At 36.1% G+C, this 71615-nt stretch overlaps 5 protein-coding genes and 2 long non-coding RNA genes across 12 annotated transcripts; 1 reads left to right on the forward strand and 6 right to left on the reverse strand.

The window, feature by feature from the left end:
- Positions 1-796: 796 nt before the first annotated feature.
- On the forward strand, positions 797-11342 carry LOC117572233 (collagenase-like). Of its 4 annotated transcripts, none has more exons than XM_052006166.1 (3): positions 797-1045; positions 1102-1361; positions 10950-11342. In XM_052006166.1, the coding sequence occupies exons 1-3, from the start codon at positions 807-809 to the stop codon at positions 11270-11272; spliced, it is 822 nt and encodes a 273-aa protein (XP_051862126.1). In that variant the 5' UTR covers positions 797-806; the 3' UTR covers positions 11273-11342. The 4 variants fall into 4 exon arrangements, with proteins under 4 accessions (XP_051862126.1, XP_051862125.1, XP_051862127.1 ...); XM_052006165.1 differs by lacking the exon at positions 1102-1361 and adding an exon at positions 10635-10894; XM_052006167.1 differs by lacking the exon at positions 10950-11342 and adding an exon at positions 5590-5927.
- LOC117570079 (uncharacterized) lies at positions 2743-8923 on the reverse strand. Of its 3 annotated transcripts, none has more exons than XR_007955151.1 (4): positions 8652-8923; positions 2985-3244; positions 2896-2927; positions 2743-2841 (listed from the first exon to the last, which is right to left on the reverse strand). It is a non-coding gene; the product is annotated as an uncharacterized LOC117570079 (long non-coding RNA). The 3 variants fall into 3 exon arrangements; XR_007955149.1 differs by lacking the exon at positions 8652-8923 and adding an exon at positions 3322-3446; XR_007955150.1 differs by lacking the exons at positions 2985-3244; positions 8652-8923 and adding an exon at positions 8310-8625.
- Positions 11343-12492: 1150 nt separating the features above from the next.
- Positions 12493-12886, reverse strand: LOC127565775 (uncharacterized). The gene is made up of 3 exons (XR_007955152.1): positions 12711-12886; positions 12622-12653; positions 12493-12567 (listed from the first exon to the last, which is right to left on the reverse strand). It is a non-coding gene; the product is annotated as an uncharacterized LOC127565775 (long non-coding RNA).
- A 3646-nt stretch (positions 12887-16532) lies between these two features.
- Positions 16533-17263, reverse strand: LOC117569715 (collagenase-like). Its single transcript, XM_034250981.2, has 3 exons — positions 17101-17263; positions 16772-17031; positions 16533-16705 (listed from the first exon to the last, which is right to left on the reverse strand). Exons 1-3 carry the CDS (start codon positions 17187-17189, stop codon positions 16572-16574), a joined length of 483 nt encoding a protein of 160 aa, XP_034106872.2. The 5' UTR covers positions 17190-17263; the 3' UTR covers positions 16533-16571.
- Positions 17264-20293: 3030 nt separating this feature from the next.
- Positions 20294-21277, reverse strand: LOC117572228 (collagenase-like). The gene is made up of 6 exons (XM_052003589.1): positions 21258-21277; positions 21043-21225; positions 20714-20973; positions 20616-20646; positions 20570-20583; positions 20294-20530 (listed from the first exon to the last, which is right to left on the reverse strand). Exons 1-6 carry the CDS (start codon positions 21275-21277, stop codon positions 20328-20330), a joined length of 711 nt encoding a protein of 236 aa, XP_051859549.1. The 3' UTR covers positions 20294-20327.
- A 684-nt stretch (positions 21278-21961) lies between these two features.
- On the reverse strand, positions 21962-26146 carry LOC117569713 (chymotrypsin-2-like). The gene is made up of 3 exons (XM_034250980.2): positions 25979-26146; positions 22466-22725; positions 21962-22402 (listed from the first exon to the last, which is right to left on the reverse strand). The coding sequence occupies exons 1-3, from the start codon at positions 26140-26142 to the stop codon at positions 22083-22085; spliced, it is 744 nt and encodes a 247-aa protein (XP_034106871.1). The 5' UTR covers positions 26143-26146; the 3' UTR covers positions 21962-22082.
- A 25999-nt stretch (positions 26147-52145) lies between these two features.
- On the reverse strand, positions 52146-54642 carry LOC117569360 (odorant receptor 42b-like). The gene is made up of 3 exons (XM_034250492.2): positions 53873-54642; positions 52884-53241; positions 52146-52820 (listed from the first exon to the last, which is right to left on the reverse strand). The coding sequence occupies exons 1-3, from the start codon at positions 54640-54642 to the stop codon at positions 52746-52748; spliced, it is 1203 nt and encodes a 400-aa protein (XP_034106383.1). The 3' UTR covers positions 52146-52745.
- Positions 54643-71615: the final 16973 nt, after the last annotated feature.

The following is a 71615-nucleotide window of genomic DNA, read 5'->3' on the forward strand; positions in this document are numbered from 1 at the left end:
TATTATAAAACACTTTAGGTCGAAAGTTTGCTATCATATTTAGAAATATGTATTATAGAAGATAAGTAGTTTTACCTATTGGTCGAAAGTTTTTTATCATAAATATGATATGTAAATTCAAAAATGTATGGGAGAACACCTATAGGTAAAAAGTCTTTTATCATATCTACAAAAATGTATTATAGAACAAAATTAGTTGCACTTATATTATATATAGGTCGAAAGGTTTATATAATAGTATATTTAGAAAAATGTATTATAGAGCACTTATAGGTCGAAGGTTTACATCATATAGGTCGAATGTCTGCTATCATGTTCTATCAGAACTCACAATCTTCAATGAGAACACCTTTAAGTCGAAAGTATTTTTATCTTATTTACAAAGATGTATTATAAAACTTAAGTAGTTGCACTTATAGGTCCAATGTATAATGTTAAATTACAAAAGTGTAGATCACTTATTTGTCAAAAGAACACTTATAGGCCGAAAGGTTTTATCACATTTACAAAAATGTATAAAAGAATACTTATAAGTCGAAAGTCATATATCACATTTACAAAAACGTATTATAGAACACTTATAAATTGAAAGCCTATATCATATTTAGAAAAATGTATTATAGAAGACTTATATTTACAAAAATTAATTATAGAAGAAACGTAGATGCGTGCAATAGTAATAAAATTAATAAAAAGTCACGGCTCTTTGCTGATTGCAACAAAGTTGTTATAACTAATTGCTTTCGGTTGCTATAAATACTCGGAAGCATTTCCTATTACAATTAGTTCTTTTTTAACCTTTCAACATGGCTTTGTTGAAGTGGCAAATAATTTTCCTAACTTTTCTCTTGTATCATCTGAATGATGAGGTGGCATCTGAGCCAATCAAGCGCATTGTGAATGGCTCGAATGCAGTCGCTAAGCAATTTCCCTACCAAACATTTTTGTATACATTTAAGAATTACGAATGGTATGCAACTTGTGGCGGCGTTATAATATCCAGCAGAGCGGTCCTAACTGCAGCCCATTGTATTGCTGACAATGCGTAAGTTATCATTACGTTATTTTGATATCAACTATAACTAAGTTTATCCGCCTTAGAGTTGCATTTATTATTTTTATCGGCGCTGTGAATTTAACGGATTCATTAGAGCCAGGACAACAACGCGTGATTGTAAAGCGATCTTATGTTGTAGTGCATCCAGAGTGGGATGAATTTCAGCTCATCAATGATATAGCCCTGATAAAGCTGCCTGTCGAAGTGCACTTTAATGAATACGTTCAACCAGCCAAATTGCCAAATCCAAAGCATCTATATGAGAATGAAATGGGAGTTGTTTCTGGCTGGGGCAACACAGAATGTACGTTAACATATGCATTTTAAAATACTGTTTTCTTATAATCATTTTCCAACAGCTTCAAACACTGGCTCAGCTATTCTAAAGTACTACGTAGTCGGCGTTTTACCGCTTGATGAATGTGCAACAATCCTAAAAGAATTGAGGGGATCTGCTAGCATTGTTCCACAATCATATATTTGTCTAAAGCCAAGTGACAGCTCACCTTGTAATGGAGACTCTGGTGGTCCATTGGCTATAAAAAACCCTGATGGCCATAGTACTTTATTGGGTCTTGCATCATTTGTCGTAGGAGCGTGTGAGACGAATAAGCCTTCGGTTTATACTCGAGTCTCATCGTTTTTGTCGTGGATAAAAAATCATACTGACATCTCTGGTTGATTTTAATATTTGTTTACAAAACTAAGGACTTAATTTTTGATTCAGATAATAAAGTTTTTAATGATAACCATTTAATTGAACTTAAAAGACATTTGGACAGATTGCTTCTAATCTACATTTTTATGATAACAATATATTTGTTTGTTGGGTTTAAATAGTAGTAGTTTATCTAAAAACAAGTAAGAAAGTTACAGTCGAGTGTGCTCGACTGTGAGATACCCGCTACCCATTTTTAATAAAGGCAAAATATTGCGGTATCATTTTCAAAATATACCGAAAATACTAAAAAAAATACAAAAAAATATACCAAATAGTATGTTTTGTATATCGATATAGTACACCATTCAAAATATACCATAGACGGCACAATGTGACAGATTGTCGGCCAAAGCAACTAAGACCCCTAGTAAGTAGGCGATTTTGCCCATACAAAAGTATTTCTTTAATAACTTCCACAATTTTTATCTGATCGCAACCAAATTTTCAGGAATCATAACTACTACAGTAATTATTCTATCTATTGATTTGCGGGGGCGGAAGTAGACGTGGCAAAAATTTGAAACAAACTTGATCTGCGTGCAAACATAACAAATGCTGTCGAAAAAAAATTATAGCTCTATAGTCTCTGAGATCCAGTGTTTCATACGGACGGACGGACAGACGGACAGACTGACAGACGGACATGGCTATATCGTCTCGGCTGTTGACGCTGATCAAGAATATATATACTTTATAGGGTCGGAGGGTTCTTCTACCTGTTACATACATTTCCTGCCGGCACAAAGTTATAATACCCTTCTACCCTATGGGTAGCCGGTATAAAAACACTAGCAAATCTTTAATCATGCAAATGCTTTATATTGCAAAGCTATTATTATTTCGAATGTGCTATTTATTCATATCGTTTTATCCATTTTAGAAACGATGATACTCGAGTGTAAACACCTGGTGAATTAGTTGGGCAACCTGGGTTACCGAATGATGTTAGACCAAGTAAAGTGTGGCTACCATCCTCATTCCGAATTGCCAATGGACCACCAGAGTCGCCATGACATGGAGTACTTTGACTTGGTTTCAAGCAGATAAATGAAGTCGGAAAAATCTTAGAAACAGCAATCATTAAATTTTTACATTCTTCGTTTGAAAACACAGTTACATTGTAATACTGCAGATGATTTGATTGTGGTCCTGTAATAAAGATTAATATTTTGAAAATGGGTTCGACCTAAAAAATCATAGTATTACCATTGAAAGTTGTTTGACCCCAACCAGATACAACTGCACTTTCATTCTCATAAAGTTCGTCTGCATCGGGTAACTTGGCAGATTGAATATACTCGTCAAATAGCAGATCGGCTGGAAGTCGTATGAGAGCTATGTCATTTATAAAATGATATTATTCTGGATGTACGACAATATTCTCTGCTTTTACTATCAATCGTTGATGCCCGACTTCCAATTCATTGGATCTGTCCACAGTTCCAAAATAAATTTGAACAGCATTACTATTTCAATAATATTTAGAATTTGATTATTTGAGCTATGTATACATGTATATATTTTATCGCACGTTTCAACGTACATATTTTTAGGTATGCAATGAGCAGCTGTTAGAACAATTCGATTTGATATTATAACACCACCACATGTTCCTTTAGAGTGGTTATCCTCCAGACTTCAAAAAAATACTTGATATGGAAACTGTTTAGAATCTGCATTGAAACCCTTTACGATGCGTTTCGAAGAAGTATCTTGGGCGCTGAGACTCTTCTCGTACAATAGAAATGTGACGATGATCAGCTGCCATATAAGTTGACTCATGCTAAAATTGGTCGTCAAAGAGTGACTGACAAATCCAAGGCATGACCATAGTTATATATAGTAGAGTAACTGAGTATGTTTTACATTTGCTTAACCCTTTGCGTAATGTTATGTAAGTTATTTATTTGCGGGTAACAATTTTGTAGAAATATGGACTTTGAGTTATTTATAGTATCTTAAAATAGATAAGGCCAAATATACAAATACCTCAGGAAGAACTTATTTTAATGGAAGTATGAAGTAATTTTTGAAGTCTGCGAGATTGAGATTGCTTAAACATTCATGAAAGTTAATAAAAAAACCTTTAGTAAAAAAAAATAAAAAAAAATTATACCGAGAGCATTAACAATATACTAACAAATACCAATAATATTAAAAATATGCTGTATATCGAGTACAATAAATACCAACATATTAAAAAACAACGATGGTATGTAAAATAGTACAAAGTGTTGAATAATATTGCAGATATTTTCAAATTTCTAGAATACCAGCAAAAAATAAAAAAAATGTAAAGTGAACATATCAAATATTGGGAATAAATATTGAGAAAAGAAAAGTATAATATTATGTATTAAATTATATTTTATTATTTTAATTATTTTTTTTATTTTATTTTACTACATATTTTTTATTTTACCATTTTATGATTTAGTTGCGTTTTGTTCAGTTGTATGTTGATCAGTTTTAATGTTCTTAATGTTCTTTTTAAGAGAAATGTTTTTGATTTTAGAACTTGCACAAAGTTATAATACCCTTCTACCCTATGGGTAGCGGGTATAAAAATGTTTGAGAGAACACCTATAGATAAAAAGTCTTTTATCATATCTCAAAAATGTATAATACAACACTTATAGGTCGAAAGTCTTATATCACATTTACAAACACGTATTATAGAACAAACTTAGTTGCGCTTATAGGTCGAAAGATTTATAGCATATTTAGAAAAATTTATTATAGAACACTTATAGGTCAAAGGTTTATATCATACTTCAAAAATAAAACACTTATAAAACACTTATAGGTCGAAAGTCTGCTATCAGTTCTATCAGAACTCACACATCTTCTATCAGAACATCTTTAAGTCGAAAGTAGTTTTATCTTATTTACAAAGATGTATTATAAAACTTAAGTAGTTGCACTTATAGGTCGAAAGTATAATATTATAATTACAAAGGTGTAGATCACTTCTTTGTCGATAGTCTTTTATCATATTTACATAAACGTACTATATTATAGAAGACTTGTATTTACAAAAATTAATTATATAAGAAACATAGTTGCGTGGAATGGTAATAAAATTAACACACAGTGACGGTTCTTTCCTGATTGCAACAAAGTAGTTATAACTAATTGCTTTCGGTTGCTATAAATACTCGGAAGCATATCCTATTACACTTAGTTCTTCTTTAACCTTTCAACATGGCTTCGTTTAAGTGGCAACTAATTTTCCTAAGTTTTCTCTTCTATCAACTGAATGAGGTGGCATCTGAGCCACTGAAGCGCATTGTGAATGGCTTGAATGCAGTCGCTAAGCAATTTCCCTACCAAACATATTTGTATACATCTAAGAATTACAATTGGTTTCCAACTTGTGGCGGCGTTATAATATCCAGCAGAGCGGTCCTAACTGCAGCTCATTGTATTGCTGACAATGTGTAAGTTATCATTAAGTTATTTTGATATCAACTATAACTAAGTTTATCCGCCTTAGAGCTGCAATTTTTATTTTTATCGGCGCTGTAAATTTAACGGATCCAACAGAGCCAGGACAACAACGCGTGATAGTAAAGCGATCTTATGTTGTAGTGCATCCAGAGTGGGATCGATCTCAGCACATCAATGATATAGCCCTGATAAAGCTGCCTGTCGAACTGCACTTTAATGAATACGTTCAACCAGCCAAATTGCCAAATCCAAAGCATCTATATGCGAATGAAATGGGAGTTGTTTCTGGCTGGGGCAACACAGAATGTACGCTAACATATGCATTTTAAATTACTGATTTCTTATAATCATTTTCCAACAGCTTCAAACACTGGCTCAGCTATTCTAAAGTACTACGTAGTCGGCGTTTTATCGCTTGATGAATGTGCAACACAGCTGAAAGAATTGACGAGAACTCCTAGCATTGTTCCACAATCATATATTTGTCTAAAGCCAAGTAACAGCTCACCTTGTAAAGGAGACTCTGGTGGTCCATTGGCTATAAAAAACCCTGATGGCCATAGTACTTTACTGGGACTTGCATCATTTGTCATAGGACCGTGTGAGACGAATAGGCCTTCGGTTTATACTCGAGTCTCGTCGTATTTGTCGTGGATAAAAAATCATACTGAAATCTCTGGTTGATTTTAATTTTTGTTTACAAAACTAATAACTTAATTGTTCATTCAGATAATAAAGTTTTTAAGGACAACCATTTAACTGAACCCAAAAAACGTGTGGACAGACTGCTTCTAATCTACATTTTTAGGATAACAATATATTTGTTTGTTGGGTTTGAATTGTAGTAGTTTATTTAAAAAAATATAATTTCAATAATGTTCGGTTACTGAGAAATCTTCTGAAGAAAAAGAGAAGAAGGTTCTACCAAACAACATAGATGTATATTTTTGTTTATGCTCTGTTTTCGTTACAATTAATCAGTTTTTATGACACCTAACTTAATTAAAACAAAGACATACTAAGTAGTTAAAGTATTTTTTGATATTACAAAATTTTTCATTCATTCATATTGTTTTATCCATCGTAAAAACGATGATACCCGGGTATAAACAACAGGTGATTTAATCGGGCAACCTGTTATACCAAATGATGTCAGACCCAGTAAAGTGTGGCTTCCATCCTCATTCCGAATTGCCAATGGACCACCAGAATCGCCTCGACATGGAGTACTTTGACTTGGCTTCAAACAGATGAACGATGCCGGAAAAATCTCAAAAATCATTGTATTTTTACACTCTTCGTTTGAAAACACAGTTACATTGTAATACTGCAGGTGATTTGGTTGTGGATCTGTAATAAAGATTCATATTATGAAAATTGGTTCGACCTACCCAATCAAAGTATTACCATTATAAGATGTAAGACCCCAACCAGATACAACAGCACTTTCATTCTCATAAAGTTCGTCTGCATCGGGTAACTTGGCAGGTTGAATATACTCGTCAAATAGCAGATCGGCTGGAAGTCGTATGAGAGCTATGTCATTGAGATGTTGACTGTTGTCATATTCTTGATGTACGAAAAAATACTCCGCTTTTACTATCAATCGTTGTTGCCCGACTTCCAATTCATTGGATCTGTCCACAGTTCCAAAGTAAATTTGAACAGCATGACTATTTTAATAATTGCAAATTTTGATTATTTGATATATTTATTTTATATCACATTTCAACTTACATATTTTTGGGTATACAATGAGCAGCTGTTAGAACAATTCGATTTGATATTATAACACCACCACATGTGCCTTTAGAGTGGTAATTCTCCAGACCTATAATAAATACTTGATATGGAAATTGCTTAGGATCTGCAGGGAATCCATATCTTATGCGTTTTGAAGGATTTTCGTGGGCTCTGATACTTCTTTGGTACAGTAAGAATGTGACGATAATCAGCTGCCATTTAGGTAGACTCATGGCGAAATTGATAGTTAAAGAACAACTGACAAATCGAATAGAAGAACACCATGCTTATATAGTAGTGCAACTGAAATATTGTAAGGTGAGTTTGAGTTATTTATAGTTACTTAAATAGATAAGATGATTTTACAACTTTGACAAATATACAAATACTTCAGTAAGAAGTTCTTTTATTGGAAATAAGAGTATGAACCAATTCTATATGACTGAGATTTATTCTTCATTAACATTCCCGCTAGAATAGAAAAATACCGCGTCAGTACATATTAATATATCATAATATCTTTTCTTTTTCGCGAACAATTATAATTTTTTTATTTAATCGCAGCTAATTTGGGAAATCAAATATCACAAAAAATGTTGTTATTATTGTTTGTATAAAACATTTATTTTAATCGCATCTTTTTTTTTATTCTTAAACGCAACTCAAAAACAAAGTGGATCTACGTGTAACATTAAGAAGTGTTACCAAAAAAAAATTCTAGCCCTACCTTTTATAGTATCTGAGACCAAGGTGTTCACATGCACTGACAGACAGACATGGCTGCTCATGGTGATTAAAAATATACATTTATTCTGTATGACGGCAATGCCTTTTTCTGCTGTTATATTATATTTCCTGTAGGCACAAAGTCATAAAACCCTTTTACCCTATGAGTTCCGGGTATTAAAACAAAAACACTAATAATAAATAATTTTCTATGCAAATGCTTTATATTGCAAAGCTATAATTATTTCGAATGTGCTATTTATTCATATTGTTTTATCCACTTTAAAAACGATGATACTCGAGTGTAAACACCAGGTGAATTAGTTGGGCAACCTGGGTTACCGAATGATGTTAGACCCAGTAAAGTGTGGCTTCCATCTTCATTCCGAACCGCCAATGGACCACCAGAGTCGCCATGACATGGAGTACTTTGACTTGGTTTCAAGCAGATAAATGAAGTCGGAAAAATCTTAGAAACAGCGATCATTAAATTTTTACACTCTTTGTTTGAAAACACAGTTACATTGTAATACTGCAAATGATTCGATTGTGGACCTGTAATAAAGATTAATATTTTGAAAATGGGTTCGACCTAAAAAATCATAGTATTACCATTGAAAGTTGTTTGACCCCAACCAGATACAACTGCACTTTCATTCTCATAAAGTTCGTCTGCATCGGGTAACTTGGCAGGTTGAATATACTCGTCAAATAGCAGATCGGCTGGAAGTCTGATGAGAGCTATGTCATTTATAAGTTGATTGTCGTCATATTCTGGATGTACGTAAATGTTCTTTGCTTTACTATCAATCGTTGTTGACCGACTTCCAATTCATTGGATCTGTCCACAGTTCCAAAGTAAATTTTAACAGCATTACTATTTCAATAAAATTTAGAATTTGATTATTTGAGCTATGTATATATGTATATATTTTATCGCACGTTTCAACTTACATATTTTTAGGTATGCAATGAGCAGCTGTTAGAACAATTCGATTTGATATTATAACACCACCACATGTTCCTTTAGAGTGGTTATCCTCCAGACTTCTAAAAAATACTTGATATAGAAACTGTTTAGGATCTGCATTGAAACCCTTTACGATGCGTTTCGAAGAAGTATCTTGGGCGCTGAGACTTCTTTCGTACAATAGAAATGTGACGATGATCAGCTGCCATATAAGTTGACTCATGCTAAAATTGTTCGTTAAAGAGTGACTGACAAATCCAAGGCATGACCATAGTTATATATAGTAGAGTAACTGAGTATGTTTTACATTTGCTTAACCCCTTGCGTAATGTTATGTAAGGTATTTATTTGCGTGTAACAATTTTGTAGAAATGTGGACTTTGAGTTATTTATAGTATTTTTAAATAGATAAGGCCAAATATACAAATACTCAGGAAGAACATATTTTAATGGAAGTATGAAGTAATTCTTGAAGTCTGCGAGATTGAGATTGCTTAAACATTCATGAAAGTTAATAAAAAAACCATTAGTAAAAAAAAAAATAAAAAAAAAATATACCGAGAGCATTAACAATATACTAACAAATACCAATAATATTAAAAATATGCTGTATATCGAGTACAATATATTCCAACATATTAAAAAACAACGATTAATATATGTAAAATAGTACAAAGTGTTGAATAATAATGCAGATAATTTATATTTTCAAATTTCTAGAATATAACAGAATTTCAAGAAAAAAATTAAAAAATATAAAGTGAACATATCAAATTTTGGGAATAAATATTGAGAATAGAAAAGTATAATATTATGTATTAAATTATATTTTATTTGTTTTATTTTATTTATATTGTATTTTAATTATTTTTTTGATTTTATTTTACTACATATTTTTTATTTTACTATTTTATGATTTAGTTGCGTTTTGTTCAGTTGTATGTTGATCAGTTTTAATGTTCTTAAAGTGGTCTTATTTCCAGAACACATTTTTTAAGAGAAATGTTTTCGATTTTAGAACTTGCACAATGTTATGTTACCCTATGGGTAGCGGGTATAAACATTTTTGAGAGAACACCTATAGATAAAAAGTCTTTTATCATATCTACAAAAATGTATAATATAACACTTATAGGTCGAAAGTCTTATATCACATTTACAAACACGTATTATAGAACAAACTTAGTTGCACTTATAGGTTGAAAGATTTATAGCACATTTAGAAAAATGTGTTATATATACACTTATAGGTCGAAGGTTTATATCATACTTCAAAAATGTAAAAAAAAATACTTATAGATCGAAAGTCTGCTATCATCTTCTATCACAACACATTTAAGTCAAAAGTCTTTTATCATATTTACAAAGATGTATTAAAAAACTAAAGTAGTTGCACTTATTGGTCGAAAGTATAATATTTCAATTACAAAGGTGTAGATCACTTATTTGTCGATAGTCCTTTGGCATATTTACATAAATGTATTATAGAAGACTTGTATTTACAAAAATTAATTATAGAAGCAACATAGTTGCGTGCAATGATAATAAAATTAATACACAGTGACGGTTCTTTCCTGATTGCAACAAAGTTGTTATAACTAATTGCTTATCGGCAGCTATAAATACTCGGAGGCATTTCCTATTACAATTAGTTCTTCCTTAACCTTTCAACATGGCTTCTTTGAAGTGTCAAATAATTTTCCTAACTTTTCTCTTCTATCAACTGAATGATGAGGTGGCATCTGAGCCAATGAAGCGCATTGTGAATGGCTCGAATGCAGTTGCTAAGCAATTTCCATACCAAACATATTTGTATACATCTAAGGATTACAATTGGATTCCAATGTGTGGCGGCGTTATAATATCCAGCAGAGCGGTCCTAACTGCAGCCCATTGTATTCTTGACAATGCGTAAGTTATTATTACCTTATTTTGATATCAATTATAACTAAGTTTATCCGCCTTAGAGCTGCATTTTTTATTTTTATCGGCGCTGTAAATTTAACGGATCCAACAGAGCCAGGACAACAACGCGTGACAGTAAACCGATCTTATGTTGTAGTGCATCCAGAGTGGGATCGATCTCAGTACATTAATGATATAGCCCTGATAAAGCTGCCTGTCGAACTGCACTTCAATGATTACGTTCAACCTGCCAAATTGCCAAATCCAAAGCATCTATATGCGAATGAAATGGGAGTTGTTTCTGGCTGGGGCAACACAGAATGTACGTTGACATATGTATTTTAAAATACTGTTTTCTTATAATCATTTTCCAACAGCTTCAAACACTGGCTCAGCTATTCTAAAGTACTACGTAGTCGGCGTTTTACCGCTTGATGAATGTGCAACACAGCTGAAAGAATTGACGAGAACTCCTAGCATTGTTCCACAATCATATATTTGTCTAAAGCCAAGTGACAGCTCACCTTGTAATGGAGACTCTGGTGGTCCATTGGCTATAAAAAACCCTGATGGCCATAGTACTTTACTGGGACTTGCATCATTTGTCATAGGACCGTGTGAGACGAATAGGCCTTCGGTTTATACTCGAGTCTCGTCGTATTTGTCGTGGATAAAAAATCATACTGAAATCTCTGGTTGATTTTAATTTTTGTTTACAAAACTAAAGACTTAATTGTTGATTCAGATAATAAAGTTTTTAAGGACAACCATTTAACTGAACCCAAAAAACGTGTGGACATACTGCTTCTAATTTACATTTTTAGGATAACAATATATTTGTTTGTTGGGTTTGAACAGTAGTAGTTTATTTATAAAAAAAAATTTTTACAATAATGTTGGGTTACTGAGCAATCTTCTGAAGACTAAGAGAAGAAAGTTCTACCAAACAAGTAAGAAAGCTACAGTCGAGTGTACTCGACTGTGAGATACCCGCTACCCATTTTGAATAAAAGAAACATATTTTGCCGTGTTTTCTCAAAATATGCCGAATATACTGCAAAAATACTAAAAATATACCAAATGGTATATTTGGTATATCGACATAGTACCGCATTCAAAATATACCATAGACGGCACAATATACCAGATTGTAAGCCAAAGCAACTCAGACCCTAGTAAGTAACCGTTTTTGCCCATACAAAAGTATTTCTTTAATAACTTCGACAATTTTTATCTGATCGCAACCAAATTTTCAGGAATCATAACTACTATAGTAAATATTGTATATACCAAAATTCGCAGCAATTCTAGCTTTAAAATTACGCTTGTTATTCGATTTTTTTGATTTGCGGGGGCGGAAGTGGGCGTGGCAAAAATTTGAAACAAACCTGATCTGCGTGCAAACATAACAAATGCTGTCGAAAAAAAATTATAGCTCTATCTCTTATAGTCTCTTAGATCTAGGTGTTCATACGGACAGACGGACAGACACACAGACGGACAGACGGACATGGCTATATCGTCTCGGCTGTTGACGCTGATCAAGAATATATATACTTTATAGGGTCGGAGATGCCTCCTTCTACCTGTTACATACATTTCCTGCCGGCACAAAGTTATAATACCCTTCTATCCTATGGGTAGCGGGTATAAAAACTTAGATGGGTATTTTTGTTTATGCTCTGATTTCGTTACAATTTATCAGTTTTTAGGACACTTTACTTAATTAAAACAAGGACTTACTAAATAGATATAGTATTTTGTTGAAAATACAAAATTTTTCATTTATTCATATTGTTTTATCCATTGCAAAAACGATGATACTCGAGTGTAAACACCAGGTGAATTAGTTGGGCAACCTGGGTTACCGAATGATGTTAGACCCAGTAAAGTGTGGCTCCCATCTTCATTCCGAATTGCCAATGGACCACCAGAGTCGCCATGACATGGAGTACTTTGACTTGGTTTCAAGCAGATAAATGAAGTCGGAAAAATCTTAGAAACAGCGATCATTAAATTTTTACACTCTTTGTTTGAAAACACAGTTACATTGTAATACTGCAAATGATTCGATTGTGGACCTGTAATAAAGATTAATATTTTGAAAATGGGTTCGACCTAAAAAATCATAGTATTACCATTGAAAGTTGTTTGACCCCAACCAGATACAACTGCACTTTCATTCTCATAAAGTTCGTCTGCATCGGGTAACTTGGCAGGTTGAATATACTCGTCAAATAGCAGATCGGCTGGAAGTCTGATGAGAGCTATGTCATTTATAAGTTGATTGTCGTCATATTCTGGATGTACGTAAATGTTCTTTGCTTTTACTATCAATCGTTGCTGCCCGAGCTTCCCTTTTATTAGATTTGTCCACAGTTCGCAAAGTAACTTTCCATCAGTATGCCCTTTTTAACATTGTAATTTGATTATTTGGACTAATATTTTATTCTACATTTTTAACATACTTCTTTGGATATGCAATGGCGACTGTTAGAACAAATTCGTATTTGATATTATACAGCGCCACACTCCGAGACGCGGCCGTCTCCAGAATTCAAAATATATACTGTTGATATGATTGTTTGGGTTCTGCAGGGAATTTCAATGCGTTTGAAGGGTATCTGGCCGCTAATACTCTTTGGGTAAGTAATGTGACGATGATCATTGCCAATTAGGCGACTCAGTTGTAAATTGTTAGATAAAGAAGCAACTGCACAATCGAATAGAACACCAGCTTATTAGGAGTGGAACTGAAATTTGCGTTAGGGTGAGTTTGAGTTATTTATGTTGGTTTAAATAGATCAACGTTTTTAACAACTTTGGCAAATATTAATACTTCAGTAAGAAGATTCTATGCACACAGGAAATAGTTTTAAAATCAAAGAAGTTGGTTGGTCTTGAGCACTAAGAAATTATGGCTAAAAAGTTTGTTAGAAATGGAAAATTCTAATGTTAGAAAACACATCTGGACTTCAAGAACATTTAATAATGAATTAAGTTCTTATTTTGAGAAGAAAAATCCTGATAGTTTGCGAACAAAATCTTATATAGATAAAAAATTATTATATTATTATAATTTATTTGTTTTATTTTATTGTTTAATATTATATTTAATTATTTTTTAAATTTTTATTTTACTACATATTTTTATTTTAACCTTTTTATGATTTAGTTGCGTTATTTGAATCGTTGTTTGTTGACTTCAGTTTAATGTTTCTTAAGTTTTGAATTTGTTGTCAAAGTTGTCTTATTTCCAGAACCTTTTTTTTGATTTTAGAACTTGTCTTTTTTTGTCAGTGCACTTATCTTTATGCTGCGTTTAATCTCCTAATAATTCAGTTATCATTTTGCAACAGTAATATGTTAAATATTGTAATATCCTTTTTAAAAAATAAATGGAATAAGTAGACAATACCACTGGAGTGTGCTCGAGTGCGATAATCCGTTGGTCATTTTAAAATACATTAAACAGTGTTCGGTATTATAGGTAAATATATATAATAATTTTTTAACCTTTTAGGAGAAAATTACTAAAATATAACCCAAGCTTTATTTCGTTTATCGATTCATACTTTGCAAGTTCAGTAATCTACCATAAGTGCAAATATACCAAATACTTATTGTAGCCAAGCAATAAGATTCGACAATTGGAGCTCCGTAAGCATTATTTCTTGCTATTCAACTTTATTAAGTTTTAAACCATTTAATTTAGAGAAATCAAAAATCAACTAACACTGTTATTATTATTGTTTGTTATGAAAATAAGTCTGGTAATGTAAGGTTTTTACCAAAATTATCTATAAAGCTCGACTTTTTATAGTCTCTGGGAGTTGTTGCTCATAAGGACAGGCGAAAAGGCAGATAGAAGTTCACATTTATATCGTTTCGGCAATTGGCGTTGATCTACAAATATGTATATTTTTGACGGGTCACAGAGCCTACTTCTGCTGTTCGCATTAGCTACTATCGTTTTACCCATTTAGGTACCGTGGATATATAGTACATTTGATAGATCCGTAATATGTTTTTGTTGTTGCTCTAGTTTTCGGTCTTCTACTTATACAGAAATAATAAAAAAATGCCACTTTGACTATGAAAATATTCACGTATGTTTATTATAATTTATGGATTGATTTCTTCAAAATCGATTTATCCACTGCAAAAAATGATGAAATCCTTGTGGAGATCACAATTGGATTTTTCTTCGATGAAAGATTAAATGATATTAAACCAATCACAGTATTTGACCCTTCATCATTCTTTCTGACCAACGGGTCTCCTGAGATTGCTGTGTGTGGACCGCATTCATGGGGCTTTGAGCAAATCCACGACGCCGGATAGAATTTTTCCAGTCCAATGATGGTGAGCAACTGTTTTGCGTTCTTCGTTGGACAAACGGTAACATTGGAGTAATGAAGGCGAGGTGAAATAGCAAACCCTGTTAAAAATAAGAAATATATATAAGTGTTTCAATTGCAAAAATGATATTCAATTACCTGAACCGTCGCCCCAACCAGAGACAATACAACTTTCATTTCATAAAGGCTTTCAGGATCTGGTAACTGAGCAGCCTGAATAAATTCGTCAAATCGAATTTCGACTGGGAGTCTTATGAGAGCTATATCATTGAGTTGTTGGTATGGATCATATTCACGATGAACGAAAATATTGCTGCGCTTCACTGTCAAACGTTGTTGTCCCCATTCCTTTTCATTTGTCCTATCCACTGCACCGAAGTAAAGATTGAGGGCTTCCCTAAATTTGTAAATTGAAAAGTATGTTTTCTAGATTATAATTAAAGACTACTTACACTGAATAATCACCAGCACAACTTGCTGATGTGAGCACACTTCGGCTCGATATTATAACACCTCCACAACTTTTCGCAGGGTCACATTTACAATCTTGACGTTGTTCAATGAAAACTTGATAAGGAAATTGTTGAGGACGTGCGCTTAGAAAACGTTCCGTTGGTGGAGTTTGTCCTTGAGTACTCCGTTGATAGAGTAGAAAAGTCAGAAAAGATTACCACCCACTGGAGTTGAACCATGTTTAGTTATTGAAGATGAAACTGACAGTCGTAGGAAATACTCCCTCATTTATAGTCAGTACTCAATATGAGGAAGGTTTAAGATTTATGAATCCGATAATAACCCGGTAGTGACAATGGATTTATGTGGCGTAAATTAGTTTTGTCGATAAGCGAAATTGAAGGCGACACAAATTAGCTGCACACTGACAAAAATAGATAATATGAATTTATATAACCTTTGCTTACTTTTCAAATTATTTTCCATTAGTTTCAATTTTAGCCAAATATCGAACTGTTTCAAACACAGAAAATAAATTGAGTGTGAGTTTATAGGGACCACACATGATTATGGGGTTACTGATATAATATTATAGGCTCTACAAAGGTGCTGTTGTATTCTTTTGACATTTATAAATTATTTTTAATAAAGTTGGAAAAAAATCGGTCATCAATATTTGCAAGAATCTGGTAAACATTTATAGAAATTTTGAGATTGTAACATTGCAACCAATAAAATAAAATATTAATTCGCCGACTTAAACTAGTACATATAGGTATATTCGTATGCGTGAACGATACTATGTTAAACTTTTATATAGAATCACTTTCTATATTGAAAAACATTGTTAGACGAAGCTATAAAATTGCTTTTAGCTTGGAGTCAGTAATTGCAGTTTATCCTATATCAATTTATTTTGCGACGATCATAAACCTAGTACACCATTACTACAGAATTTTAAAATCATCATACGGTTTTTAATTTTTATTTATTTGTTTCATTCACTTTGTTTTATCCATTGCAAAAACGATGAGACTCTCGTCAAAATAACAAGCATATTGGGCTCACAAGTTATGGTCGTACCGAAATGCTGTGAGGCCCACTATAGTACTAGTTCCATCTTCATTCCGAATTGCCAATGGCCACCAGAGTCGTCGCCATGACAAGTACTGCCTTGACTGGGCTTCAAACAAATATACGATGCTGAAAGAATTTTGCGTGGAATGCCTTGTATTTCTGCACAAGTGGTTTGCATTCTTCATAAGGAAATATGGTTACATTAAGGTACTGTAGATTGCTTGTCGGTTTCCAGGAATTTCCTTAAAATAAAGAATATCTAGTTTAGTATATGACATTTGAAAATGTTGATTAATCTACAAACTTACTATCAGACATGCCCCAGCCGGAAGCAACTCCAATTTCGTTATCATATAATTTGTCCAAATCAGGCAACTTAGCAGGCTGAATATACTCATCAAATAGAATTTCGGCTGGTAATCTGATCAGAGCTATATCATTAAGTCTTTGGTGTGGATCATATTCAGAATGAACGATAATATTCTTCCTCTTGACTATTAAACGTTGTTGTCCCGTTTCGAAGATATTGGTTCTGTCAACAGCTCCAAAGTAGATTTTAAAGGCATCCCTTAATATAATTGAATATAGATTGAAAATGTTATTAAATTGGACAGATATTTTTAATGATTTGACTCACATTGAATCCTTTATACAATGAGCAGCTGTGAGGACGGTTCTATTCGATATTATAACACCACCACAACCATGTGTCCAATTACCATTCATACGTCTTTCTAAATAGACTTGATACGGAAATTGTTTGGAAGCTGCATTTTCTCCATTTATTATCCGATTGGTGGGTGAATATTGAGCCTGCGCACTTCCCTGAAAGAGAAGGGAAGTTAGAAAGATTAACAACAACTGAAGTTTAACCATGTTGTAGAACTTGCGAAGAACTGGCACGCGTAACAAATCTCAGTAAATTTATATGCGGTTGGGACACCTTTAAAAGAGTTATGTGTGCGATAAGAACGTTTGTCATTTAAGCAAATTAACTTTGAAGCTCAAATTGAAAAATCAACTTTCGCGGTTAACTTAAGATTGGAAGAAACGACAAGAAAAAAGTAATTTTTTGTGCGTATTAATTTTATAGATGATGCGTTTAGGAATAGCTCCATAACGTTCAATGTATTTCCTGTAAAATTTTTTTCAAAAATTGTATAATTTTTTATACCTATTACCCATAATCATACAACAAACAGGCAGAAGGAGCTATCTCCGACCTCACTAGATATATATATTCTTGATCAGCGTCAAAAGCCGAGACGATATAGCCATGTCCGTCTGTCCATTTGTCTTTTTGTCAATCCGTCTATATGAACATAGAACATACATATATGTATATCTCATAGACTATAAGAGACAGAAATATAATTTTCTTTTCGACAGCGCTTATAATGATCAAATTTGTTTCAAATTTTTGACACGACCACTTTCGGTCCGCAAATCGACACAAAAGCTAAATAAAAAGCGTTTGATTCAGATCGGATAAAAGTTGAAGATAACATATTATTAAAGAAAAACTTTTGTATGTTAAATTACGTTTACTGGAAATGGGGTCTTTGCCGCTTTGGTTGACAATCTGGTATATGACCTCTATGGTATATTTCGAATGTAGTACTTCATCGATATACCAAATATGGTCCGGGGTATTTTTTAGTCTTTTGTGGTATATTATTTAGTATACTTTAAGAATAATACCGCACTGTTTTGTTTGTATCTCATAATGCGAGCACACTCGACTTTAGATTTTTTACTTGTTTATCGTGCCTCAAACGTAAAAAATCCGTATTTTTTTTAATTTTTTAAATTTTTTAAACAGAATCTCATTAAAAAATTATTTACATTATTGATGATTATAATTTATTTATTTTTCAAAATTTTTTCATACTTTTCATTCATTTTCTTTTATCCATTGCAAAAACGATGAGACTCTTGTATAAATAACAGGCGTATTGGGCGGACAAGTGCCGTCCATACCGAACGATGTGAGGCCCACTATAGTACTAGTTCCATCTTCATTCCGAATTGCCAGTGGGCCACCAGAGTCGCCTTTACATGGCCTGCCTTGACTGGGCTTCAAACAAATATACGATGCTGGAAAGAACTTTGCGTGTAATCCCTTGTACTTATGCACAAGTGGTTTGCATTCTTCATAAGGGAATATGGTTACATTAAGATACTGTAGATTATTTGGCAAATTCCAGGAATGTCCTTACAATAAAGAATATCTAGTTTAGTATATGTACTTTGAAAATGTTGATTATTCTACAAACTTACTATCAGATATGCCCCAACCGGAAACAACTCCAATTTCGTTATCATATAATTTGTCCGGATCAGGCAACTTAGCAGGTTGAATATACTCATCAAATAGAATTTCGGCTGGTAATCTGATCAGAGCTATATCATTGAGAAATTGGATTGAATCATACTCTGGATGAACGATAATATTCTTCCTCTTGACTATCAAACGTTGTTGTCCGTTTCATAAATATTGGTTTTGTCGACAGTTCCAAAGTATATTTTTTACGGGCATACCTTGATGAAAGAGTGGAATCTCTTTTTAAAGTGGTAAGAGATAATATATATATAGATTATACTCACATTGAATCCCTTATACAATGAGCTGCTGTGAGGATGGTTCTATTCGATATTATAACACCACCACAGCTACGTTTCCAATCATAATTTACAAGTTTTTCAGTAAGGACTTGATAAGGAAATTGTTTGGGAGCTGCATTTTCTCCATTTATTATCCGATTAGAAGGTGAATATTGATCCTGCTCACTTCCTTGAAAGAGAAGAGAAGTTAGAAAGACTAACAGCAACTGAAGTTGAACCATGTTGTAGAACTTGCGAATAACTGGCACGCGCAAGTAATTCAAGTTCATTTATATGGAGTTGGGACACATTTAGAAGAGTTATGTGTGCGATAAGAACGATTGTCATTTAAGCAAATTAACTTTGAAGCTAAAATTGGAAAAACCACCTTTCGCGGTATGGAGGTTAACTTAAGATTGAAAGGAACGACAAGAAAAAAGTAATTTTTGTGCGTATTAATTTTATAGATGATGCGTTTAGGAATAGCTCCATAACGTTCAATGTATTTCCTGTAAATTTTTTTCAAAATTGTATAATTTTTTATACCTATTACCCATAATCATATAACAAACAGGCAGAAGGAGCCATCTCCGACCTCACTAGTTATATATATTCTTGATCAGCGTCAAAAGCCGAGACGATATAGCCATGTCCGTCTGTCCATTTGACTTTTTGTCAATCCGTCTATATGAACACCTACATATATCTCATAGACTATAAGAGACAGAAATATAATTTTCTTTTCTACAGCGGTTATAATGATCAAATTTTTTTCAAGTTTTTTCTACGCCCACTTTCCCTCCACAAATCGACAAAAGCTAAATTAAAAGCGTTTGATTCTGATCTGATAAAAGTTGTAGATATTATTAAAGAACAACTTTTGTATGCTAAAAAACCCCTACTGCAAATGGGGTCTTTGCCGCTTTGGTTGACAATCTGGTATATATGATCTCTATGGTATATTTCGAATCTAGTACTTCATCGATATACCAAATATGGCCTGAGGTATTGTTTAGATTTTTGTGGTTTATTATTTTAGTATACTTTAAGAATAGTACCGCACTGTTTTGTTTGTATCGGGTATAATGCGAGCACACTCGACTTTAAATTTTTTACTTGTTTATCGTGCCTCAAACGTAAAGAGGTAAAGGTAAGAAAATCCGTATTTTTTTTTAATTTTTTTACAACAGAATCTCATTAAAAATTATTTACATTATTGATGATTATTATTTATTTATTTTTCAAATTTTCTCGTATTTTTCATTCATTTTCTTTTATCCATTGTAAAAACGATGAGACTCTTGTAAAAATAACAGGCGTATTGGGCGGACAAGTGCCGTCCATACCGAACGATGTGAGGCCCACTATAGTACTAGTTCCATCTTCATTCCGAATTGCCAGTGGGCCACCAGAGTCGCCTTTACATGGCCTGCCTTGACTGGGCTTCAAACAAATATACGATGCTGAAAGAACTTTGCGTGTAATCCCTTGTACTTATGCACAAGTGGTTTGCATTCTTCATAAGGAAATATGGTTACATTAAGATACTGTAGATTATTTGGCAAATTCCAGGAATCTCCTTAAAATAAAGAATATCTAGTTTAGTATATGTACCTTTGAAAATGTTGATTATTCTACACACTTACTATCAGATATGCCCCAACCGGAAACAACTCCAATTTCGTTATCATATAATTTGTCTGGATCAGGCAACTTAGCAGGCTGAATATACTCATCAAATATAATTTCGGCTGGTAATCTGATCAGAGCAATATCATTAAGAAATTGGATTGGATCATACTCTGGATGAACGATAATATTCTTTCGCTTTACTATCAAACGTTGTTGTCCCGTTTCATAAATATTAGTTCTGTCAACAGCTCCAAAGTAGATTTTAAGGGCATCTCTTAATATAATTGAATATAGATTGAAAATTTTATTAAAATGTTCAGATATTTTTAATGATTTGACTCACATTGAATCCGATATACAATGAGCTGCTGTGAGGACTGTTCTATTCGATATTATAACACCACCACAATTAGGTCTCCAATCATAATTTATATGTTCTTCTAAATAGACTTGATACGGAAATTGTTTGGAAACTGCATTTTCTCCATTTATTATCCGATTGGTGGGTGAATATTGATCCTGCTTCCTTGAAATAGAAAAGAAGTTAGAAAGTCTAACAGCAACTGAAGTTTAACCATGTTGTAGAACTTGCGAAGAACTGGCATTTGCAACTAATTCAAGTTCATTTATATGAAGTTGGGACACATTTAGAAAAGTTATGTGTGCGATAAGAACGATGGATATTTTATCAAATTAACTTTGAAGCTTAGGAAAAGACTTTGTTGAAAGCGGAAAATTAAAATTTTCTAGAGTAGATACAGACAATAGTCTGTTTGTTATCTTTTAAATAGAGTTGAGTTAACTTGGTGTCAATCCAAAAATAGTATCAACTTTAGCTGTATGGAGGTGGACTTAAGATTGGAAGGAACGAGAAGAACAAAACAATTTTTGTTTATATTAATCGACTTTAAATTTTTACTTGCATACTATTGATCTTGATTGCAAATGAAGTAGATATCTGAATGATTCCAATTGTATTGACTGTAATAAAATTGTCTTGTAGGTAAACATCAAGTCTTGACGGGGTCTTTGCTGCTTTGGCTTACAATGTGATATGTTTTGACCTATATGGTATATTTCGAATGTTTTACTTCATTGATATACTAAATATGGCCTTCGGTATATTTTGGTATTTTTGTGGTATACTTGAATAATAGTACCGCACGGTTTTGCTTCTATTCAAAATGGGTAACGGGTATCTCTTACTTATTTATCGTATCATAGTTAACATGCCTCAAATGTAAAGAAGTGTCGCAATATGGTTAAAATTCCATATACATATATTTTTATAATTTTTAAATTTTTTACACAGAAGATCATTACAAAATTATTTACATATTTGTTGATTATTATTTACTTATTTTTCTTATTTTCTCAAACTTTTCATTCATTTTCTTTTATCCATTGTAAAAACGATGAGACTCTTGTAAAAATGTCAGGCATATTGGGCTCACAAGTGTCCTCCAAACCGAATGATGTGAGGCCCACTATAGTAGTGGTTCCGTCTTCATTCCGAATCGCCAATGGGCCACCAGAGTCGCCATTACATGTTAAGCCTTGACTGGGCTTCAAACAAATATTCGATGTTGGATAGAATGATGCGTGGAATCCCTCGTATTTGTGCACAAGTCGTTTGCATTCTTCATAAGGGAATATGGTTACGTTAAACCACTGTAGATTGTTTGGCGTACTCCAGGAATTTCCTTACAATAAAGAATGTCTATATCTAGAATATTTTGAAAATGTGGAACATTGTATAAACTTACTATCAAATATTCCCCAACCGGAAACAACTCCAATTTCGTTATCATATAATTTGTCTGGATCAGGCAACTTAGCAGGCTGAATATACTCATCAAATAGAATTTCAGCTGGTAATCTGATCAGAGCTATATCATTCAGCAATTTGTGTGGATCATACTCTGAATGAACGATAATATTCTTTCGCTTTACTATCAAACGTTGTTGTCCCGTTTCATAAATATTGGTTATGTCGACGGCTCCAAAGTAGATTTTAAGGGAATCTCTTAATAAAATTGAATAAAGATTGAAAATTGTGTTAAATTGGTCAGATAATTTGAATGATTTGACTCACATTGAATCCGATATACAATGAGCTGCTGTGAGGACTGTTCTATTCGATATTATAACACCCCCACAAATACCTTTCCAATCATAATTAATATGTTCTTTTAAATAGACTTGATACGGAAATTGTTTGGGAGCTGCATTTTTTCCATTTATTATCCGATTGGAAGGTGAATATTGATCCTGCTCACTTCCTTGAAAGAGAAGAGAAGTTAGAAAGACTAACAGCAACTGAAGTTGAACCATGTTGTAGAACTTGCGAATAACTGGCACGCGCAAGTAATTCAAGTTCATTTATATGGAGTTGGGACACATTTAGAAGAGTTATGTGTGCGATAAGAACAATTGTCATTTAAGCAAATTAACTTTGAAGTTCCAATTGAAAAATCTACTTTCGCGTTATGGAGGTTAACTTAAGATTGAAAGGAACGACAAGAAAAAATTAATTTTTGTTCGTATTAATTTTATAGATTATGCGTTTAAGAATAGCTGCAAAACTTTCAATGTATTTCAAGCTCCCTTAATCAACTTTACATTTTTACTTGCATTCTGCTCAAGTCTTGTAAATTTTTTTTTCAAAATTTTGTAATTTTTAATACCTACTCCCCATAATCATATAATTTACGTAACAAGCAAATGGAGCCATCCGAGACGATATAGCCATGTCCGTCTGTCCATTTGTCTTTTTGTCAATCCGTCTATATGAACATAGAACATACATATATGTATATCTCATAGACTATAAGAGACAGAAATATAATTTTCTTTTCGACAGCGCTCATAATGAACAAATTTGTTTCAAATTTTTGTTACGCCCGTTTTCGCTCCGCAAAGCTAAATAAAAAGCGTTTAATTCTGATCGGATAAAATTTGTAGATATTATTAAAGAAAAACTTTTGTATGACAAATTAAAAATGGTTGACAATCTGGTATATGACCTCTATGGCACTGTTTTGTTTCTATTCAATGTGGGTAACGGGTATCTCACAATGCGAGCACACTCGATTTTACTTATGTATCGTGTTCATAGTCAACGTGCCTCAAATGTAAAGAGATGGATAAAAAATCCGTAATTTTTTTTAATTCCTAAATTTTTTACACAGAAGCTCATTAAAAAATTATTTACATTTTTATTGATTATTATTTATTTATTTTTCAAATTTTCTCATACTTTTCATTCATTTTTTTATCCATTGTAAAAACGATGAGACTCTTTTAAAAATGTCAGGCATTTTGGGCTCACAAGTGGTCTCCAAACCGAACGATGTGAGGCCCACTATAGTACTGGTTCCATCTTCATTCCGAATTGCCAATGGGCCACCAGAGTCGCCATTACATGTTATGCCTTGACTGGGCTTCAAACAAATATACGATGATGGAAAGAACCTTGCGTAATTGTATTTGTGCACAAGTGGTTTGCATTCTTCATAAGGGAATATGGTTACATTAAGGTACTTTAGATTGTTTGGCGTATTCCAGGAATTTCCTTACAATAAAGAATGTGTATATCTAGAATATTTTGAAAATGAGGAACATTGTATATACTTACTATCAAATATTCCCCAACCGGAAACAACTCCAATTTCGTTATCATATAATTTGTCTGGATCAGGCAATCATATGCTATATAATTGGGAAATTGGATTGGATCATACTCTGGATGAACGATAATATATAATATATATAATAACGATAACGTTGTTGTCCCGTTGTCCCCGTTGGTTCTGTCAACAGCTCCAAAGTAGATTTTACAAGCATCTCTTGATATAATTGAATATAGATTGAAAATTTTATTAAATTGGCCAGACAACTTTAATGATTTGACTCACGTTGAATCCAGTATACAATGAGCTGCTGTGAGGACTGTTCTATTCGATATTATAACACCACCACAGCTACGTTTCCAATCATAATTTACAAGTTTTTCAGTAAGGACTTGATAAGGAAATTGTTTGGGAACTGCATTTTCTCCATTTATTATCCGATTGGAAGGTGAATATTGATCCTGCTAACTTCCTTTAATTAGAAGAGAAGTTAAAAAGACTAACAGCAACTGAAGTTGAACCATGTTGAGGAACTTGCAAAGAACTGGCACGCGAAAAAAATCCAAGTAAATTTATATACGGTTGGGACACCTTTAAAAGAGTTATGTGTGCGATAAAAATGATTGTCATTTAAGCAGATTAACTTTGAAGCTCAAATTGAAAAATCAACTTTCGCGGTATAGAGGTTAACTTAAGATTGGAAGGAACGACAAGAAAAAATTAATTTTTGTTTATATTAATTTTATAGATTATGCGTTTAAGAATAGCTGCAAAACTTTCAATGTATTTCAAGCGCCCTTAATCAACTTTACATTTTTACTTGCATTCTGCTCAACTCGATTGCAAATTAAGTAGATATTAAATGATTCAAATTGCATTGTCTGTAATAAAATTGTCTTGTATTTGTACCTCAAATCCTGTAAATTTTTTTTCAAAACTTTTTATACCTACTCCCCATAATCATATAATTTACGTAACAGGCAGAAAGAGCCATCCGATCCCGTTAGGTATATATATTCTTGATCAGCTTCAACAGCCGAGACGATATAGCTATATTCGTCTGTCCATTTGTCTTTTTGTCCCTGCGTCTGTATGACACGTATATCTCATAGACTATAAGAGACAGAAATATAATTTTCTTTTCTACAGCGTTAGTGAATGTGTTTTAAATTTTCTTTCAAGTTTTTTCTACGCCCACTTTCCCTCCACAAATCGACAAAAGCTAAATTAAAAGCGTTTGATTCTGATCTGTTTAAAAGCTTTGTAGAGTAATCTAAAGAACAACTTTTGTAAAACTGATCAACCTTCCCCTACTGAACAAACGTGGTCACGCTGGATACTTTGGTTGAGCAATCTGGTCACATGACCGACCTCTAAGGCATAGTATTTCGAATCTAGTGTCATCGATATATTGTATGGCCTGAGTTCCTTATTGTTTAGATTTTTGTATTGCAGGGTGAACACCAAGTAGCAAGAATAGTACTGCACTGTTTTGTTTCCATTTAATGTGGGTAACGGGTATCTCCCAACGCGAGCCCACTCGACTGTAGCCTTTTTACTTATTTATCATGTCCATAGTCAACATGCCTGCAACGGATAAATGAAATACTTGCGGTATAAATGATTAACTTGCTTAATTTCACTTACATTGAATCCGATAGGCGTTGGTCAACAAAGACTTGATTCGGAATTAGTTTAGGAGCTGCATTGGCACCGCTTATTATCAGTTTGCTATGTGAATATTGAGCCTGGACACTTCCGTGATAGAGGAGAGAAGTCAGAACGAGAAAGAGGAACTGAAGGTACACCATTTTGTAGAACTTGCGAAGAACTGGCAAACTCTTGAAATCCAAGTATTATTTATATGAGGTTCGGATACCTTAAGAGTGATGACATAACTCGAAAGTGTAACATAACTTTGTAGAATAATGAAATGTTGAATTAGTTTGGCGACAACTCAAATGCATTATCAACATTAACATATTGACTTGAATGGGAAAAATTAACAACATAGGAATGTTGTTTTTGGACAAAAACGAAAACGTCAAATTCAACGAACTGCAACAAGTTAATTTATAGCACTTCAACATCTTTAAGAGAGTTATGTATGCGATAAGAATGATTGGTACACCCGGTAAATTAGTTTCGATGCATTGAAAACTTTGTTGCAATGCTTTGTAGCGATAAAAATATGTTGAGTTAGTTTGACGTCAATCCAAATACAATATCAAGAACGTTGGCGGGACGGAGGTTAACTTAAATTGCTAATACCTGACATGGGAATGTTTTTAACACTTCAGTTGTGTTTGGACAACAGCAACAATGGCAAATGCAACAAATGGCAACAACAGGCGGCAATGACATGGCCAAAATGGCATGCCATCATTGGCATCGAGTTCGTTTTGGCCACAAAATGCAGATGCGATTCTTGAGCCCATCCTCATGCATTTATGCAGCTTGTCGTCGATCTGCCCAGCCTCTCTCTCTCTCTCCCCTCTCGCGCAGTGCTCGAAAGCAATGCGCATACATTTGTTTGCCAAGTGTGTGCAATGGCTTTGATCGACGTGGCTGAATCGACTGACTTGGCTCGACTCGTCTTTCGTTTGCTTAGGTGTCAGCTAGCGGGTATTCTTGGCCTTCAGCTAAGCTACGAGTAAAATCAACACAACCAACAACAACAGCAACAACAACAACGACCAGCAGGTGTTGCATTTTGTGCAAACAAAAGCCTCGAAACCCCAAACCTCGAGTCGAAAGGAGGCAGCAAGCAACCAAATTGATTTGTCAATCGTTGAAAACCGCAAAAGTTGCGCACATTTCGTTGGCATTTGAAAGCCATTTGAATATCTCTCTCACTCTTGACTTGTTCCAAACTCTGGGTTCACATCGAATGTAGCTGTAGCTCTTGATGTTTTCTTTCTTTTTTTTTCCCTCAATTTTATACTTTTTTTTGTTGGTTTTTTTGAGAAAGTATGGCGCATTACGTTTTAGTAGAAGCTGGCGGCAAAAGCTGCTGGTTGCCAGCTGCGAGTTGTCGTCGACGTCGTCGTCATCATCGTCGTCGTTGTAGTTGTCGTTGTCCCTTCGCCAATTTGTTGCTGACACTGCTGACGACTTAGCCATAGCTTCGTCCGAGGAGAGGGGGAAAGGGAGCTCTCTGGGTTTGGCCAGCGCTTGCCTGGGACAGGAACAGCCAGCGCTTGGCAATGAAGCGCATAAAAACTAATTGATTGGATGCCAAGATGTTAAGCGCATAACGGCAGCAGCAACAGCAACAGCAGCAGCAGTTGCTGTTGCCACAGCAAGAGTTGCCATTGCCGTTGCCCCAATGTTTTTGAGGCGTTGTCAGTTGGTTTGGCTTTTCAGCGACTTTTATTCAATTTAAATGCGCTTGCAGCTACATCCACATGCGGATGAATAGACTGCGACCCGCCCAGACCAGTCAGCAACAGTTGCTGCTCGCTTAAATTAATTATTTTTTATTAACTTTTCGCTTATTGATGACATTTTTCAAATTTCCAGCATACTCTCCATCGTACTCTCTCACAATTCAAGCAGAAAACTGTGCAACGTTGCTTGCCACATTGCAACATTTGCTGCATTGCTGCAACGGCATTGGCAAATTTGTCGCATGCGATTTTTATGCTGATCGTTTGGCATTTTTCTTAGCGGCTGCATATAAAATTTGATGGCAAGTTAATAAAATGATATAGCCTTTGGCATCGTTTTTTCTTACCTTTTTTTGAGATTTTTTTTGTATGCTGCAAAAAAGGGAATTACGGAATGCACAGATATTTCTTTTTACATCATACCTTTTAAACTTGGCAGCTGTTAATGAAATCAATAAGTAATCCATAAATTGTGAAATTGTTTGACAACAAATTTTAAAAACATTTTATTTCTACACAGTGGTGAGATTTTGGGAGACGAATTTAAATTGATTATTGAAAAGTTGTTGAATATTGATTTTATTCTATGGTATACTTTGATGAAGTACTATACCAATATATCATATGTAACATTTGGTATATTTTAGGATTTTGTGGTATATTAATTTAGTATATTTTAAAATGAATACCATAATGTGTTGTTTTCTTCAAAAGGAATAGCGCGCATTTCACAGTCAAGCACTTTTGAATGTAGCCTTCTTACTAAAAAAGACACAAATTATATTTTCCTATTGTAAATAGATTATTATAATTATATAGCGCTTGTGAGATTATTAATTTTCAATTTCGTATTTATTTATTACCAATTTGTATTCATTATTTTTATTTGATCTTAATATATTAACTTAAATTTAAATACATCCTTTAAACTATGTAGATAAAAGTTTATTCTTTTTGCGAAATTGTTATTGTTGTTTTTAAAAATTGTTAACTTTTCAGTCAAGTTGCTTAAGTTTTTTGTGGTTCACATTGTTAACGGTAGTTATTATGGGGCCCCTTCATGCAATCTTTGGCATTTAATCGCGTCAACTCTTTATCGGGCGACGGTAATTCCACTTTCCTGCTTACAAAGACAGACACACACACACACACCCCGCTGAGGAAAAGAAGAATAATAATAAGAACAGCAACAACAACTACAACAACAACAAAAGGCAACACTTGAGCATTTATCAAAAGTTATTGCAAATTAATTGCAATCTGCCTGGCGCAATCTGCGGCATCATCTCGAGGCGATCCCGAGACCTCATGGCATTTTCGGCTGCTGCCGCTGCAGAGTTCGCTGCTTACCAAAATTTATTGATGCCTTATTAGCTGATAATCACAATCACATACGTAGAGAAGAAGACTGCCAGACACTGGCTAAAAGGTGCGTCAGAGAGCCAACAGCAAACGGTAAAAAGGGTTTCTTTCAGTTCTTCAGTTCACGTCTTTTCTGGCTGTTCATATTAAAGTGCATTAAGATAATTGAAATGGCCAATATAAAAAGTTTTCCTTTTTCATTTTATGTATTGCTCAAAAGAATCTTGTTTTTTTTTTCTTTTTGTTCTTTTCTTTGACTGAGCAAATCAGTTTGCGGTGTCAAAAACTTGTTTGAAGTGTTGAGTATCGCGCTTTGGGCCATTTCGGTTGCACGTCTCCACGTCAGGCTCTCTTTACAGATATCGCATCACATCAATTTTAATACACTACAGAGTTGTTACAATTTGCTGGAGTAGCTTGTAACGATCTCGGCGATGTTTAAGAATATATTCTTGTAATTATAGTAAAAAAGGCAAGTATTTTATTGTTCATTTATTTGTTTACACTCTTTATAATTTGATCTGCATTCTTGAAAAGGCGTAATGACATTATATGGACACAGATCGGCTTCAATCTGTTATAAATTGAATATAACTAATTCCATTAGATGAAGATAATTTTGTTCGTTTAAAATTTCAAGCGAAGAAAGCTTGGCAATCATTTGTAGTCAGTCTTGAAAACTTAGATTGAATAAGAGGTGTTTTTTTTTACAATATGCTAAAATTGCAGTTCTTTCTACCAATATTATTGCTGGGCTTTACAATTTTACTGCAAGTACCGTTTACATTGAGCAATGAGGATTGTTTTCCAGATCGGGTGTTAAAAAGGAGCTTACCCAGGGAGCCCCAGTGTCCAAGTGGCTTTGAGGTGTATGCAGGTCGTTGTCGTCGTCCGGCGTGAATGATTTATAATTTGAAAAAGAAGCTTGTAACGGTGTCAGATGTATAGAAATATATACTGGTAATTGTACTACAAAATTCAAGTATTTTGGTTTCGATTTAATTTGTTGTTTACTTATTTGTTTAAATCCTTTTTATTTGGATTGTATAAAGAGGTAATGACATTATGTGGACATAGTGTTGGCTTCACTCTACTACAGAGCTAATTTAATTGGTTCCGTTTGATGTATCTGATTATATTTTGTTAAAAACTCTATTTTGTGTTAGGGAAAGAATGACAACTCAGTTAATAAAACGCAGTTTTAAAGAGCTAAAGTGTTTTACATTATGCTAGGGATAAAGACTTTTCTACCAATGTTATTGCTGGGCTCCACAATGTTGCTGCAGTTAACACCAAGCGAAGCAGCTGGGGATCGGCATAATATAGTAAAGAAGACTTTACCCGGACCTAAATGATTTAACATTTTATTAATATTTTTAAGATCTTTACAGAAAATGTGAATTAAAATAAAAAAGAAGTGTAACTACTCTTCGTTCTTTTCATTTTGGGAATTCATCTGGCTTTCGGCTGTTTCCTGGAATCCGTCAAAAAAGACGCATTCATATATTTTTCTGCTGCGCTTAAATGTTTTTTCAATTTTCATATTACTCATGTCTAAAGTTTTGCTTTAGTGATTATTTAGTTGTTGTTGAAGAATGCGTCGACGAATCTTCACGGTCTGCACATTAAATGCACGTATATGGTTTATTAAAAGGCTTTCTTCGTGGCGATAAGCCACGTTAATACAATGGGCCGTCATTTAGGGCTTGAGTGTTTGTTCAACAGCCGAAATAAAGGCGTTGGCTGTGGCTGTGAGCAGAAAGCAGGACATCTGATCACAGACTGAGTGTGTGTCTCGCTTTCCCATGAGAAAAGGGAGAGAAGACTGAAGGGAAGACGGAGTTGCAGAAATGCAGTTACATTGTTTGCAGAGAGACGGTTTATGGGCAACGTTTATGACTTGGTAATTGTTTGGCTAGCTACTTAGGCTTGAGCGCGATTGACGCGGCTCATAAATCAGCCAAAGGGCTGAGACTGCGAACGGGAACAAGAACTTAACCTAGTCGGGCTCAAAGCGAGACATGTTGACAGTTGGCACCAGGAAGTAAACGAAGAAAAACGCTTTCCAAGAATTTTTGAGGCGTAGCAACTGTTTGTGACATGTTTTGATTTGTGTCGCCAATGTTTATGAGCCTCAAGTCGCTGCGCTAACGTCTAGCTTGGGTCGTCACCAGAAACGGACCCACCACATGCAGATGCAACAGTTGTTCCCTCCCTCTTCTTCTCTCCTCGGACAGTCTGCAGTCAGCATTCAGCATGTTGTTATCGATGACATTAATAGCGATTTGAGACTTTCATCAATTACACACACACACACACACCAAACTTTTGTGCTTACTCCATTCGACATGGTGCCCATTTGATCTCGGCCTACGCATTGAGTCTGCGGTTCGGCAAATTGTAAAATATTACAATGCAAATGATTTGAAAGCATTGCTGAGCATTGCTCTCTGTTCGCCACAGATGATGTAAGCGCCCTGATAAAGTCGAAAACTTGGCGAAAACGCCTTGGCCCAGACATTGCGGCTTTCTGCCAAACATCACCAACATCAACATTAACTTCAGTCGCAGTCGCTGCCTGAGTCTCAGCCGCAGTCTCAGCCTCAGTCGAAGCTTGAACGCATTCAAAGTCGTTGGCCAACAACCGACAACAATAACAAACGTTTAAGTACGAGTAATTTTGCGAATACCGTTTTGGATTTGGGTTTCGCAGTTTGCCTTTTGCCTTGACCACCAGCAACGTTGGCACAGTGGTTTACTCCGACGTAAAGTGACCTTAAGAGTTGATATTATTTTTTATTAATTTTGAAAATTATGATGTTTATAAAACTTTTCAATCTTAATTAACGAGTGCTAAATAGGTAACCAAAAAGCCGTATCAAAGTAATATAAAAAATACAATAATTATTTTGATCATTCTAATCTACCATATATTATATGTAAAGCTTTTATAGATTTTCTAAAATTATGTTGAATTTTTTATGGCCATAAGTTTAATAATACTAAATAATATTTCATTCAATATATGATTCTCAAATAAAATATAATAATATAATAAGATAAAATTGAGACAAACCTTTCATAATAAAAGATTTAAAAAATCTTAGTTATTATGCAATCTAATGTTGCATAAAAAATTAATTAAAATATTTTAGTGGAACTTAAGTGATGTAGACACTTTTGCATTAGTTTATAAGTATTTATATTCATAGTGATAGAAAGTACGACATGGTAAAATAAATTGTCTTTTCGGAACTATTGATAAGTTTAGTATGTTTTCCTTATAAAATTATTTCCACGACGTAAAGACCTATATAGTCATATTATTATTATTACTTAACAATGCATTATATATAAATAATATTAATCTTTTCACATTATTTTTGACTTAACAATCTTAAAATTTTTTGAGCTTGTAAATATTCTATTAAATTGTAAAGCTTAGTTCTACGCATCCGATCCCACTGTGCGACGCTGGCAATCAACTCAACTACAGATCAGCTTCAGCTCGAACTGCAACTTCAACTGCAACTCGAACTGCAGCTCCATCTTGAGTTGAACTGTATTAACTCTTGTCTGTCTGTCTGTAACTGTGACAGTGAGTTGGACTTGGACTTGGAACCAAGAGTCCCAAGAGCGCCAACTGTTGCTGTTGCCGGTGCTGTTGCTGTTGCTGTTGCTGCCGCGGACTATTGCCGCTGTCAGTTGAATCTTCCTGTTTGCACAAACGTCACGTTCGAGTCACGTTTCCAACTGGGGGCCCCTCATCAATGGGCCGGCACTTAGCTGCAGTTGATGTTTCCCACAAATTTAAAGGCCGTCGCGCCCATTGGGCCAATGTGTGCGATGTGCTCTGTTGTCTGTTGTCTTCGTTGTCGTTGGTGTTGGTGTTGTTGCAATGGGCATTGGGCACTGGCGTAACGCAACAATTTCGCAATCACCTGACAATGTGACAGGTAATAGTCGTGTCCACGGCACAGCATAGCACCTAGAGAGCGAGAGACACATGGCATTTGCCATTTCCCATTTGCCATTTGCATACGTTGACTCAAACTTAACTCTCGTGGTCTGGTCTATTCGGTTAGCCTGTGAAGTACTGTGGAGTAATTTCAATGCCAGTCTCTCAGTTCTCTCTAGCTGCTAGCTTCGGATTCAACTCCAACTCCAACTGTGATAAGTAATTGCATTGCGTTCCAAACTCACACACACACATACTCTTATACGACGATTTGGGGCAGGCTTCATTCATGATTTGGCCCCACAACAGTTGGAGTCGACCACATAAATTTGCAAAAGATACGAGTACGTGTATCATCTGGATGGCATTGACTGTTTCTTGTTATTAAAAGTCTAGTTCACGTGAGAAGCAATTTGTAAACTGTTAGAAACTATAAATAACCAACAAGTTGACGAAGAGCAAGTTTCTGCTCGTTTAAAGATCCTATTGAAGTATTTAAAAAATTTACTTAAATTGCAAAGATACAAATAATTAGAGTTTCGTAGTCGTAATAATAAATAACAATTAGTAGTGATTCTCTCATTTATAGTAACATTTAAAAGCTCAAGATCCCCTGATCCAGGGATCCTCTTAAATTGCTCAGCTAAAGTACAGTTAATGTATTAATGAATAACAAAAAGTGCCTCAAAAATCTTATTGATCATCTGGAAATAAATAAAAATGTATTCAATTTGATAATAAGTAACATTAAGTACCTTCAAAATCCTATTGATTATCTCGAAACATTTCATATTCTATCTAATTTACATATCTAGAAGTATAGAAAAAGTTCGAGTTTAATAGTCGCCTGACAAAATAACAATAAGGTGTTACTTAAGGGTCTGTGGATCCTTATTTAATATTAACATTATAATGTTAGAAATATTAAGTATCTCTACGAAAAGTTCAGCATAAATATAATTATATTTTTAATTTCCTTGATTTCAAGATTATCTTTCAAAAATTTTTAAATGTAGCTTTGAAAATTTCTGAGAGATAATCTTGAAATCAAAGAAATTAAAAATATAATTAAAATATAATTGTATTTGTTAAGTAATGTGATTGTTTATAATTAGCGTACTATACTCATCGCATTCCAAACTCATCGTTAAGAAAGAATTATATAAAGTTTGTATGTTCTTATTTTATTTGGTTTATTTAAGGAACTTTTCATCGCTATCCAAATTAATACTTATAGAATTAAACTAATTTATTTATTTAACACTTTTCTTAGAACAGGTGCAAACATTCAGACTCAAACTTCTCTTTTTAAAAATAGAAATAACGCCACTTTTACCATAATTGCAAATATTCAACAATTCTACTAATTTTTCTTGTTATGAGTTTATAATACTCATGTACAATTTCAGTACTTATAAAAGCGATTGTAATCATTTGTACATAAACTATTGCTTTTTTCTCTTTGATAGCTGAAATAAAGTCTGTTTTTACGATGTGATAATAATGATCATAAACTCAACTTCAATTGGTCATTATTGAATTGCACACAAAACTAAACTATCCACTCAATGGCAGTACACTTTGGAAAGTACATATAAGCCTCATGACTTTCATCTTTCGGTTGCGAGTTGTGCCTGTTGTCTGTTGTCTGTGTTGCCTGTTGGCAATGTCAAGTGGCAAGAGTGCATGAATGGAAGAGGCCTTGCCAAGCCTTGATTCAGCCTCAGTCTCAGTCTCAGCTTCAGCTTAGAGCTTAAGCTTCAGCATCAGCTTGTGCTGTTTGTCGTTTAGCTGTTTTTTGCTGATTATTTAGCTGATTGGACTTATGGCTCATAAGAGCCGAGAGAGTATTTGAAGTGGAAGTGGAAATGGACCTGTTGATGCTTCGTTGCGAGATTTAAATAAATTACAAGCACATTTTGCATTTGTGTGCCTCCAAATTGTTGTGGGCTAATTGTATGCAGGAGTCTCTCCTTTACGCTGAATGGAGAGAATGGAGTGTGATTTGGATTATGGGTTGGGTTGAGCTAGGTTTGCCTGCTGGCTGAGGGAAGAGGTAAACGACATGCGCTTGTAAGATGCTTTCGCCAATCTTTTAATAAGAATCAAACACTAGACGAAAAATTTAAAACCATTTCGTATATGAGCAGAGGCTCAACTTATCGCTGATCGTGCTGGTAGGTAGGTACAAGTTCGTTGCTGTGGGTTCGCATACCCAAATACAGAGAGAGAGAGAGACACGAGCGGGAGGTGTGTGGGAGAGAGGAAAGAGAGGAGAGAGATGCTCATTACACTGACTGGCGACTGAGCTGGTCAAGCTAGCGACTGGGATTGGGTCTCTAAGCCTGGGCGAATGCCAATCATGTTTTGGGTCGCCTTACCACCAGATAGCTTCCTTACCCCTCTCTCTTCCTCTTTCTCTACCGGCTGCTCGAGTTGTCCGCCCATCTGTCCGACCAAACAGAAGTTCTTGTCGTTTGTTCCTGTTACTTGTTCAGCGCTCGTTGAATATTTCAAATTGCAATCAGTTGGCAGGCATCTGTGGCCAGCGCCCCAACTTTAGCTACTGGATCGTTGATCTTCCAATCTCCATGGTCACTAAATCAGGGGCGGGGAGGTGGATTCCTCTTCTGGAGGCCTCTTGAATTCCCGAATAGCCGTCACGGCTGGTGTTGGTTGCATTAGTTTCGTTGCGCTTAATTTATTAAAATATCAAATTTAAGCACATCTCTTGCGGCTACCCACAAAATTTATCGAAAATGTCTTGCAATTGCAGCGGCAAATTGAGAAATGGCCAGCCATTGAGTTTATGAAAGTAGAGCTATCATCTTACTCACCTGATTAGTAGGTAATTTCATTATGCTTCTGAAACTATTTTTCCTCAAGTGATTAAATACTAGCAGCTAAACAAATGGAGGAAAGTAAGTCAGAAATATTAGCTAAATAATATTAACAAAAATATTATATTATAATGAAATGAGTAATAAAGTTAATCTCTGAATGTTTGACTATCATTTTAAAAATAAGACTTTAATTCACAAAAAGAGAATTCATTGTACTTTTTCATTAACTTCATAAATTATTTAAAAACATAGTCTATTTATTATTTAACAGTTAAGAAAACTACAGTGGAGTTTTCACATCTGCGAGATAGTCTACAAATATAGTAACAATATATCGAAGGCTTTATTTGGTATATTGATATAATATAACATTTAAAATATACTAAAGAAAACTAAAAAACTTAGCGATTCAAATGTATTTCTGAAATAACTTATACAATTTAATATAAATATAAAGTAGATTATTATTCTTTAGTTAAGAAGCTTTCAGACTTAAAAACGAATGTAACATACTTTTCTTAAACATCTGTTTTCTATTTAAAAAAGACAATGTTTAGTGAATAATAGAAATTTATTTTGGTTCATTGCTTCCAAATCAGTCAAAAAAGCGGCTAGATATCAGTGTCATATGAAAACTAATGAACGGATTATTTTGAAACCTTGTCAATAATCATTAAAAATATGTTAGATTTATCAATAGTCGGAAGTTGGAAGTGGGTCAGACCAAAAACTTGTTATTATCGGATTATCGAATATTAAATATTTGAAAAGAATTACTTTTTGGCGTAATTGTTCATTTTGATTTCATAAATTAGTCTATGTTTTTAAAAGTTAGCTTTTAAATGCATCCTTAGCATATAAATGGATTTATATATATTCTACATACTTTTTTACTCATTAAATGTAAATAAAATATAACTAATTAATTTTTAATGTGCTCTTAAGCTACTTATTCAATTTCAGTTAATAATTCGTACACACAAAGTACATTTACCCATTGACTTTTGCATTTTTCCTTGATTATATTTTTACCTTATGCTTGGTAAAGGTCGCACTGTCTGTATGAGTGTGTGTGTGTGTGTGTTTAGTATATTTCCCCTTTTGGAATAATTGACAAATTAAGTGCACTTATAAAAAGTGCATTTCATAATTAGGAACTGGTTGTCAGCGTGCTGCAGTTGTTGCTGCTGCTGCTCGCGGGATAGCAACAGTTGCTAATTTATGCCATTTTGCTCAATGCCAATGCAAAGCAAAGGACGAGGACAAGGACGAGGACAGTGGGGACACAGAGAGAGAGGAGAGTGGGAGAGGAAGAGAGGACAAAACTGTGGATAGTAGTCAGTGGTCATCAGTTGGCTTGGCTGGTCGAATGGTTGGCTGGCGGCCACTTATGAAAATTGGATTTTTACACTCCATTCTTGATGGAATGTTTATTGAGCTGTCATGTTGTTGCTGTTGCTTTAGCTGTTGATGTTCAGCTTGAGCTGCGTTGCGTTGTGTTGCGTTTCGACTTGGCAAGAGGCTCAATAATTTAAATATCAAAATTGTTAGCAATTTGCACGCCCAGCGGTGCGTTGGCCGCCAGCAGCAACAACAACAACAACAACAGCAACAGCTGCAGCAGGCGGCTGCAACAACAGCGATACTAACAACAGCAGCAGCAGCAACAATTGCTAATCAAATTAAGCAATTATCTTGTTACGAGCACAGACGAGGCAACATGGCAGCAGCACATCAAGTGGCCAAGCGATTGGACCAGCCCAGCCCCCTTCTCTACTTCCCTGACTCTCCACAGAGGCAATCAAAGGGATATTCACTAAATATATATATCTTTTTTATATATATAAAAATAGCTCACACCTTGCTTGCAATAGGCGTTGCATGGGGCGGTGAGAAAGCAACAACAACAGCAACAGCAACATCGACAACAACAACAACGGCGAATGCAAAGTGCCCATTGTGCGCGATGGCATAAAGCCCGCAGAGTTTATAAAGTCATAATAATGCCAGGGAAAATGCGCTTAAAATGCAATTTATCGCCAGCAACAACACGGCACCAACACAATTGATGAAGGCGACAGCAGCACACACACAGCAAAATACAGTGAGAGCAACAGCAACAAGTTGCCGGCTGTCTGACCAACTGACAGGCATCAGCGTCAGTCATTTTAGCCAACTGGCAAGATCCGAACTTCACCGGACTGGACTCTCTACAAGTTGTGCCTTCCTGCGGCGTTTTTCGCTTGACGCCCGCCCGAATGTTGCTGTTGCCAATGTTGCTGTGGCAATGGCAACGTACAAAATTAAGACATTTTATAAATTGCGCGTTGTTTGCCGCCGCCTCTTGACTTGCTCATACTAAGAGGGAGAGAGAGCATGGGAGCAGACAACCCTTAATGTGTTGTGCGATTCGTTATGGCAACTGACCGAAACATTGGGCCCCATCAACAACGGCAACAAGCCTTGATATTGTCCTACTCATCAGCAGCAGCTACAACTGCAACAGCAACCACATCATCATCCACAGCAACACCAACAACAACAGGCTAATCATGGCAATGAAGCTGCTTCATTTGATTGCCTCGTCTAGTGCCTTGGCACATCTTTAGCTTAGCTGCGATGCACCAAAACATTTGTATGTTGCTGCAGCGATGCGTCAAATATGTGGCCGGCGTTTGTGCCACAGCGCTTGTGCCACACCCACTTTTATGTTGCTCTGACCGCAAAACGTAATTGTGTTTACGATCTATCTATTGAGATTCCAAAGTGCAGCGCACTTTTCTCTTTTCGATACCCGCTAGCTTCAAGTGTAAGAAAGGGAATTATGATTATGTGTTAAAGAAAAATGTTGATAGATCTTCAAGCAGACAAACTATATTTATTCTTCGGAATTAGAGACCAAATTTGGCGACAATAATTGAATAGATTTTATGGAGATTTATTTCAGAATTGAACAACGCTTCTTTCGGATTCAAAATCAGAAAAAAATTAACGAAATATTAAGACCATAGAATATGTAAATATTCTTCTGAACTAGACACCAAAGTTGGTGACAATAATTGTGTAGATTCTATGCAGATTTATTTCTGAATTTAACGACGCTTCGTTCTGCTTTAAAATCGAAAAAAACAAGCAAAATTTTAAAGCTGGAGTTAGGAAATTTGTTTAAGACCGAGGCTGATATCGATCCTATAAAATGTGAGTATCTCTAAGTCGATCACATTTCTCTGCAGCTTTCTTACTTGTTATGTTGTTGCTGTTTTATTTTTTGCCATCGCGCTGCAACAGGTCACGCCCCTCGACTCTCAACTCTGCGACTCGCGAGTTGGCTGTCTAACGCATGTCAATGCGAGCCAAGGAGTCTTGGCCTCCAGATGCAGATGTGCCGCCTTGCCGCCTTGCCTCCTCTTCCATCTTCTCCTCAATCTGTTCGAGGAGGAGAAGGAGGCGCTTTGGGTGTGTTTGCGCACTTATCTCAAGCTCATATTTATGTTAATGTGTCTGTGCGCCAAACATCAAAAGCCTTAAAAAATGAGAAACGGAACGCAGCCGAAAACTAACGGTTTTGAAGTTTTGTATGCTTCGACACAATGAAAGTGTCTTATTGGTAAATTTATGTTTCCTTTGTTGTTGCACTCACTTTAATAAATACACATATTGAGGGTTTTCTCCTTGTGACACGCCCCCCAAACGAATCGTGTGTGTGTAGCTTTAAACTCAATCAAAGTGCTTTGAATAATCTAAGCTAAGCCAACAACATGTTGCAGACGAGCAGACGAGCAGCAGAAACATCGACAGCAATAGCAACAGCCACAACATCGCTACAGTGGCGGCAATTAAAAGCTTTAAACGTCTTTGACGCTGACTGATGCGCAGCAAAAGAATTGCCAGCGACATCATAAAAAACAAGCAAACCACTTGTGGTTGTTGTTGTTGCTGTGGTTGTTGCTGCTGTCCAGCACTTTCAATCTCGTCGCCGCAGTTTGCTGCCTACGTGCATTGCCGTTGACTCTGATTGCTGCTGTTGCTGTGGTTGCTGCTGCTGCTGCTGCTGCTGCTGTTTACCTTTTTACTTGGGCCAGTCTGAGCCCAGCTCTCTGCTGGTCGCTCCCTTGGTCGCAGCTTTGTCTACTGATTAATCACTTTGGCGCGTATAATAAATTAAAAATTTCAGCAATTTTGAAAGTCAATTAATCATTGTGAGAGGCTTCGCTTGCTTCGTTTGCTTCGCTCGCCCAGTTTGTTTGTTATTGTTGCTCTTGTTGATGTTGCTACCTTTTTGCTGCTGCTGTTGCTGCTGCTGCTGTTGTCTATGGCAGCGCCCAACAACGACTCAAAAATGTCAGGCCTTGACTACGCGCCGCACATTTTAGATGATGATGAAGTAGCCGACGCTCTGCCACAGTAAACTGCAACTGCAACTGGACGGCGGTAGATCAAGACAAGCCGGCTTCGGTTCTATGACGACGATCGTTGTTGCTGTTGCTGCTGTTGGAGACGACAGCAACATGTAGCAGCAACCGTTGTTGTTAGTTAGAGGTGCGGCTAGCAGCTAGCACTTTCTTCCTGGCCAACGCGTTGCAACGGCGACATATTCAGACGCATTGATAAATGAATGTGAGGGTCAGTTTTCGTTTTGGCTTTGAATGTTGCTGCCACATTTCAGCACAGTAACAGCAGCAGCAACATCAACAACAACTTTCGAGATATACGCGCATTTGTCAGATAAAGCTGCAACGCCTTTCCCATTGTCAGCTTGCCACTGACTTGACTGTTGCCTCAGTTGTTGCTGCTCTTACTGTTACTGTTATTGTTATTGTGTTTGCTTTGGCCGTAAAATATGGCCCCGTATCGCCAATGCAGTGAGTAGCGTGTTGAAATTTAAGTTTTAATTTAAGCGATATGAACAAGGGCGAATCGACACAGTCCACAAAGTCCAACGCAGCACAGTCCAAAAGGCATCGCAGCAACACACGTCTTCAGTTCGAATCGAGCACGAAATGAAGCCATTTTCATATTTATGAATTTGGCCCCTTATCGAAACGCTTCAATTGGCCATCGACGCGAAGCGGCAAATTAAATATGGGCAGCCATAAACGATACTGACAGCAGACGAAGGAGCAGAGAGGGAAGAGGGAAGGCATGCCTCCATTTGGGGCATCCTTTTCGTGGCGCAACGACGTCGTCGTCTTTGGATCGTTGTCCAGCTTAGCTGAGTTATTAAGGCATCTTTATGGCCAATCTCAATGAGGTGTGAAGTGCAATCGTTGTGGCTGGCCTTTTATTAATACACAAAACATATTTTATTTGTTGTTCTTGTTCTTTTTTACCAGTTGCTGATCGATTCGACATGAAAGCCAAAGCCAAAGCCATGAAAGAGAGGCCAGCTTCAACTTCAACTTCATCTGTAGCGCTGAAGATTTGTGTGCTTTTTATGGGGCTAATCAATGGTTGGCTTTCGCATCAGTTTGTCAAAACGACGGCGGAGTTGTTCATGAGGAATTGATAAAGCAAAAAGAGGGTTGAACCAGCTGAAGTAGAAGCGTATTGCTTGAAATATCTGTTTGTCTTTCCTTTTTATTTCTTTTCTGCTCTCACTCTCGATTCAAAGAATTATGTTGCGGGAATTACTTTGAAATTATTAATATTCATAAATGAAGAGATTTTATGGTATTATATTAATAAGATGTATTTTAAAAAAAAACCGCTTTGGATTAATCACAATAGGTAGCGAGTCGAGCACATTGAACTGTATCTTTCCTGTTATATTTAAATAGGATAATCACCAAATTTAAGAAGTAATGCAATATTAAAGATACATCTCTCTCTTGCCCATATTATTTACTCATTTTTAATTCTGAAATCTATCTTACGCATTGCATCATTCTGTATCTTTCTACTTCACTCTTTTCATTCTATATTTTTCAGAAAAGAATGATACTCAATTAAGAAATTACTGCAGTATGCTTGGACTTTCGTGGACCCCTCTGAGACACCTCTTCGAAAAGTATCTCATGCCTTAGCTCCGCTCAGCTAAGCTGCCTTTTGAGCAGATATCCCGCTGCACTTTAAACCACATATTTAATAAGTTAAGACGCTGATCCACAGCAATTTTGAGCGCAATTCACAGCTTGCCACATGCACCGCACTGACAGCTAAGGTCGTTCACTTGTCGTCTTAATTAAGTGCGTGGCAACAACAGCAACAAGAGCAACCACAACCACTGCTGCCCTGTGGCATGCAACAGATTTAGGGGCATTTTGATCGGGGCATTGGCAATGCCTGTCAATTGAATCCCTTAAGCCGACAGTTGCCAATGAGTTTGAAACTGCGATGCAGTTGCTGTGCAATTATCGGCAAATCGTTGGTGCCACATTTCTGTGGCTGTTGCAAGTTGATATTGCTATTACTATTGCCGTTGATGTTGATGTTAATGTTGCTGTTAATGTTGGAATTGCTGCTGTCCTCCTAATGATAAATGTTGTCATTTAGCATGGATGCATGTGTAATCAGCGTCATGTTGCTAACGGTTTATTGTTAACAAACAAATGGTTCAAATGGCGTGACTTCCTGCCAATTTCTTGCCTCAATGTCGTTGTTGTTGCTGTTGCTGCTGTCGTCGAAGTTGCATTTAAATTTGAATTTGGGAATTTGAATCGAATTTCGTTTGTGCCAAGTGCCAAAGTCAAAACAAAAAAAAAAAACAGAAATGAAAAAATACAGAAAAAATACTCAACAGACGATCGCGAAATTCACGCCATAAGTAGAATGTGATTTTCGCGCGTTGTTGTTGCTGCTAGTTGCCGCAGCAATTGTTGCTGTTGTTGTTGCTCTTCACAAGCTATTGCTGTTGTTGTTGTCGCGTGTTGCATCGCTTGTTACGGTGCCCAAATATGAGCAACATCACGAGAATCGTGCGATTTGCCTTGCATATATTTTACAATCCCAAAAACCCAATCCCAATACCAATCCCAATACCAATACCAAATCCAAACCCAATTCCAAACAGCAACGACATCGACAACAGCAACAACAACAACATGGCACATCATTACCCAAAGCGGAGACAGGGGGCAACCTTTTGCCGTGGCAGAAACAAAGGCAGACGAAGCCGGAGAAGCTCTCACAGAGAGAGAGAAACGTAATGAAGTTATTTGTCCTGGGGCCAGGCGAAATCAACGCACATATCCTTTTTGGCAATTGCAACGGCCTGTCGCATAAATCATTTGCCACTCGCATGAAATTGGGCATAAATTTGCTCCACTTTGCAGCCAAAACTCATAAAGAGGGGCGACAGAGGGAGGGTAGATGGGAGGGGAAGAGGCACCGCTGTGAAGCAGCCGAAAAAGTAAGTCGTTGGCTTAACGAATGCGCAGCTGGCAAAGCCAAAGAGACACAGATACAGATACAGAGGCAGGGGCAGGGGCAGGGACACCGAGCATCAGGCGCTGCCTTGATGTATGCCCCTTAGAGATGAGCCATGTGGCAGGCAAAAATAAAGTGCCACGCAGCCAGTTGACTTTGCATTTAAACTAAAATGCAGCAGTCATATGGGTATGACAATACAGTCAAGCATCGATATACTAGATCACAGATACAGCAACTAAATGGATTGTATTCAAAAATATTTATCTTAACAGATTACTGGACAATGTAATCTTAAAATACATCACATTTAGAACGTATTAGTAATGTTTACATTCATTTAATTTTAATGATATTCTTATAAAGAACCATACCTTAAATTGAAAGAGAACTATTTATATTTATTCAATCGTATTTACAAAGTATTAGTTTAGATTACATCAATTTAAAATTAAATATACATTTTTTGACTTGATATAAAGTTACTTAAATTCATTAAAAACAAGCCAGCGAAAATAATTTTCAAATATACTGAATTAGTTTTTGCTCAAAAATACAAAAAAATGCAATTTTAGGTGACCTACATTTAAAAATACCATAGTGCGCAATATACCAGATTAAATTTCTTTACATTTTGTATTAGATAAATTTATATTTTATATTTTTATATTTTTATAATTGCTTTTTATAACAAAAGAAAATGAAATAGTCAGGATAGATAAATAAATAATATTTTTTTTTTTTTAATTTACAATTTTAACGGAGTTTCGAATTCATGCCATACATCATCAATATTTTATATTTATATTTGTTCTAACTTGTAAACCTTTATTGTAGTATCTTATTATCGACGGCTAATAAAAAATGATGCTTTTGTTTGAACAGAACATACTTTGTTTAGTTTTTATTCTATTAAATATGTATTGCATAGTAAAGACTAAAATGGCTTCGACTTTAGAACTATTTTAGAATTTATATACTTAACACCTAGATTCCTACCTCACGCAACAAATCACGCTGTCATCTCTAGGGCATCGTCGCATGCACCCACATGCCTTTGGCTCTGAACTTTCTGCTTGAAATTAGCTGCGAATTCGGTTATTAAAACCGCATGCCAGAGAGCAAGAGAGAGGAGAATAGAGATGAAGGCAGGCAGGCAGGCAGCGATTGCCAGGACCCAGATCCAGACTAAGAATCAGAGTCAAAGCCAGTGCCAGATCCAGATCCAGACTTCGACTCAGACGCAGACCCAGTTTCTAGAGAGCTGTGTTGTACCTGCTGTGATAAATCAACGTGAGACTAATGCGCGCTTAACACGCGAATTATGATTTTGCAAATGATGTGAATGCTGTGAATGTGCTCCCAGTGGCTGTGACTGTGGAAGCTGTGGCAAGATGGCAACCGGGGGCAAGGCAAGCCAAGTGCTTGATTGCTTTATAATCGCCTCAGTTCGGGTCGAATTCGAGCTCAATTTTACTTGTGCTTGCCAAGACGCCGCCGTCGCCTTGGCTGCCAAGTGGCATTTAATTGCAATTTAAAAAGTTTGTCGATGGACAACAAGTGACCCCTTGAACTATCGGTAATTAGTTTTGCGCCCCGCACACACTCAACCACAACCGCAGCCACAAGACACAAAATCAACAACGAATCAACACTCCTCTTCGTTTGCCTCTGTTTTTCCTGTGCCACACATTTTCCACACTTTCCAGCTGACACAGAGACCCAGTCTCTGGCCAGGCATGTTCGCTTGGGCATTTAACCCACTTATTATGACTGCCATTTATAACGACAATTGCTGTTGCTGTTGCTGCTGCTGCTGCTGTTGCTGCAACAACACGAGCTCTCTTTCGTTGTTGGCAGGCGGCAGACGACAAGGGTCCTAGAGGGCGCGCCTTTAGTGCGGCTTCATTGGTTGGCTCATTGGCCTGGCTGCTTGTAGTTGTCGCCATCATCATCATCCTGCTGCTGTTGCTACTGCTGCTGTTGATGTTTCTCCTGCTGCAGCTGTTTGGTTGTTGCTCCGTTGTGGGGGCGTCCTTTTTGACCCGCACATGTCGTTTATGGCCAACGCTTGCTGTTGTTGTAGTTGCGGTGGCCATTTTGTGGTTGCCCTTGTTTGTCCGCCAACGCTCATCGCGCCATTCTTATCCCTAGGTCGTCACATAGTCATGGCCAGGCCTTTGTCACAGCAGCAACAGCAACAGCAGCAACAACATCGTACTGACAATGGCACAGTTTTGCATGTAATTGACTCTCACAGCTCGTTGCTTTTAACTGTCCAAATGTGCGTTATGGATGGGCAGTAGGAAGGATACGAAGCACACACATATCCACAGCCTTGGCACCAAAGAATATTGCTACGAGTATTGGATACTGCCGGCAACTTTAAACTTATGGTCGACCCTTAGAGTCACATAGCTTACCCATATATTTCACACGACTGCAGAAGGAAAAAATGTTAAAGTTGCGTAGTTAAAGTAGGAACAAGAGAATTAAAGAATTCTTTAAAGAAAACAGTGAAAGTGGCTAGATGCTTTGATATTAGAAAGATTGCATTAGTTATTAGCAAAGAAGTTGCTTACAATTTTGTCGAATCAAAGACACTAGTTGTTATTACTCTAATTATTTAAATTTATCATGTTGTAACAGATTTAACTTAGACAAATAAATATAATTTTGTAATAAACAAATTTTTGAACTCATTGTTGAAGATTACAATCGAAATACAAACTAGTTAATCAGGTGCTTATTTTTTTTATAAATTTGACCCTTGTTCCTAACGCTTTATTCATAATGTTAAGTACGAATTTAAACTTTCGTTTTAAATATAATTCAATTAAGTAAAAATGTTGTCAATTTTATTACTGCTCGACTGTGAGATACCCGCTATCCATTTCGAATAAAAGCAAAATAGTGCTGTATTTATTCTAAAATATACCAATTAATATACCAATGGCTACATTTGGTAGTAGTAGGTAGGCGTTTTTGCCCATACAAAAGTATTTCTTAAAATACTTCTAGAATTTTTTTCTGATCGCAGCCAAATTTTTAGAAGTTATAATGATTTCAGATGTTATTGTCTTGCATCGCTTCAAAATTACGCTTGCTATTCGATTTTCATCGATTCCAATTTAAAATAGATTATAATCTAAACAAAAGGTTGACCATCAGATGTCTATGATTCATACAGTTTATTCTTGTTTTAAACGTTTTATTATTTATGTTAAAACACAAATTTTTATTTATTACTGATCTATTTTAGAGGCTTATAAAATACAAGAATATTAATAAGCTAAATAAAGTTGCTTCCAATAATTAACTAATATCTAACTAATATCTTCTCAACCTTTTATACTTTGTGATACTTAATAATAAGCTTTTCACTAATCGAATTCCCAAATATTTCGCATATTTTCTAAGAATTTTGCAAATTCTCTTTCTACAGCTTTATCATCAAAAAAAAGTAATCATAATATTCAAAGGAAAACTAGCGGCTAAATAAAAGAGTCAATGCCAGGCAAGGAATTTGTGGATTTGCCAAATGCTGGCTGCACCTGTAGAGCAAGGAATATGTTTGGCTGTATTATCCATAAGAAATGTCTGCACTTTTACGCATTGGTAATTCATGTAGATTAGTTTCGGACTTATAAGTTGGCATTCAAGCTGAAAATAATGCCAATACAATACGATATCATAAATATTTTATGCACTCCGATCTGCTTGTTGTTTTCGTTGTTGTTGTTTTAGCTTTGCATACATTTTGTCAATTGGAAACTGGCGAGTGAGGAGATGGAAGACCTTATACCGAATGCCTATTAGGCTGCATATTATATGGAATATTGTATGTCTGTCTTTACTATAGTCGTAGTCGAGAGTATGAGGCGGCCAAATAAATAACTGGGCAACAAGCAACAAGCTGAGAGCTAAGAGCTAAGAGCTGAGGGATAACAAAAGAATGGATGGAACACAAGGAGAAGCAAAAGAATGGAATTTTAACCCTTTTTATGATTATGAATGCACGTCAGCATATTTATGTAAAAATTATGCAATTTGCTGCCGTTCTATCCCAGTGCGTTGTGAGTGGCTACGAAAGGGGGAGAGGATAAAAGGGATTCAGAGTGGAGAAGAGAAGGCTTGGGATATAGAAAGAGCCAAAAGCCAACGAGCTAAGAGCCACAACGGTTGAACTTACCCAGTCAATCAAAAGTTGACGGGCTCGTCACAGTTGTCGCTGCAAAAGGACAACAGCAGCAGCGGCAGCAACAGCAAAGACAACTGTTGGCGAAGATACAAAGTGGGCAGAAATGAAGAGGAGAGAGAGGGAGAGAGAGAGAGATAAAGGGCTGCGGGGAAGACCGCGAGAAATGCATCTTTTGAGCAATTTGCAAACCAAAATGTGTATTAAAATTTATGACGAGTTCAAGTCGAAAATGGGCGATGGATTGAGAGATAGGAGCGGATGAGAAAATTCACAACGAAGAAAAATATTACAGGGAAGGAAAAGTTGCTCAAGTAGAAGACGTAAAGATACTCTATGAAATTAGTAAAGTAAAGTGTAAAGAAGGTAATTGATTAGACAAAACAACAATTATGTTAATAAAAAGATTATAAAGTAAATAAAGATAATAGACAGGAGCGGATGAGAAAAGGAATATAACTAAAAAGTTGCATATCTCTTATTCAACCAACTTTTTTTCAGATTAGAAAATTTACAAGGAAGAAAATATTTTAGGAAAATAAATATGACTAAAGCAGCAGACGAGAAGGTGCTTCCATATGTAACGAATGTTAAAACTTAAGCAACCCTTTTTGACCAACAAAGATGGGTAAAAATATAAGCTGCAACTATATAATTTATGGGAGCTGGCTTATTTCTAGATCTGGGGTGGATTTCATGATGAATCGCTTATGGATAAGCCAAAATGCAACTTTAAATTAAACAAAAATGGCAGATATCAGAGATATGAAAGTATGAGAATGATTTTAACAAACCGAAAGATAAGAATAGATATCGGACAAGTAATCAAGAGAAAACCTTCTGTTAACTGTTGTTATGCAAACAGAGCAATGTCCTTTTATGGCAGGTTGATCAAAATTTCAGAGAATGCTAACAAAAAAATACAAAAAATTAGCATTGTGTCCAGCGAAAAGAACTCAGGTTGAGAATTGACTTTTGGTATGATGATTATCAATGGGTTCGTGTATCACATATGGTACCCAATGCCAACTAACTTGAGCTTAAACTCGTACGTATTGAAATTCATGTCTCTGTTAGCAATTCCTGCTGCTGCTCTTGTTGTTGTTTGAGATGTTGTTGCTGTGGTTGTTATTGTTGTTGATGTCACTCTGTTGGCATTGGCTGCAATGATTGGCCTTAACTTTCACCAGCAGTTGCTGTTCTCTGTTCCCTGCTGTTGACTTTGTTGTTGCAGTTCTTGTTGTTGTTGCTGTTGCTGCTGTCGTCATCATCATCATCGTCGTGATGACTCGGTCGCTCGCCCTTCACCCTTGGCCCACATGGCACCACGTCAACAGGGCCAAAAGCAAATTGTTAAGTTATTTGTAAATTTCGTTGTACATTGTCTCTTTGCTGTTGTTGTTTTATCTCTGAGTGTATGTGATTGTAAATTCAGTTGATTTTGCTGTATGTGTAAAAAGAAATGTGTGTTTTTTTATGCCCTCACCAAGTGCAGTTATGTGTGGCATGCGATTAAATTGTGGCAGCTGCTAATCTACAGATACGTATCTCAGCTGCATTAATTTAATATCTGACATGCTGCATATATGTATAAAACATTCAATTTGTAATATGTTTAATGCAAGCGTATCTAGACTTCGTTCTACTTGATGCTTAGTTAACAATTTCTCTACTCTTTCGTTTTGTTACTTTGTATCTTTTGTGTGTTTTGTATTTTTGTATTCATGTATTGCGGATTTTTCGCAAGCAAATCCTTTTGGCAAATTGTGTATGCATCATAAAACGGCACAAAGAAAAACACAACGAATATTTCAAATTAAATAAATTTTACATTTTTATACCCTGTTGCCGGAAATTCGAATGCAGATGGCAGCATTTAAGGCGGAACAAAAGTTTGTAGAATTTAATAGAAGATTTTAGTTAGAGTTAGACTTTTGTAAAAATATTTTCTCTATGAGATTTGTGAAATTAACTTTAACTTAAATTTAAAGATTTACTTAACATTTATCATTATATTCTAAAATGATTAATAAAATTAAAATTCTTGAAATTCATGTCAACTGTTTAAATTATGTGTAGCATTGATAATTCAATGAAACAATTCAAATACTTGAAATAGAACATTTAGAATTATAAAATATTTCAAGATGACCAATAGTGTGTCGATGAATACAATAAAGAACAATAATTAAATGGCAATGCAGTTATTTATATAATATTCAATAATGATATAATATTAAAAAATGAATTTATCATAAAAATTATGAGGGTGACAGTGAGTAATTTTATATTATCACTTAACCACACATAATATAGTAATGAAATCTATCCACCCGCTTGCTCAAGCTTTCGTAAGCATAGAAATCGTAGTCTACTTTTAGGAAGCCATGCAACTAGTAGTTCTCATTGAGTGCTTTTGTGTGTGTGTGGGTGGAGCCTGGCATCTGGCTGAGAATATTTTTGTGTGTGACACAGACTCTAAAAATGTATTTGTTTATGTTTTCATTTGTGCCAAAATCCTTTCATGTGCAGATTTTATGTTTGTGCACCGTTTCGTTTCCTGTTTTTATTTGCCTTCGCTCTTGTGTGTGTTTTTTTTTTAGTTGTTGTTCTTTCAATCTTGGAGTTTGGAGTTGCTTACCTGTCTCTTCTTATATGCTAATTTATTGGCATTGTGGCGCTGTGAAATGGTAAAAATGGTAAATGGTAAATGGGTCAGCTGGGTCATGTGGCATGCATGATTCTATTTACATGACAGAGTTGAGGATGCGAAGACAGTTATGGCATGGTTATGGGATATGGGATATGATTAGCCAGTGTTCTGCTCGATAGGGTTAGCAGAAAACAGAGAAGTAGAGAAGAGTTTCCTTCACTTAGCAGCACAATTGTGCTATCGAGTATAGCACTTAAGGGCATTATCAGCTGCACATACATGTGAGCACATATTTGCTGACTGAAACTTCATTTCATTTATCTTATCCACAACACAGACCCAAGGGTCATATTGTGCTGCTCGCCAGCAACAGCAACAGCTTCAGCTGCAACTCGTTGATGATAAAAATGAAAAGAGAAAAAGCTGAGAACGCAGCAGCTTCAATTTTTGGCTCCGACTCTATCATGGATATTGTGTTGTGTTGTGCTGTGTGTGTTGCTTGCTGGGTGTGTGCATGAAATCTGCCTTGTGTGTTAAAATGTTATCGCGCTTTCTCGACGGTTTTTTTTGCGCGAGAAAAATATTCGACAGCGCGACGCCTCCATGACTGTCTGACTGTCGACTGTTGGCTCTCTGACGCTGTCGTCTGACGATTTGGGCCAGGCTAAGTGCCTTCCCGTTGAACCGCATTCGTAATTGGACCAACATTCAGCGACTGGCAGCTGTAATTGTTTTGCTGTTGCATTCTCAAAAATTACACTAGTTAACACACAGAATCACAGCACAAAGTTTTCGATAAATTTGTTGAAGTGAAAACTTGTGGAACACAAGTGCTGCTTGTTAACCAGTGTAGAAGAGTTGGCCATTGTTATTGTATTGCGCCACTTGGCACGCTTTTGTTGTATGTTGGAAAATTGGTAACATTTGTAAACTGAAATGAAAATACATGCGAATGAATATGTGTGTTAACAGTAGCTGGCCGCAATTGACCTGCATTGGCTTTGATTGCCAACTTTAAGCGCTCTCTCTCTCTCTTTTCTTTTCGCTCTCACTAGCTCTGTCTCGCTTTGTGGTCTATCTTTCGGCGGCACCTGTCGCAGCTGGCTATTTTAATAACTCAATTTTTATGGGCCTGGGCTACAGGTTTTTAGCTGCGGTTATTTATTTATCCATACGCAGATAGCGCAGAGCAGAGCATAGCGAAGCATAGCAGAGCGGAGCACAGCTTTCTGGCCATGTCCTTTTACCGACATGGCCGTGATTAATGCATGCCGTGAGTCGCACTGAGTCAAGAGAGAGAGTTTTCATACCCGAAGCTCATAGGGTAGAAGGGTATTTTAGCTTTGTGCCGGTGCTACGTTGGTTTAAAATCTGGCATATTTTGTACTCCATTATATTTTCAATGTAATACTATATCAATATACCAAGCATTGTAGTCTTTGGTATATATTTTAGTATTTTTTGATATATTAATTTAGTGTGTTATTAAAATAATACCGCAATATTTTGTACTCTATAGAATATAGTAGTATATTAAGATACCAAATATTGTCTTTAGTATATTTTTGGTATATTAATTAATTATTTTGTTAAATAATGCCGCAATGTTTTGTTCTCTATGGTATATTGTGTATGTATTACTATATCAATATACTAAATTTAACGAAAAATACTAGAAATATATCGAATGCTAGTATTATTTTAGTATTTTCGCTATATTAATTTAGTTTCTTTAAAATTAAAACCATTTGTTTTTGCTTTAATTAAAAATAAAAAGCGGATATCTCACAGTCGAGCAGGCTCGACTTTAGCTTTCTTACATATTTTTTTGTATCCACGCCGATGCCACATCCATTCAGGCATTGCCAAATATTTCATAATTCATTTTGAAGACAACCTCGTATACTACAGAAACAACAAAAAAGAGCGTCCATAAATGTGCATAAAAAGTTTTATTACCATTTCCACAAGTTGGCCTAGACTGCACATACTGTTAACAGTTTACCTGGCTAACAAACACACACACACACACACATTTAAACACACAGATTTCAGCATTCTCATTCTCTCTCATTTGCCTATTAACGTGGCGCTGTTGGGCCATAAATCTTAAAGATAGATTTATGCGAGTGTGCGTGTTCGTTTCTATCTCTATCTCAAAGTATCTGAAGCTGTTGCTGTTGCTGTTGCTATTGCTGTGGCTCTCTATCTGTATCTGGGGCTCCAAATCAGAGTCTGTTGCTAATGCCGCATTTGCTTTTTGTACGTGTTCGTCTTAACATTCAATTTGCTGTTCTACTTTTTTATTTGCTTTTTTTTGTTGTTGTTGGTGTGTGCTTGCGGTGCGTATACGTAATGCTTGTTTTATTGCCAGCCCAACGAAAAAGTTCAACGATCAAGCAGCATATTCCCGTTGGGACAATGCAATTGCCATGGCCATTGCCATGAGTCACTCAACGCGCAATTCTTCTACAAACCACAAAATGTGCGATTAGGGATCGATTCGCAATTCGCATTGTCCACAGAAGATTCTTGTCAAATCTGCAAACCATTAAGTATAAATTTAAACGTGAACTTGTGATCTACAGCTGTGCTCGCAAAGATTATTGTTCTTATATGTTAGAATTGTAGTTCTTTGACTTCTTTTTAGTCTTTCATCAGTTTCTCCACAATATTCATCTGCTTGACAACAGTTACCACGGTAAACGCCAATTTGGCGACCTGAAACAAGTTTTTGTTACAATACTTTGTAGACTTACTATGAAAAAAACCTTTTCGACTTACTTCGATGTTAGTTTTCATCGAAATGGGAAAAATGCCGCCAGCTATGAAATTAATCGACTGCTGCGTCTGATGCAAAAAATAGACGAGAGTTGATTTATAGCGCCGATTGGCATCAATCCAATTCGAATGGAATATGACTGAGGTTAGCTTATGGCAATCCTCTTCAATCAATTCGCAGATATAGCAGAAGGGGAATGTTTCAATCATTAGCACAACGATAAACGCAGAGGTGGCCAGACCCGTTAGTAGATTCGAGAAGAACAGCAAGTTCATCATGGACAATCCCAGGCCTAAGCCGATGACCAGAAACTGTGCGAATATTGTGCCCGAAATGACGGATCGAAACACATCACAAAATCTGCAAGTGAATGGGGAATTAACAATGTATTGGAAAATGAAAAAGGAAGGGGTAAAATAGAGTAATTTGGTCCGTTCTACTTATTGATAGCTGAATGTGATAAGCATAATATAGAATTTTTAGAAGTAAAAATATGTACAACAACCTCATTAATGAAAGAAGGCAAATGTTTATGACAATTTGTTCTTTTTATATGAGCAGTAAATGTAGTAAATAGCTTTTCAGCTTTTAATTATATTTTAACTAAGTTAGCCTGAATATTTTGCGAATGACTTGACAAATCTTTATGTAGACATTTAGTGTAAGTATAGCAGCAACTTTCTTTTGTTGGAAATATCCATCTTAGATTACAATATTCTGTAGCTATAGATCTTAAGACAAGTCATAAACATAAATTGGTTAGAGATCGTAAACTTTCTAATACTTTCCAAATATAATTCTACATCTAAATACATAAAATAAATTTATAAAGAAACCTCAAATTAGCAATCATAGAGACCCAGAGTTTTAGGTATTACTACTCCAGTTTTCTTACATATTATCTTAAAAAATAAATTAACGAGAAAATTCAAATCAATTCAAGCAGTCTTACAAATAATCAGAAAAAAACTAAAATAAATTCTATACTCACTGTAATAATAACTTATGATCCTTGATGCAGCTGACTAGCTCCTTGTAGCTCTGCTCATCCGTCTCTCCGGGAGTTGTGCGCAGTCTTCGAACTCGCCCTCTTAACAGCTTCAAATGGGTGCGCAACAATACACCAAATATCACCGGATAAATATCAATCATTTGATCGGAGTAAACAGCAGCTGAGCCAATGATATATTCAACAGTGGCTGCAATCCAAAAGCTCTTGACACCATCACGATAATCGACAAACGGCAAATAGAATCCCCAAGGAGTTGAGCCCGTAATCGCTGAGCTGAGATAGGTCAATGTGGCATACGAGGAGTAGACACCCTGATAAATCATGTAGATGAAGTTGCAACGTGCCACACAGCGATGAACCTCAACGCGATCTTCTTGCCGCACGCAACGTTCGTCAATCACATCGAGCATTTTCTTGGCCTCCTCAAAGCGATCCATGTGCGGCACCAGCAAAAAGATCTTGAGCGCGAGGCATGCGGCATTGAATGCCACTTGCACCGAGGTCAGAAAATCTCCAGGTGTGAAACCTTCGAAATCAATAAAGTAACTGCCGAAGAACGCAATTGGCAGATAGATGGCCATGGTGAATATTATTATCACACTCCACAGCTTGTAGAGCCAATAGAATCCACTGCTTCTTGAAGGTGGCAACCAGCCAACGAATTTCATGCCTCGCTCCAGATATTTGTAGGCATAACGGGACGGAAATAATTCTCCTTCAGTTGATTCTTGCAAATATTTAAAGCCCATTTTTACACTTTTGTTGATGACTCTCTGATGTTTGAATTAGAACTGTACAATCTTAAGTGTTTTAGATTCTTTTTATAGTAATTTGATATGGGAATTTTTCCAAATTGAACTGCACTTTTAGAGGTTGCAGTTGCTTTCGTTCTCAACATTTGTCAGCTCTAGCAATTGATATTTAATATTTGTTTTGGCTAGAAATTATATAAGTCGCGCAGCCTGTGAATTTCTGATTATATTTGAGATTGACAGCTAGGCGTTACCGAAAATGCAGGTTGTTTGTAACATGTGCAAAAGGTTCTGTTGTCAGATTAAATACAACTATGTAGTTGATCTAGTTGGGTATAAGGAATAGCTATGCAAAATGTCCTGGAACTTATCAAAAGAATTTTTATAGTAAAGCTTAAGAGATTGTGATTAAATTTTGTTAAGCTGTTAGACAGAAGTAATATGTTACCATTAGTTAAAGGGTCAAATAGACTAAGCAACAGATGATTTCTTACCTATAATATAATTTTCTAAACATATTAGCAATAAAATTTATTAAAATGTAGGAAACAAGTACATTTATTACGAAATTAATAAGAAACAATTAAGAAAGCTACAGACGAGTGTGCTGGGCTATGAGATACTTGCTAAGCATTTGGAATAAAAGCAAAATAGTACCGTATGCTTCTTAAATTATACCGAATTGGTATGCCACAAAATACAAAAATATACCAAAGGATAATTTGTAAATTTATGAAGTATTACATTCAAAATATCCCAAATTGTCAACCAAAGCCTCCATAAAAGAATTTCTTAAATAACATACAATTTTTATCATATCGCAGGAAACATAAATCATATAAACTGTAGTATGTGTTTATAAAAAAGTTGTGATAAAAATTATGGTTTAGTTCATCATTGTTATAAGAAATTAAATTTTGAGAGTATATCAACTTAATATTCAAACTATTTTTCAATTTAAATTTAACCGCAGCACTGAAATATTTAAATACTTTCCATCAAAATCTATAATTTACTTATAGATTTGTTCAATCTTATTTATATTCAAATTGAAACTGAACATTATCTATTGCTGTCACAATCTATCTGCGTTCTGTGTGCATCAGTTTGAAACTTTAGCAAACTTAAAGTTCTTCCTTGTTGGCAACTTTTTTATCCAATATTTATCTATTTTTTTTTTTTAGCTGGAGCAGGAGCACTCTACATCCATCTATGCCCATAATATATTCTAATTTTTTTTTGTGGGTTCTTTTCATTGCAATTTTTCGCCATATGTCTGCATATTTTATTTGCTGTCCGTTGTCGTTTGAGTGATTTGAAATGGGCGTGCCACATGGCTGCGAAAATTTATGCAGTTTTCAATGCCATTACTCAGCTGTGGTTTCTGGTGGTGCTGGTGTTGCTGCCACTGTTTGGAGTGGTGCAGCAACCCGCTGTGCTGGCCACATTGAAAACGTGGGGTGGCCGATAATTCTCCAGTTTAAATGCTACCAAATTAGTCTGAAATTATCTTATGAAATAAATCGCAGCGCTATGAGCGGCTTTTTTATTGCATTTTATGAGCACAAATTATTTATTATTTGCCGCTTAATTCGCTTCCGAACTACGAACGCTTATTGCTTATGACCCGCTCGGGGCGCCATACAATATACGGATTGGATTTTTTTTCATTCTTCTTTGTTGAATATAAAGTACTGCACATTGTTGCTTGATAAAGTCGAGTAACAATCGAACCAACATCACAATATGCGGCGGCAATTTGTAACGGAAAACATGTGGGCCTCTCGACCAGGTGGTAATTATTCTTAAAATCGTGCCTAATTACTCAAGGTAGCGATATTTAAGATAGTGAACAGACAGTGCGTATCAGCATAATGTATATAGAATAGAGCTACAAATTAACTCATATGGTAGATTGTTAATTATAGTATTATGTATTGATTTTGCTATAAATGTCATTGGAAAAAAAATATTTCTTTTACAAAGGGAGTTAATAATAAATATAAGACTTGAATAGTTTTCTGATTTTTTGCTCTCTTTCATTCAAAATTGATTAAAATTTTCTCATAGTTTTCAAATCTTATTTTCATTATATAATATTATGTATTGAAAATAAGAACTATAAGATAATAAATGTACTTTTGTTTTGGATAGTTAATAATTAAATAGGTATTAAATTCAGATACATTATTCGCAATCTGGTGTATTTTACACTCAAAGGTATATTTTAAATATCGATATACCAAATACAGCCTTCGGTATATTTTTTTTGGTATATTTTAAGAATAATTTCGCATTGTTTTGTCTTTATTGAAAATGGGAAGCGAGTATTTCACAGTCAATTATATTTGAGTGCGTTTTTAATATTTATTGAAAATGTTCTTAAATTTAGCAATTTTTTTTAAATTAACTCCATCAATTATTCTTAATAAATTTTCGTGAAAGTACTTATTAAATTATTATCAAAATTTTCACAAAAAGTTTTAGATTTAAAAAATTTTAGGTTGACTTCATTGATATATCTAAATGTTTTCTCTCTACAAAGTTTTGCTCTACCCATTGCCTGTCTTGCCTACAGATCATTAATATCATTTATCCAGCTTAAATGTCTACTAAATACTACACAGACTGCAATGTTTCAACAACTCAATAAAATTGTCTTGTAAGCCCCTTTTTTTGCATGACAATTAAAGCTACAGATTTAGTGTGTACGCCGACTTTTAGCAAACACTGTGGTTACATTGTTGCTGCAATACTAGATTTTATACAATATACTCGAAGTTCTGCAGCAACTATTTTGTTGTTGGCCAGCGATCGAAGCAAGAATTCAATAAACTGAACTTTTTTTTCGAACTTGCTTCCGGGCTTTTTTTTGTTTTGTAGCCTTTTTTAAAGAGTATTTTGTTTTTGTTGTTGTTTCTTTTATGGATTTGTGTAGACTTGTGTTTCGGTTTCGGTTGTATTTTAGCCAACAACAAGCGAACAAGCAACAACTGTGCTTGGCATTTTTATTATTGTTTTGTTGCTGCTTTTGTGTGTGTTGGTAGTAGCTCTCTTGATAGCCTTGTGATTTCGTTGCTGTGAGATTTGCGCCGCTTTGTCGGCCATGATAAATACACAAACAATTTTCAGGTTTCGTTTTCAGCAAGTGGTGTGTATTGTATGTTTGCCTCTGTATTTTTGTATTTTGTTTTCTTTTTTTTTTTAGTGCATTCTCTGCTTTGGTGGCCGCAGGACAAAATGCCAGGCCACAACCAGGTCGCTGCTGTTGTTGAGTCAACGATTTAAGACTGGCTGCTGCTGTTGCTCTTGCTCATTGGCACTCAGTCAAGAGGCGCATCCGCAACGAATATTTCAAGTTAGAAGCAAACAACTATGACAGCACGTTAAAGGACCTCAAACTGTAGCTGGATGTGGACCACACCTTGTCTGAAGCTACCTCGAACTGGCGACAATACATCAAACAGCAAGACAGCATTGCAGCAGCGGGGGTCGCCGCTGTGTTGACACTGACAGAGAGAGAGAGAGAGAGAGAGAGAGAGGAGGAGGAGGAGTAACTTTTAACTGCGACTTCAGTTTCAACTCTCCAGCTGAGTGATGACCGCGACAATGGCGAAAACGAAAGCTACAGACAACGTGGTCAACTGTTCAGTGAGCAGCCGTGGATGGCGCGATCAAAACTTCCTGGAAATTAATTAAAGATCTAACTGAGCGAGCAGATCTTTTGCGAAGACCAAAGACAGCGACTGCATCAGCGGCTGCTCAATAATTATCGACGCTTATCAAAGGCACCGTTACAGATGCGCGCGTCCACATGAGAGAGCTGGCCACCATGTATGGAGCTGATGTTGCCACTGCCACCGCTGCCACATGTGCAACTGCAGCGTCTAGGTGGAATGTGGCTGCAGCCTTTTGTTCATTTCGATGCGGCGCAATTAATATTCAACGCCGTTGGCTGATCATAATTTACGTGCTGAGTTTACGATGCTGCTGCTGCTGCTGCTGCTGCTGCTGCTGCTGCTGCTCTTTCTGTTCTTCTAGCCACAACTGAGCGAGTCTATGGGACGCTTGGGGGCGTAACCGCCAACCGGCCAAAGCGTTTGCCAAAGTGGGCGTATTCTGTTACAAGGCGACTCGCGACTCTCGACAATAGAGGCACCGCTCTACCAACCAAGTCGACGACGACGATCCTGCATTCTATTTACATTTGTATAAACTTTACACATGTTTCTGCACATGCGTGCAACATCAGTGCTGCATGCAACCGCTGGCTATTTGCGGCATGCTGCAGCATACATTTCTTACCAGTTTATTCAGTGCTCTGTTATGTTCGGCTTGGTTGTAATAAACCCATAAATAAGCTCTAGCGAAAAAAAAAACTGTTTAATTAGGCGGACGGCATTAGCTTTGGGTGTGACAGCGTTACTTGAGCTTGATCTTGGGTTCAGGGTTGTGGCCAGGGTTGTCAAGCTGACAATTAAAGTGAACTACATCAAATTGTAATGTTTACTTAGGGTATTTACATTTGATATTCAATAAAGAAGTGCCAAAGAACTCACTTATTGAATACAACTTGCTTAGAGGCTATAATCTTAACCGTCTGTCCGTCCGTCCGTCTCTTCTGATGTCAACTGTTCTTTATATATTAAATATATCTTCATTAAAACTGTTGGTAATTCGTCATTCTAATATAGATAGAACATATGTAAAAATTGTCTGCCGACATATCTCTAACGCTTACAAAATCATAATCAAAAATTAAAAGAATAAAAAAAGAGCTTAGGTTGGGATTTTGGGTAGAAACTTTTGTATTTCTTGTAATCTGTTCCTTTTATTGATTTTCCTTAGTTTCAATATTAATAACTTTAGAACTTATACTTTCAGTAGAAAAGTTGTATTTTGTATTTATGTTTGGTATTCAATGAAGCAACCGAGAATTATAATATAAATAAATCTTCGATAAATTAAATTTTCTTGATTTCTTCATTTATCTAATTAAATTGAAATATAATAATAATAAATATCAGGTATAGGTGTACACAATTTTTTACAAACAATTTTCAATTTATTTTTAATTTCTATTAATATAATCATCAACACCACAAATTGAATTATTGACACTTGGCGATGTGAACTCTTAACTCTGAGCAAATAATCGGCAAATCGAGTGAATGTGCCGCATTCCGCGTTAAATTGACGCTATTTTTAGCTGCTTCGATTTTGGCAACACTGCTCTGTGTTTGTGCTGTCTGTGGGCCACCCATTGTTGCCACAGCGAGGTTGCTCCCATTTATGAGGACTGGAAATAAGGTTAAGAGTGACACCCAGGAGACCTACATATGGCGATATCTCATTTGCATTTGCAAGCCTAACGACTCGACTTGCAAGTTGCGAGATCTGCAGAGCCGCAGCTCGAGCCAGGTTGCATGCCACTCACTCGAGTGGCAACATGGGCTGGGGCGAGGCAAATCTTTTGGAGATAGACCAGTTGAGCAGGCCCTCAGTTAGTCAGTCAGTCAGTTAGTCAGTTAGTCAGTCAGGGAGTCTGGAAGTCAGTCGGTTGCATTTCACATGGATTTATGCAGTCATTCGCGCCGCTTTTCGGTTTGAGTTTTTTTTGTTTTTTTTTTTTTGTATTTTGCCATTTCGTTTGGTCGTCTCGCTGGCTGGCTGTGGTTATCAAGAACCCATCGATGTGGGCCCGCAGCGGTCATTAAAATATATATGACACCCACAGAACCACGATCCAATCCCAGCTCTCGCTCTCTGTCGCTCTCTCTCTCTCGTTCACACTAATTAGACGCTGCGCTACATGTGACCCTTTCGTTTCCCTCTCTCTCTTTCCCTCTCTCTCTGTCTGCTTCGCACTATCTTTCGCTCACACTCAAGCATCAAGTGGCTGTTGCTGCCTCTTTCTGCGCTGTGTGGTTCAACGTCCAACTCGTCGTCGTCGTCGTGTGTGGTCCAATTAATTTTTTGGATAGAGCAATCAACATGTTTCTTTTTCGGCGGTTCAAGTGGTTGCCCATTGCTTTCTGTTGTTGTTGTTGGTCTTTATGGTTGTTGTTGAACATGTTGCAGGTCAATTTGTTGTCCTACTCGAGTGTGGAGAGTGTCTGTGTGTGGTCCACAATTAGTTGCATCATAATCGACTAATTAGTCTACAAGCCATTCGCATTTCCTTGGCCAATTTTTGACTTTATATGGACACTTTTTGGTTGGCCACGTTTCCAACATTCTTCCGTCTTAATTAATTTGATGGCAAAGTGCAAACAACAACAACTACAGCAACGTGTTGCCCTGACAATGTTTGCCTTGCAGTTGCAGTTTCTGTTGCTGCCAACGATTGTTAACCCAAATTTGACGCGCCAGCAGACAGCCTAGAGCTAATTAGGAAAGTGTGCCCCAGGAACAAGAGGAACAACAGGAACAGGAGCTAACCAAAAACCCGCCAGTCCATGCATGTTGCTTGTGTGCGGTTGTGGTTGCTGTTGCTGTTGCAGTTGTAGTTGCAGCGGAGGCGGCATATAAGGCAATTTGACTGGCTGCAACCGCAGCTACAACGGCAACTTCAACTGCATCTCTGCAACTGCAATGGCAAAAGTAAACTGCGAAATGCAAATTGGCAAAGATGAATGCTCGTTGCTTTGGTTTTTCGCTTGCACTCACGTTGCTCTTGTTAGTGTTGCCTTCGTTGTTGTTGTTGCCCACACTTTTGGTATTTTCATTTAATCAACGTGTAGCAAGCACCGTTGCCAGAAGTTGACGCAGCCAAAATCTGGCTTAGCAACCACATTATGAGCAAAGGGAATTTGCATTAATTAGAACATGTTTTTTGCAGCCTATTTTCATCGTCATGTAAATAAATACTGAATATGGTTAGCCTACTTCGAAGCTTATCAACTTTGTGAAGTCGCAACTGTGAGTAATCAACGCCTCTTTCTGTTTAAGGAATATATTAACACATGCAATATTGGGAAAGGAAGGTCTTCTACATCAAATGCTTTCCCATATTTCCACTTCTGAACATATAAACTTTTTAGAGTCGATTTTATTTCTGATTTCACATTTAATAATGCGAGAGGAAAGTATTTGGCTATTGCATAAAAATGTTTTCTCAAATAAATTTGATAACATTTTTATTTACTAGCATTATTTTGATTAGAATGTATACTTCTAGATTTGTCAACTTTTCAGAGTCAAATCATTCTATTATCAACATCCTTTTTGTTAAACAAATGTTTTATTAATATCACATTAAATAAGTGAAGAAGTAACTATTCAGCCATTACATAAAATTATGTTTCCATAAATTATAAAAAAACATTGAATATTTGTATTCAGTATTTATAATTCTAGGCTTGTCAACTTTTTAGAATCAGATCTTTCTATAATCAACATATTTTTTGTTCAATAAATGTCTCATAATTATAACAACCAATATTGCGAGCAGAAAGTATTCCACACTAACAAAAATGTTTTCTCATAACTCTTTAAATAATTTTAATCTTTTTTTTTATTATTTATACTCATAGACTTGTGAAGTTCAGGAGTCACATTTCTACTTTGTATTTCATTATTATTATTACATACAAATATTTTATCATAACTCTTAAAATACATTTATTTTCTTCTTTATATGATACATTAATTTTATTTGCTTCGTCTCATTTTTGTTTGAAACTAACAAAAACATGATTTACATTTCATTTCTGCAAACTGTTTGAATATTAAATTTGCTGTTATTCCATTCATTCTATATGTTATATTTTAATGACTTTAATTTCAGAATTTAATTTATGCATTTAAAATGACTTAACAAATATTCTAGTTGATTTTAATATATTTCATTGCAGTATAACATTCTCCAGACTTTTTCAACCGCTAGCCAATGCAGCAACAATTGCAGAATTAAGAATTAACAACTTTTGAATTCAATATTATCTACAAACTCCTCTTTAAACAAGATTCTTATTAAATCTGCCAACTGGGATTTTGTGTTGGGTATCTTAAAGCACTTTCCCAAATTGAAAGCTTTTAGCAAGGAGCGTTTCCGTAAAGTAAACGCTCGCTAACATGCTTCTACATATTCATGTTAATATATGTAAGAGTAGAGGAAACACACTCACACTTGTGATTCAAATTCTCAATGCAATTGTAATGAGAGTCGGGAAATATGCGGCAACAGAGGTTGCACTCCTCCTACCGCCTTGCCTCCTCCCTCGCAACATTCTCGTAGAGTCGAGAGCTAAAAGCTTGCTTGGCCAAAAAGGTGCTGCAACAGTTGCTGGTTGCTGCCTTGGCTGGCGGTTGGAATAGTCTGGAAAATGTTATGCCAGCTCCCAGGCGAATACCTTGGGACAGGGACTTGTCACTGGGGCACTTTAAGTCTCGCCCGCTGTAGTCGCTTCTCCAGTTCTCTCTCGACAATAAAAGATAATCAAGAGAGCTGGCAACTTTAGCAACATCTTGAGCGCGGAATAAATTGCCATGTTGTTACAATTTCTTCGTGTTGCCGGCATAAATTTCGCGTTGCTGTGGCAACTGGCGGGAAGTACGCATTTTGGCGGCCTCAGTTGTTGAGCGAGTTCTCGCTGACATTCTAAGGTGCAACATGCAAATAATTAATAGCATTATAAGATGCACTCACGAAATCGTCGAGGGGCGAACAACGTTCAGCTTTGTAATAATTCAGCTAACTATGGAGCATGCAGCATGCAGCATCGTATTGGGGCATGCAGCATGTGTCGCCCTGTCGCAGACAAGGACAATAAATGTTTGGGAAAGCCGAGAGCGCTGAGAGTCACGCTTCGACATGGCCGGGGACATTAGACACCGCAAAATAAAAACAAGAAGAAGGAAAACTTTGAATCTGGCCAAAACGGAATTACATAATCCCAGCGAAGGTGTTAATGCAAATGGCCAAATATGCTAATGAGTCTAATGCCGATACGAGGTGCAAGTTGTTCGTAGTTTTTGTTTGCCGTCAGCAGCGATTTCAGTGGTGTGGCAGTTGCAACAACATCAACACGGCGCGAACCAAACATAATTGCCACACGTAGCCGACTCGTGCAACTAAAAGTTGCAGTTGCATCCTTAGGTGGTGCCGCATGCTTTCGCTTTGGGTCAACAGCAAAAGCTGCTGCCACGCTGCAACGAAATTGAAGACAATCAATGCGCCTGCTCCTGACATTGATTTATGAACTCATGGAAAATTAGGCAATGCCTTGTTTGGTAACAGCTCCTCCCTTTCCTTGCCTTTCCTTTCCCTTTGCTTGCCACATTCACCTCAAGCAACTGCCAGTCAGCGAGTCAATGAACCTTGCAACTTACTACAAGTAGCAGTTGTCACTTTCTAAAATTCAGACGCTTGTCAGATGGCATTGAACTTCTGCCAATTTTCCTAAAGAACTAAGAAGTTTGGGCTTAAATATTTCCATAATATTTTAGCAAATTCTCTTAGAATATATTAGACAAATCAGATCATTTAAAAATATATATTATTATACTAAATTAATATACCGAAAAATAGTTGAATATACCAACTATATTTGATATATTGATATACTATTTTATAACATAGAGCATAAAACATTGCGATATTATTTAAAAAATATTCTAAGTTCATAATAAAAAAAAATATACCAAACACTACGTTTGGGATAATGATATAGTACTACATTCAAAAAATACCATATAGTGCAAAATACACCAGATTGTCAGCCAACGCAACTAAGACATTATATTCTCGACGAATGTCGAGAATATTTGAATTATATTTTATTCGATTTGCCCTTTACTTAAAAGTTTCATATTTATTATAAATGACACTTTTGAAATTAAACAAGAAAATGCATTTAAGTTTTGATCTTTTTATTCAAAATTTTAATTTATTTTAAACATTTGTTTACAATAAATGAATACTATATTTTATTTACATTAAGAAGTATATATATTTCCATTATATTACAATATTTTGTTTGTTTAAAATTCATATTGAAGCTGACACGCTTTCGCATTCATACCCTTGAAGCCTACTTAAAGATGCCAGATTATTCGCAATGAGTTTATAAAATTCTCACCATAATTAAGTTCATACCTATAAGTGTGTATACGAGTATGACTTGATGACCGCACTATCTGACCCATAGGACAATGGCATAAGTCCCACTGCGACAATTACAAGATTTGGGCCGTTTAATAACTTCGATAAAGTTCAATAACCGCATTCACTTGACAGTTGGCCATATAAAGCGACTGGCAGCAAAAGGACAAACAGATAAAAAAAGGTTAAATAACATAAGAGAGAGTGCTTAACTTAAAAGATACCCTAGGGTTTTAAAGTCGCGCGAATGTTTTTGGAAAAATGCTGCAAAATTTATAAATATGTTATCGGATTTTTCATTAAAAACTTGAAATTTGTAATATGGTATAAGAAGATTTAAATAATAAATTTTCGATAAAATTGTAAAATTGAAAATCGTTAATTTATCTTGTAGTCAAAGAATTGTATCAAAGAGTGTTGAATTAAAAGATTTTACAATTTGTTTAGGCAATATTTATTTGCCTATTTGAAGTAACCCTTCGCCCTTCGTTGGCGATTACAGGGCATTTAAATTGGCATGCGGTTTATTACCAACACCGAAAACGAGTTAAAATTGTGGCGAAAAAATTGCATAATTTGTGTGACGTCGATTGCAGAAAGACAGCGCTGTGAAAGAAATGGAGAAATCAGAGTGAGGAGAGAGAGGAGTGAGGAGCGAGGAGCTTGGCAATAAAATGTCATTTACGAGTGCAACAGCGGCAGAATGTCCTGCCATGAATATACGTATATATGTATATATATTCATTTTTTTCATTTTCATATAAAATGCACGAATTTTAATTAATTGATAAATTCGGTAAAGAGCACAACAAACACACACATACACACACACACACACCGGGAGATGGATGGCAACAAACACAACGCGACGCCACAAAACAAAAAAAAATGCGATGGCAGAAGAGGAAGAAGTGCGGCTGTCAATTACGAGGACAGCAACGGATAGCTCCTTCCTTGGCTTGGTTGAGAGATGGAAGATGGGAAGATGGGAAGCTGTGGAAGTTGTGGAAGCCGCGAATTCTGTATTCCCAAGCTGCCTCCGTGGCTTGGCCCTTGCCCCATTTGGCAGATGGGCGTTAATATTCATGAATCGAAATAATTTGACAGTTTGGGGCAACATGCGAGTATGTTGGCAATATTTATGTTTACCTCGCTCTCGCTTCAATGTTGCTGTGGCAGGTATTTTTTTTTTTTACGTTTTTTTCGGTTTCCTTTTTGTGAGCTGTGCTGTCAAATGATGCTGCTGCCTGTCGGTTGTCTGCAGTCTTCAGTCTTCGGTCTCCGGCTGTCTCCGGTCTCTGCTGCTGCTGCATTGCAATTCTTCAGTCTTCCGACTCTTCACTGCACTGCGTGAGGCGTTGGTGAAAAGTACTCGAAATAATTGACAGCTGTGGCTGCCTTTTTTGTTAACATTTCAAGCGGCGCTTCTGCAACTTCACTTCACTTCACTTCATTCTGTTGCTGCTGCTGCTTTTAATTGCAGCATTTTACAACTCCCCGTCGAGCAGCGAGCAGCGAGCAAACCAAAACCGAACCGTAACAAACCCGAGACTCAACTTTGTTGTTGATTTTTCGCACGCGTCGCAGCACCAGCATCGCCATCAACGTGGTCAGGCATTGTCATTAAGTCATCGGACTGGGATTATCTTCACCAGCGGCTTTGCAGTGCGGCTCTTTAATAGTCACATAAACTAGACGCCTTGACATTTATTGGATGCAACAACAACTGAGACAACCGCCAGCGGCAGCAACTTCTCAACTCCCATAACTCCCCTTTTCAACTCCTCCAGCAATAGGCCACCCGAAAGTGCCAGCAGCAGCTGAAGCAAGCACTTAAAATCTGTTGCCTAATCAAACCATAAAACGCGGCAATCGATGGTTTCTCGCAGATATTCGCAACTTGCAAAAAAAAAAAAAGAAAATATCAAAAAAGAAAAATATCACATAATCCTAAAACTAAGCAAAGGCTAAAAGAAAATGTGCGATTTTTATGATGTCAAGAAAGCCAAAGATTTTACGAAGCAGTTGTGAAAACAATAAATATCACATGCACATTATATAACACATAAGTCTGCCTTCAAAATTAGAAAGGAAAATAAAGGCTAAGTGTCATTTATTGCTTACCTTAAATAATGAGCATTTAAAAATTAACTATAAAATTCAATTGTGATGCATTGAAAAGTTCCAACAGTCGAATGAATATAATGTGCAAAATAAGTCACAATTGCTAATTACAATTTTAAAGAAAAACAAATGAATGTTGCATCTGCAACTGTTTGTTTTAAAGGAATTTAAAAAGGAAAACATATTTTACTGAAAATAAAGAGTTGAAATTTAAATTTAAATGGGAAATTCTATTTACATAAATGCAATTGGAGGAATGATGTTTAAAATATGATTTAAAGAGAATGTTGTGTTTTTATGACGTTAAAGAAAACGTTTGAAAAATGAAGCAATTTAAGAGATTTGAGTAATGTTTATATTATATTATTTATAAGTAGATGGTGGTAGGATACAAAGTCATTTTTAAATGTTGTACCGAAAAATACGTCTGTTTTGCAAATATCAAGAGCCAAGTTCAAGTTCAAGCTTTTTATTATCAGTCAGTACCTTAGAAATCTCTAGTGATCTCGTATAAAATGTTCGTCATATCATAAGATTCTGAACAGTAGCTTTATCATAAATGTGTAACATTTTTATAGATTTGTGATTTGTTATATGTGTATATATGTGATACTATGTAATACTGTATTAATATACCTAAAATGGACTTCGGTATATTTTTAGTATTTTACAGTATATTAAATTGGTATATTTTAAAATTAATACCACACTATTTTGCTTTTATTCAAAATGGGTAACGTGTATCTCACAGTTATCAATCTTCTCGATACTATCGAGTCGATAGTAGCTTTCTCACTTGTATCCGAAATAATTATAATAATAATCGTAAATCAGAATTTTAAAGTTAACAACTGTTCTACATATTTGCAAATATCATGAGCCCCATACTAAGTTGCTGTAAACCTTTTATTGTAAGTAGACCTGGTATAAAGTGTAGTATAAGTTTCTAATTATAGTAAGAGTGGACTATTCTGAAATATAATATAAGAATGAAATACAACTCTTACGATATTAAGCAGATATTAAAGTATGAATATATTTATGTGAAAATATATATGTATCTTCTTCATAACATTTTTATCTTTTTCATATCATGTTTTAATGAAATTATTCCTTGAAAAGTATGAAAATATTCAAAAATGTCTTCTTGTAAGTAATGTATTTTTTAATGCAATGTAAGTTATGTTGCAATTAATTGCTTCTGAGAAGTACGTTTCTCTACTTATCATCTAATATAATGAATTACCTTAATTTATAAGTTGTATGTAATAGGTTGCTCTTTATTTCAAATAAAGTGGACGTTACCTGAGTCACGCATGAGAAAAGCTCATGTATTGAATAGTGTCTTAAATTTTCCTGCCATAATTATGAGTGGAAGCTCCGCCCTTGTGATGGGATATGGTGATGAGTTCAGTCTTCATTCGCTTGACTCGACTAGTTTCCCAACCAATCAAATGATCGGTCGTCTGTCTGTGAGTAACTCCCCAACTCGACACGTCAGCTTTTGCTTTTGCAATTCTTCTGCTGATGTCTGAAGTCTTTGACTTGAATGTTTTGCATGAGCAATTGCGAAAGTTCAAGTCCAAGTTGGACAACCCCTTGAAGACAGCAAAACATCTTTTTGCAGGGTAGTTATGCCAATTAATTGAAGTGCAGTTATAGTTTGTGACAGCCCACTGTAGAAGTGAAGACTGAGGACAGAGAAGAGTGTGGGACCTGTTCTGCATAGGCTGCAAAAGCTGTGGCAGAGGCGTGTGTCCGTGTGCAACAGCTGCGTCCGCCCCTAATTGTTTTAATGAATTTGCTGCGGTTTTGCTGCACAATTTGCATGCGACTTTGGCATTACAGAAGAACCGACAACTTCAACGACAGCTGGAGAAGAGTTGGGGGTAAAAAAGGGGGGAGGGGGAAATGACATTAGTTTGTCACTGCATCAAAAATGACGCAGAATTGAAGGGCTTGCGGACTTTTGCTTGCTGCGACTCTCTTTTTGGCCAAGCGCACGCAAATTGCTAATTGAAAATAAATTGCACTTTAATTTGTTATGATGATAGAGTGGGAAAGTCACTGAGCATGAGCATGAGGCTGTTGGCTGTTGCTGCTGCTGCTGCTGCGGTTAACTACGTCGGTGATAAATTGATAAATTGCGCAGAGTCGCTTGTCAAAGAGTTGACCACAAAATGACCAAAAGATCGGTCGAATTAAAGATTCGACACGGCACTTTCACTCCGTAGTCGAGTCCAGTCGAGTGTCACCTGGTGGCACATGGGTGTGGCAACAAAACAGTAGCCACACAGTCGCCCACACACACATACTCCTACACACACAGAGAGTTTGTGGCAACCACAACGCGAGTGCCACTCATAAATTGTAACCTATTTAAGCGGCGCGCGAAGAGAAACCCAATCGCCACATGCTGTAATAATTTTTGAGCTCTAATTGCACACCACGACGGAGTCCGGCGTGCAGCACTGTGTGGCAAGCTGCGATTGTGGTTTTGACTATTTTTGCGAGCATTTCGCATTTAATGAAATTACAATAAACGCACACACACACTCGTCGCATGCAAAAAAGAGGCCAAAAGCAGCCGCCGTCGTTCAACGCAATCAACATGGGGCAAGTGGGTGATGTGAAGTGAAGTGGACGTCGACGTCGACTCCAAAGTGGTTGCACAACCTCAGCTGCTGCTGCTGCTGTTGTCATCGTTAGCAATGCACCACAAAAGCGTCCATTAGTGCGTTGGCGTTTGTCGCACTCGGGTTCTCAGTCTCATTCTCAGTCTCGTTCTCGTCTTTTGGCCAGGCTTCTTTTCTGGTTTCTGGTTTCTGGTTTCACTGGTTGCAGGTAATCCCCATTATTAGCGCAATTAGTGCAACCGCCGGGGCATGCAACTATGCGGCAGCATATACGAGTAATGCTTCTTGCTCCCATTGTTAGACCTTGAATAGTCAACCCAAAAAAGAAATAGAGCCTGCTCTTCAATGTACTTAGCACTGATTGGCTGCATAAAGCCATCGTCAAGGTGTTATTGAATACCACAACAAAATTGTGCTTAAAAAGCTGGGAATAAATTGAGCATTTGATGGAAAGTTGGCGTGGGATGCATGAGAACGCACAAAAGAATGCGATTCTACCAATAGTAGAAGCGCTATTCAAATGAGCTAACAACATATAGAGGAAGTCGAAGGAGTTTTGCTTACTCTTAAAGGAATTTGAGTTGAAGCTGAAGAAACGATGAATAAATTTTAAATCTAGTTATAAGCCTTCTACAATTCTTATTTATGAATCCCTTCTAACAATATTCGAAATACAATAATTCATCAATTCCATTTCTTATTTTTTTTAACTTGAACAATCTCATTAATAGATGTTAATAATTTAAAAACAATACAATTAATTTGAGACAATCAAAATCGGCTCATTAATTGACACATTATGCTTCTTATACAATTTAAATAGTTTGCTACAAATATAAAAATTATCATAATTCATATTTGAAAACAGTCTGCAATTTTTTTTGATATAAAACTGTTATTTGTATTATTATTGAACGCATCGCATTTCAAATTTATCTGATGGATATTTAAGTGTGCTTTATGGGATAGAGTTGGTCTTTCATTTCCATTTAAAATCCTTAAGCATAACCAAATGATAATTGTCCACTGACAACTATAATTTAAATTCGTTCTTTTTAGATAACACAACTTATGTGATAATCAAATGAAGCCACTGCTATTTAATAAGCTTTCCGCTCTGCAAGATTATATTTATAGTCTGTGTAAAAGACACCTGATATAAATTTTAAATATTAACATGAATCTATCTAGCATTATTCTAAAAATACACCTGATGTCCTCCGTTCATAAAAGAATCTCCTCAAGCGCTGCGTGGGTTATGTCTAATCGGACACTTGTTCAAACGCAGCTGCCACCAGCAACAGCAGCAGCAGCAACAGCAGCAAGTGCAGCAAGTGCAGCAAGTATTTTTATCAATCGCCTCGATTGATGCGGGAAGGGGGGAGTGAGAGGGAGACATCATTATAATAATCGCCAGCTTGAATGAATATCAAAAGGCAATAGCAATACCGTTGTACTCCAGCCAGTTGCCACCTCAATTACCAGCTGCTGCTCCTCCTGACTGACGTTCAATGTTGATGATTCTGCTGCTACGTGACGCAACGCAAGTCTGCAAGAAAGAGAGAGAGCGAGGGAGTAAGAGGGGGTGAGCAACACCTGTTGCTATCTGTTTGGCTACCGTTGACTGCAACGAAAAACTCCCCCTCAAGTCTCCTTTTTCACCACAGCCGTTAATCGCTGCGCCGCGTCGCATAACTTGTTAACGCTGACAACGACAACGGGATTTGAGCGCTGATAAAAAGTCTGGTAATGGAATATGGCAAACGAAGAGAGAGAGAGACAGAGGTGGGGGTGTGGTGAGTGGGCGGTCTGTCGCTTGGTTCGGTAAATCAAGAAGGCAAAAAGCAAAGCACAAAAAAAAAACCATATTTAATAAAATGACAGTTGCTGTCAGACGCCGTCAAATATTGTTTGCCATTCAGCGACAACTTTGCTTGCCGGGCACGAGTCGCAGTCGAGACTCAGGACACAGACTTATAGACATGGCCAGAGCTAGAGAGGGGCGAGGAGAGAGGGGAACGCAGAACCCAGAGCCAAACAATGCGAACAGCGAATGGCAATTGTCGTTTATTGAATATTGCTGTTGCTATTGTTGTTGCTGTCGT

Source organism: Drosophila albomicans, chromosome 3, assembly GCF_009650485.2.
Source record: "Drosophila albomicans strain 15112-1751.03 chromosome 3, ASM965048v2, whole genome shotgun sequence".
In the NCBI taxonomy this organism is placed as follows: domain Eukaryota; kingdom Metazoa; phylum Arthropoda; class Insecta; order Diptera; family Drosophilidae; genus Drosophila; species Drosophila albomicans.

What these genes read in the sequence shown, in the direction of transcription:
- LOC117572233 (XM_052006166.1), top strand. Translation starts at nt 807, where the DNA reads ATGGCTTTGTTGAAGTGGCAAATAATTTTCCTAACTTTTCTCTTGTAT. An exon ending in CATTGTATTGCTGACAATGC is followed by an intron (nt 1,046 to 1,101) that starts GTAAGTTATCAT and finishes TATCCGCCTTAG; the next exon opens with AGTTGCATTTATTATTTTTA. An exon ending in TGGCTGGGGCAACACAGAAT is followed by an intron (nt 1,362 to 10,949) that starts GTACGTTAACAT and finishes ATTTTCCAACAG; the next exon opens with CTTCAAACACTGGCTCAGCT.
- LOC117569715 (XM_034250981.2), bottom strand. Translation starts at nt 17,189, where the DNA reads ATGAATGGTAATTGGACACATGGTTGTGGTGGTGTTATAATATCGAAT. An exon ending in CATTGTATAAAGGATTCAAT is followed by an intron (nt 17,032 to 17,100) that starts GTGAGTCAAATC and finishes AATTATATTAAG; the next exon opens with GGATGCCTTTAAAATCTACT. An exon ending in CGGCTGGGGCATGTCTGATA is followed by an intron (nt 16,706 to 16,771) that starts GTAAGTTTGTAG and finishes CTTTATTTTAAG; the next exon opens with GAAATTCCTGGAAACCGACA.
- LOC117572228 (XM_052003589.1), bottom strand. Translation starts at nt 21,277, where the DNA reads ATGGTTAAACTTCAGTTGCT. An exon ending in ATGGTTAAACTTCAGTTGCT is followed by an intron (nt 21,226 to 21,257) that starts GTTAGACTTTCT and finishes TTCTATTTCAAG; the next exon opens with GAAGCAGGATCAATATTCAC. An exon ending in CATTGTATATCGGATTCAAT is followed by an intron (nt 20,974 to 21,042) that starts GTGAGTCAAATC and finishes AATTATATTAAG; the next exon opens with AGATGCCCTTAAAATCTACT.
- LOC117569713 (XM_034250980.2), bottom strand. Translation starts at nt 26,142, where the DNA reads ATGGTGTACCTTCAGTTCCTCTTTCTCGTTCTGACTTCTCTCCTCTAT. An exon ending in CAACGCCTATCGGATTCAAT is followed by an intron (nt 22,726 to 25,978) that starts GTAAGTGAAATT and finishes AATTTTATTAAG; the next exon opens with AGATTCCCTTAAAATCTACT. An exon ending in CGGTTGGGGAATATTTGATA is followed by an intron (nt 22,403 to 22,465) that starts GTAAGTTTATAC and finishes CTTTATTGTAAG; the next exon opens with GAAATTCCTGGAGTACGCCA.
- LOC117569360 (XM_034250492.2), bottom strand. Translation starts at nt 54,642, where the DNA reads ATGGGCTTTAAATATTTGCAAGAATCAACTGAAGGAGAATTATTTCCG. An exon ending in GATCATAAGTTATTATTACA is followed by an intron (nt 53,242 to 53,872) that starts GTGAGTATAGAA and finishes ATTCACTTGCAG; the next exon opens with ATTTTGTGATGTGTTTCGAT. An exon ending in CGATGAAAACTAACATCGAA is followed by an intron (nt 52,821 to 52,883) that starts GTAAGTCGAAAA and finishes AACTTGTTTCAG; the next exon opens with GTCGCCAAATTGGCGTTTAC.